Raw genomic sequence first — 72,089 nt, 5'->3', positions numbered from 1 at the left:
ATATTTTTGAAATGATGAGTGAAAACCAAATGAAAGATTAATCTTCATCTTTGCATAATCATCCATTAGGGGAGTATAGAACATTAAAATTGTTAACGTTCTGCATGCTACTTATACTTCCTTGATGCATATTCTGTTTGGGTTAATTGATTGAAATATGTTATATACTATTCACTATAACTCCAAACAGGTAACTTAGGTACAAAGTTATGATTGGGAATAGTCTACTTTCAAATGGCATGCTGCCAAATTTTTTTTAATCTTTCCAATATACTTCTTGTATCTAATTAATGTCTTTTGCCTTCGCGCTTTAGTGCTTACCCATTTTTGTTGTTACGAAAAGGGGGAGAAGAGGCACAAGTGGGTATTACGGTGCTTCATTTTATTTCCATCTCTTATTACTCATTACTTTAATCACCTTTTATGCATAAAGTCAGGGAGAGCCTTTCTTGGCGGAACCCACTTTTGCATAAGATATTTTTCATCATCAAAAAGGGGGAGATTTTTGACCTCATTGGCCACACCCAAATTTGATTATGACAAATACTCTTGGTACTGATGATTGTACTGAGAATTGCATGCAGGTTCACCTTGTGTGCGCTTTAGGACTGAAAGACGTATCATGATGGCGTGCGGTGTTCGTGCCAAAGAATGAAGATTTATGTGTTATATTTTGTATTCATTTGATTATTTCTTCATTTTGGGATGTAATTTATTATGAAATGTGCGTGTGTATGGCTTGTAATAGTTTGCATCATGCATGATAGGTAGGTATGCTCAAAACAACCATAGTTGGACTTTAGGTACCTACATAGACCTTAGGGATCACCCTTCGGTCTATTGGCACCGGATCTTTTCCGGTAGGATAGAAAGTCCTTAGGTCTCAAAAAAAATGCACCAAAAGTCCCCATTATCATCTTCATATAAGGGGAATTATAAATTGGCTAAAATTGGCCTAAAAATTGAAAAAGTTTAGAGGGTTCGGGCGACTGAACCCATGTCGTGTAAAGCGGCTCGGGCGACCAAACAAGTCAATATGTTGACTTAGCTTCAGGCAATCGAACCTCTTTTGAACGTATCTTCCTCGGGCACCCGAATGCTTGTCAGAGCACTTTTCAACTACTAGGGCGACCGAATGTTTACGTTCAAATAGAGGCTCGGGCGACCAAACTGTCTGGTTCAGTTAACCGAACTCAGCTTCAGGCATCCAAACCTCGGACATTTGGCTACTGGCTTTGGTTCAACCAGCCGATCCTCAACTCGGGCACTCGAACCTCTTAAAGTTCAATTTTTGACTGTTGTTGTGGCACCTGAACCTTAGGGCGGGCACCTGAACCTTGTAGGTTAAAATAATTTTTACTGATTTTTTAAATGGGGTAAACTGGGTTAATTTTCTTAATGGTCTTTTAGACAATTCTAGTTATATCCATTGTGTCCCCAACGGTCAAAAAATACTCCTTGCCTATATATACTGGTTCATTTGTCTTAATTAATAAGGATTAGCAAACTTGATTATGGAAAAAATTCTCTCAACTTTCAAAACCCTAAAAATCCTATATTAGCCAAATATTTCTTGCAAACACTCACATACTCCTCATTCTCTTTCTTTAAGCATTATGAGTATCTCTATAAGGCTATTGTGCTTAAATCTCTCTAGCTAATACTCTCTCTTGATATATTAATTAATTGATTTTACTTGATAGTATAGCCTAAAAGTTCTTCCACCGATTTCATTTGATAAATCTAATGTGGAAAGACTTTGAGAGCTTTTGGTTCTTGCATTATTGTTGCAAGTTACCTAAACCTAGATTTTGTGCACAAAAATCTTTTCTCAAAAAGCTAGTCTTTCAAACAACTCCATTGTGCTTTATACATTGAAATATCCTATTGAGTTTGTTTGATTTATCTTGCTTAGCATATTTGAAACTCTGATATGATTTTGTGATATTCAAATAGTATGTTTCAAATCTTGCTTAGATATACACTCTAGATTTGAACTGAAAATATATACGTGATTAGGTGTTTAGCACACATTAGAGCACGAAGCATATTTACATATCGTTCGTGCTTACATTATTGACTGACCTATATTGGTGCACACATCTGCTTGTGTTGAAGCGCATTTCCGTGTATAAACATTTTTATACACATTGGTTGTATTCCAGGCTCAGGCTTGAAGAGGGAGACTAGCCCTGTGGAATAGTCTCGAATTGGCTTAGACCCGGTTAGGAAAGCTAGGTGCGTTATCCCGTTAAGGCGTGTCGGTTGAGGTTAGCCCCTTGAATTGACCCGGTTTTATAGGTGCCGCTTCACCCGTTTAAGAGAGCATTATAGTGGTAATCCTTGTGCTGGTGTGGCCAAGGCGGGGATGTAGGCACAGTTGGCCGAACCCCGATAACATATCATGCGTGTTCTTTACATTTCCGCAATTTACATTTACTGCACGTGTATGTGTGTTTGATGATTGTATAGACCAACCCTAGGCTAAATTACATTGTTGTTAAAATCAATAGACCTAGGCAACAAATTTTTAAATACCCAATTCACCCCCCTCTTGGGGTTGCACCATAACTATCTCCTTGCCTAAGGTAGATCGTCGGAGAACCCCGCACATATACAGACCTATCCACCGGGGTTGGGACAGAAGTCACATCCTTCTCCACATTTTAAGCTGTTTGTTGTACATATATTTGGCAAATGCTTTGTGTTATGTTGTATGTTCAGCATCCACTTAGGCATCCATATCACTTGGCCAATGTTTCGAAAAAGCCCAATTTATTTGTGAAAAAGTCAAATTTTATCTTTCAAAGTACACTACCAAGGGGAAAACATATCATTCCCAAGACCATTAACGGATAAGGTTTTTCTCGAAACTCTGGCCAAATGATTATTTAGATTGTATTACATGCATCCATGCGTAAATTCACACATAATCCATGCATGAGATTTCATCTTCAATGGGCCAAGTAATCATATTCCAACTTCCTGTGAAGTTAGGCACAATCAAAACTCGGAATTTCAACATTGAACCCACCTCTACCCACCCTTACAACACCAGAAGAAAAGCAAGGATCATGTGGAATCATTTAGAAATCCGCATAAGAGCTCTCGAGCAAAGTCAAAAGAACATTCATCGATATGTTCGGGAGATTAAGGATCAGATGGGTAGGCTGCTAGAGATAGTCACCTTTGTGAGCAAAACTACTCAATTGCCAAAATATGCAGTTGAAAGCAAGCCATTGTTTCCACCGTGATCTACACCTGTTAGTGAGCATCTTTCATCACCTTCGGTGGAGTTGTTGGCTGGCTTGGGCCCAAGCTTGCACACATTTGTCCTGACCACTCAAGTTCCAAGTTTCCAATCGAAGAGGATTATCCAGGCACTATCAGAAGGAAAAGTGGTTGAAGAAGCAAGTAAAAAACAAACCCCCATTTTGGAAATGAATCATGAAAATAAAATGAAGAAAGAGCAGTGGCAAACTTTGGGGGATGCTTTTAATCCCGATTTAGTGCCGAATTTGATTTTACCTTCGAAGTTCTAAATCCTAAATTTTGAGAAGTTTAGTGGGTTCAGGTGTCTGCTTGCTCATTAGGAATGTATCTCCAAAAGATGGCTACACATTCCGACAATGATGATCTGCTCATTCATTGTTTCTAAAATAATTTGACAAGGGAAGCCCTAGGATGGTGTAGCCGAGCAAAAATTCACACTTGGAAGGATTTAGCTCGCACTTTATTACTCAATACAGCCACGACGCAGCTTTAACTTCAAAGAGAATAGAGAAGAAGACGAGCGAGTACTCTCATCAAGGGAAAAACATAACAGCACAGGGTCACCCATCGGTTAAAAACAGGAAAGCAGTTTATCCATGTGACAACCCTCTCAAAAATCCATATGTTGATTATCTTCTTAGAAGCACCTCCCAGAATGGTCCCGATGGGGTAATCACTGAAAAGAGAATTGAAGGGAAAATCAATATTGGAAAAGCGAAGAAAGACGGAGAAGCCCAGATGATCAATGCGCATTTCAATTAGAAGAACTAGTATCCAAGAGGCTAGAACCAGTGGCCTAAAAGAAATTTTGTAGTTGAACCCACAGTGAACCAGGCGATGCAAGCGGGTGCAAGGCCCTAGTTTAGGGCTCCTAGGCCCATGCCAGCTCAAGAAATGCCAACCCATCCAAATTCATAAGTGCATGTGGGGAACGTCCTCCCCATAAACTTTCGAAGGGTGGATCCTCTCCCCGTGACCTATGTCGAGTTGTTTCCTTGGTTGTTGGAAAGATGAATGATATGCTCTATGCCCAAGATTCCTATCACTAACCCTCCCCCGTAGTGGTACGACCCAAATACCCGGTACACGTATTATGCCAATTCCTTAGGACATACCGTCGAGCGCTGCTGGGCGTTCAAACATAAAGTACAAACACTGAGGGATGCCGGTTGGTTGGCTTTCGATGACTAGAAGCCAAGGATCCAGAGTGATCCTCTATCCAATCATGGGGAAGGAAGTGGTTAGTATGTTGTAAGAAGATCTAGGAGCCGAGGTTGGGCAAGGGAATGTATTATATATGGATAATGGAAATCCCACAAATGGCCTATATGAATTGGTTTACTTTTTGCTGCAAAAGCACAATAGGCAGATTTTGGACTATCCAATCCACTTCATGAAGATGCTTTTGTTTTCTTTATTTCTTTTGTTTTCCCTTTGTAATCCTTTGTCATGTTTGTCTCAAAAATTTCCATCAATGAAATGAAGTTATGCATTTTTGTATACCACTTGCATCATGAGTTTAGTTGCCAAAATTTGTTTGCTTATGTTTCATGTGGGAATAGAGAAAACAACAATACCAGTATTCATAAGACAGAAAGAGATGTTAATTTTGAAAACTTAACCCAAAAGGCGGAAGAAGAGGAGGATGGAATAATTGTCTTCACCCCATTGAATTCGAATGTTATGAAAGAATATTTTACTCTCGAAGGAACTCAACAAAATGACTGTGCTATTTCAACACTTTCATGTTAATTCATTACTCTTGTTTTGATCAAATGATAGATGGTCATCTTTGACCGACCAGTTTTCCCAAAAAAGAACCAAATACTGAATTACCATTTATTAAGCCCTTTGAGCCCACAACTTAAGCTAGTTTCTTCAAAAGTTATTTTCCAAAGATTTAACTAGGTTCGAGATTTCAAAAAACTCACAAAAAAATTTTAAAAATATTTTTGGGACTTGATTTTCATTATTGCTTTAATTGTTTTTTTTATTTCAAAATTTGAGAAAATGTGAAAAAAAAATTCAAAAAAAATAGAGAAAAATCAAGAAAAATATTTTGACTTGGAAATCATTTTTGGCACTCTATTTTGTCCCAAATAAATCCCAAAACCTCCCAAAATATCATTTTTCATACTTAGAAAACCCTTACAAAATTTTTAAATTTCGGGAGTTTATTTTGTACTGTATTTTCTCAATTTTTCATCCCTATGATTTTAAGGGGGGACATGAACTCTTCGGAGTACGGTATGCCCTGGTTCTGAGGGAATATTAGTACTTATCTTTTGTATTCCTTTATAATTTTTGAAAAGGAGTAAATTTCAAAGGTTTACTAAATTAGTTTTGGAATAATTTTTTATTAATTAGGTATCGTTCGTAGAACGAGCGTGTAGGGGGTGCTAATACTTTCCCCTCGCGTAATCGAACTCTTGAACCCGACTTTAGTAACGCAGACCGATTCTACCCTTAATTGGGCAGTAATCAAGTTTTCTTACCACACTAAAAGGTCAGTGGCAACTCCATTACCCCATGTTTTCCACGAAAATATTTTTAAAACCACTCTCGTCCAGTCCGCATCCAGGAACATCGCAACAGACGTCATGTTGATGTCACCCTGTCACATTAGAAAAAAAAAAAAAGGAGAATCACCGAGTGCTGACATGTGGTAGGTGACTTTATCCTGCTATAGTAAACTTTTTTTTTTTTTTTTTTTTAAGAAAAATAAAAATGTCATGTGTCCCCATTGTGGGTGGACACTTGGCCCACCCAAATTAAACTAAACCAAACCCAGCCCAAATCGAGTGAACTGGCTTGGTTTTTTCAAATTTTTTTATTTTTATTTCATTTTATTTATTTTTTATTTTTTATTTTTTTTATATAAAATTTAATTTTAATTGGATTTTTAATTAAAAAAATGTGGAAAATTAGAGAAAAATTAGGAAACTTTTTTGAAAGTAAAAAACTAGAAAAAAAAAATTTTTGAGCTTTTTTGAGTCAAAATAAATGAGAGAAAACCTTCAAAAATCTAGAAAAGTTCTACAAAAATTTTGAAAAATCTCAACAAAAAAAAAAATTATAATTTTTGAAAAATTCAAAAATCAGGGATGTTTCTAAAGACTTTTTTATTCCCAATTTTCCTAATTTTTTTTATTTTAATTTTTACCTGAATATGTCCCTATGATTTTGAGAAGGGCAATGAGATATTTCAAACCTCACTTGTATTAGTTCTGAGAGGGGTTTATGTAACAAGATCCTCTCGTTTGAAGGTCTTATTAGAAATTTCTAAATCACACCTTAATTTCCACTCTCGTTATAAACTTTTATTTATTCATTTGTTTCATTTTTAAAGGAGTTAATTAAGGACCATCAAATTATATTTAGGGATAATTTAAAGTTAATTAGGTACCATTCATTGAATGGGTGTGTAGGGAGTGCTGATACCTTCCCCTCACATAACTGAATTCCCGATTCCAACTCTAGTAAAACAGATTGAGACTACTGGTTCTTTGGCCTAGGATTAGTCTAGCGAGCAATCAAATGAGTAATAATTAGGTATTTTAACTGCACCTATGTAAATAATAGGTTAGTAGTGACTCCATTTCAATGTTCAACATTTATAACCCCTCGCCTATCCTGAGGCACACTCCACCCACCGGGTGCACGTCACGACACAACATATCATCCTTTATGTCCTTCCTACTAGATGCTTTGAGAAATTCTAATTATAGAGAGAGCATGGAATATTGAACTCAAAAATTAGCTATTCTTGAGGCCTAAACAGCAATTTGATTTTGTATCAACTCATTGTAATTCTGGGAAAATGTCTCAAACAAGAATTAGCAATAATGATGTTGACATTGTGATACGTGCACTTCATTCTGATCTCACATCTTTCATGAATGAATGGAGACCAATTTTCTCTCAATTCCACCTTATAATTGTAAAAGACCCTAATGTCAAAGAGGAACTCCAAATACTAGAAAGCTTTACTCTTGATGTGTCTACCAAGTATGACATTGACAAAATTGTGGGCTCTTCTACTATTATTCTCTTCTCTAGATACTCCTACAAAAAATATCACGAGGAAAAATAGTGAGGCAGGTGGCTTCTTCATAGATTCTGCCAACATTAGTTCCAATTAAGCAAAAGATTTTGTTTGGTATGGATAATAATATATGGGATGCTTTCAACAGGAATGCCAATAATATGTTGAATGGAACAGATCTTTTTAATACTTTTACTACTGTCCAAAGTGGGAGTTGGAGTGCTCTGATGCAGTCTGAAGTGATAAAATCTACCAGTAGTGACTTGGGTTTACAAGAAGAGTGGAGTGGTCCTAATTTACAAAATGTTAAACCTTCCATAAACAATCATCAACCTTTGGCATTCAATGATAAAGGGAAACAAAAAATAGTTTGGGCTGGGAAAAAAAAAAAAAAAACTTGCAGACTACCTCTTCAATGGGGTCTAGACCTCTGTTTGATGATGCCAATAAAAGTATTAATCTGGCTAGTGTGCAAAAAATCATCAATTAAGGCCCAAATTTTCATATGAGCACAAGAAGAGATTGTAGGCTAGTATTTCTCATGGATCCTTTCATCAATCTTCAGAAGTAGGTGGCAAGTGGTTAGATCACAGCCCTTTACAAAAGTGGCTTTCTGAAACAATCAAACATTTGGAAATGCTATTCAATCATCAGATGCAGACTTAAATGCAAAGTGCATATCAAGTCCTCGGACCCATCGACAAGGCATATCCCCATATAAATCCAGTAGCCAATTTTGCAAAAAATCTAATGGGTGGAATTTTATTGAGTATGTATTACCGAATCGGATGTTGCATTGAAAAGTCGGGAGAATGTTAACTTGTTGCAACATCAGCGTAATAATTGGAAGAGATTTGTGCATAAGAAGATGGTTTGTAATAGTCGAATATGGAGAGTTGATTCTATTTCTAATTCAAATGTTGAATTGGAGCATGTAAGTTCTTCCATGGAGAATCCACAAGTCAACATAGAAGATTCTAGCTTGAATAATGTTGCTACAAGTTAACTAGGAAACCAGCCAACATCGTCCAAATAGTCATCACCTTGATTGTTGGGGGAATGTTGATTCTTCAATGAAATTCAAAGGCAATGAGGATTTAGGGAAATACCAACATCATCTGAATAAAAGCCTACAAGTTTTGGGTTCATCATCAGATAAAGGATCTGTTGAAATGCATGAAGTGGATGAAAACTATGATAAAAAAGAGAACTCTAGCAACAACTATCGCTCTAACTTATCCCACCACACCACCACTAGTGGTATGAGGGAAACTGTTTGGTTAGATGTTAATGATTCACATTCTTTGCCTCAAAGGCAAACAAAAGTCATCTGGTCATGCTTGGAAAAATTTCGGCTCTCAATATTTTCATTACCACCCTATGGGGAACTTGGATATGGATGTCGAACTTTATTACGGAGCAAAAAATATATCCCATTCACAAGCCTTTCCCCAACAAGCAGAATTTCTCACTTAAGTCGAAATATGCTCGATCTTCTGGTAGGTCAGCATCATTGCCTACTTTAGTTAGTAGTTATATTGCTCAACCTAGTAAGACAAGTAGTACCAATCAAGCCCATGTTGAAATTCAGGCCAACAGAACCCTGTGATAGAATCTAGTCTAGTATCTCAGCCTTCTTTTACATCTAGGGTTTCTCAACGAGGGGCTGGTTCAGCAATGCTACCCAATGCATGGAACAATGTTTCATCCCAGCAACAAATATTGGGCATCCAATCTCTTAAGGATCTATCCAATATGTTTCCATCCCATATTCAGTTAGACCATAACTAAGAAATTTTTTTAAAGAAAGAAGCTTGATGATGAAGAAATTGTAAAGGACGGAATGCTACTTCTGAGCCTAGTTAGTTTTCCATGAACTCATAAGGGATTGTTCACAGGGAATAAAAACCATCAGAAGAAAGCACTTGGATGCAAGTGTCATTTGAAACATTGACTTAGCTCATAGGGCAATGAGTGCATCACAAGTGAAGGAATATGTTAAGCATCTCCCTTCTGCTTTTCATACAAACCCTGCTACTACTACCCAAAAAGATATTGAAGCCTTCAAATGTTATTTGAAACCAAATAACATTCTGCATCAAAATTTCTTTTTACTGCATCGAGTGCGGGCCATGAAGGGTATAGAGGTTGATCTAAGTAATAAGTGTTTCAAGAGATTTAAGGGATAAGAGGTTGGTCTTGAAACTCCATAAGTTGCTCCTAAGGTAGCAAAGCAGTTGTCATATGATGTTGGAATTGGAGATGCATCAGGTAGTCGTTCTCGAGTTATATCTGGAAACTCTAAAATGTTAAGCTATTCATTAGAGCCAGGGGATAATCAGGATAAAAATGCATCTTCTCAAATATATACTTGGAACCATTCATACTCGAGATGTGCTAGCATTTGCTAGGAATTATTCTTATCAAATAACATTGGATTCCCTAAAAAAACCACTCACCATAGGTTGCCAACAAAACTAAAATTAGAAATGGTCCCACTCAAAATTTGGTTCAAGATTTCATAATGGCAGCGCAACCCTCTGATATTGGATTGCACTCCTTGATGATTGCCAAGTTTGAAATGGAGAATGATGCTCAGTGTCATGTTCTTGCTTTAATTCTTCATGAAGATAAAATGACAAGAGAAGTTGTCTTTGAGAATGGACTAGTAAAACTAACATCGGAACTACTTTTGCAATAGGATCCTAGTTGTGCAATACAGGGAAGCCTACAAAATAGCATGCATGGTTTTCATTGGAAGCTGATTTTTCATGTAACCATGAGCAATCTCAATAAGTCTCTTTTGCTTCTGTATATCTATATGCCTTCTTCCACAGCAGTTGTATATCTATATGCCTTCTTCCACGGTAGTTTGAGTTAGAGTATAAACTAAAATTTCTAGTCATAGGAAGGCATCTGGAGCTCAAACTAATTGTTGTGGTGCAATCAACTCAAGAAGAACAATAGCAAGAACAGATTTGCAGTAAGCTGGTTGCACTCGAGTGCCTCTTAGAACCAGTGAATCTCTCTTTTGGTTCACCTGCCGATTCACAACGACTTAAATAGAGACAACAACTAGAACTTATGATTCCAGAATATATTATAAAGCTTGAATTGGAAGTTACAGAGCAACTGTTACAACTATAGGAGCATATTTGTGAACATCAGCAACAAAGGTAGGAAAGATGTTAGGGCTACAGTTCATCTAAACTTGAGTTAGTTAAGGAATCATTTTTTTTACACCGCCACAATGAAAGGGAAGCAGACGCAGCAAAAGGCTCCCAGACCTTCTGGACCTAAATACTTACACATACAAAGATTGTCAAATTGTTGCCGTTGGAGTAGGAGCAGAAGTAGCCACAATCACTATATGAAGACTGGGGGTGAAAGGATTCTTTTTGGAGTAGAAATCTTTAAAAGAGTTTAACCATCCTATACACCCAATCTGCACCTAGTTGTCTCCCAGTCCAATGAGGCTAACTCTAAGTCATGTTTTGTTTTGAAGGAAGATACCAAGAAATTTATGCTTAAAAGCATTCTTGTTCTAATACTTCTACCCTATGAAATAAAAGTTCTAAAGCATAGACTTTAAATGTCACACTCCGAACCGATAATGGGACCCAGGGATGAATAAGTAATCTAACCTGTCTCTGTATCATACAAATAGCCAAGGATACAGTACCAAATGAATGAGGGTCCAACCCCGTGGGGTTCCCAAGCACCCTATACACATTCATATACATACAGATACATAGCGAAAAAAGGTCTTTATATACATACAGGTACCATACTAAAGTCTATACAACAAGAGTTCAAGCTCCATATCATAAAACATGAACCTAGGTGCCAACCATACCCTAAAATAACAACCCGAAAACAAAAGTCCTAGCACTTACACAAGTTTTATCCGCAGTATACCGACCATTACATTTCCACACAAGGACGTTAGCTCCGGTTACTCGAAGGACCTGAAAAATATGTACATATAGCAAGGGTGAGACACATCTCAGTAAGGCAGATACATATTATATCGGTGTGTGGCATATGAGTGTTATCATAACACAAAACATATACAGTTAAATGCAATTCCAATATTTTCACAATACAGTTCCAATACAGTGCATTCCCGCAAGCATACATAATCAAGTAACCCGGTGTCGTCACACCCTTCGACCCGAAGCCGACACGTATTACACGGCGTCACTGGCACATGGCGTAGCCCCAGGCTCCCATGACATCGTACCAACACAACTGGTGGATCCACACCCTTTGGTGATCAGTTGGAAAGGCTCACGCTCTTGGATATAGAGTCGGACACTCTTTCCAAACATGGCCAGCGACTTCATACGCTCTAGGATATAGAGCCAGACACTCTTCAGTACCTAGAACAATTCAAAACCCAGTTCCTATTGCATTTCAGCAAAACACAACCATGCATGCTCATATAACCAAACAAACCACACCTATTTGGTAATCTAAAATCATGATTTTCCAAACATATACAGTTTAAGCAAGTCAAGGCACGACCATCCCTATAACACAATATATATCACAATATATTTACGATTTTTCAACAAAAGTAGGGATGCAACCCAATACCCCCTTTTCCTAAAAACTGTAACATGAAAAACTCATAGTTTTGCCCATTTGATCTCCCCAAATGAGTAACCAAAATGCACACAGGACCGTGAACCACAGTTCTACCGAATCTGATTTCAAAAATAACCGACATAAACTGAATCTCCTTACCTTTCCTCAAATAACAAATCCCAAAGTCCAAGGCCCCTAGACAGCGAACCGAATTCGAATACCTACATACCATAGTACAAAACACACTCACAATCTCGTTGCCTACAAGACTACCGAATCAGAACTGAAAACTAAGTCTTACCTCGATTTTTGGGCCAAACCCCGAGAATGTCCGAAATAAAGATCCAATCCGTAGAACTTGTAGAGAATCCCTGATCCTCCTGGTAAAGTTGGATCGACGATTCCAACAACATATGGCGAAGAAATTTGGAGAGAGAGAGAGAGAGAGTATTTCGAGTTTCTAGAGAGATAGAGAGAGAATTTGAGTTTTGTTAGGTGTGAAGTAATGAAAACATCTATTTATAGCCCCTTGACTCTGCCGCTCTCGTTGATGAGATGGCAACTTCATCGACGACGCACTATATACAACTCGTTGATGAGACGATGATCTCATCGACGAGCCTGAGATTTCTAGATTCCTGAAACCCCTCGGCTTCTCCTCGTTGACGAGCTCCTACATTTCATCGCCGAGCAACCTGAGGTCTTTGTCGACGGACTCTGGCTTCATCGACGAAGCTTGCATATTTACTATTTTACCCCTCTCTTTATTAATTTAATCCATATATCATGGTTCGGGTTCTTACAACCTCCCCTCACAAAAATTTCGTCCTCAAAATTTGTAATCTCTTATTCACAACTCATTCATACACTCGACTCTAGAAAGAACTGACGGCTATTACAATTCAGCCCCGTAACAGTACATATATACATATCCTCACTTATGGCAGAGGAATACCATGGTTACATACATAAACTGTCTCAGGAGTTTACAATAACACACACTCCCCAAGACTAACTACCTATTCTATACAAAGTAGGGTAATACACATACATACTCAAAACAACTGTTAATACTTCCGGCATATTTCTGCTTCTAGTTCCCAAGAAGCTTCCTCAACCTTGTGATTCTGCCATAAAACCTTTACCAGCAGTATGTCCTTAGTACGTAACTTCTGAACTTTACGGTCCAGAATTCGAACAGGTACCTCTTCGTATGCTAAAGTATCCCCAATTTCCAAATCCTTGTAACTGATGACATGTGATGGATCCAACACGTACCTCTTCAACATGGATACGTGAAACTCATCGTGGATCCTCGAGAGTGCTGGGGGCAATGCAATCCTATAAGCTACCGAACCCACTTGCTCAAGAATCTCGAATGGTTCGATATACCTCGGGCTCAGCTTGCCATTCTTCCCATATCTCATCACCCTTTTCATCGGAGCGATTTTCAAAAATACCTTACCCCCCACCTTGAACTCCAACTTATAGCGGCAAACATCTATATAACTCTTAGCCGATTTAATCCTATCCCGGATCAAACCCACCTTCTCAGACACCTTTTGCACGATTTCAGGTCCTAACACCTGACGTACACCAACCTCATCCCAATACAGAGGAGATCGACACCTCCGACCATACAGAGCCTCGAACAGTGTCATCCCAATACTAGTCTAGAAGTTATTGTTATAGGCAAACTCCACCAGTGGTATAAACTGTATCCAGCTACCACTGGAGTCTAACACACAAGCCCGCAACCTATCTTCCAAGATCTATATTGTTCTCAACGACTGTCCATCAGTTTGGGGGTGAAACGCTGTACTGAAAGTAAGTTTCGTCCCTAGTGCTTCCTGCAAGCTTGTCCAAAATCGAGAGGTTAACCTCAAGTCTCGATCTGACACAATGGACACTGGTACCCCGTGCATCCTAACTATTTCATGCACATACATATCTTCTAGTCTACTCAAAGGGTAGTGAACCTTCATCGGTATGAAATGAGCAGATTTCGTCAATCAATCCTCGATCACCCAAATGGCATTCTGCCCATGAAGCGCTGGCGGTAATCCGGTCACAAAATCCATGGAAATATGCTCCCATTTCCATTCCGAAATAGCTAAGGGCTACAACGGTCTTGCCGGCCCTTGATGTTCAGCTTTCACCTGCTGACACGTCAAACACTGCTCCACGAACTGAATAATCTGCATTTTCATACCCGTCCACCAAAAGGTCTCGTGCAAGTCATGATACATCTTCATGCTACCAGGATGTACCATATATATAAAGAACGATGTGCTTCCTCCAGAATCGCCCTTCTGATCTCATCATCATTTGGAACACACAGTCTAGTTCCAAATCTCAACACACCTCCCTTGGAGATGTTAAATTCCGCAGCCAACACCTACTGCACTTTCTCCACAGTCTTAACTAACTCCACATCACTAGCTTGCGCGGCTTTAATACGCTCAAACAAAGTCGGCTGGACCACCAAACTAGTAATGAAAGTCTGATGATCACCAGCCACCAAATCAATACCAAGGCTTTCCAGATCCCGTCAGATGTGATGCTGAGTTACAAGCGTAAATACTGCTGCATGCTCTAACTTCCGACTCAATGCATTAGCCACCACATTGGCTTTCCCTGGGTGATAATTGATGGTGCAATCATAGTCCTTGATTAGCTCAAGTCGCCGTCTTTGCCTCATATTCAACTCCTTCTTCGTGAAAAAGTACCTAAGGCTTTTGTGATCAGTAAAAATCTCGCATTACACACCATACAAGTAGTGTCTCCAAATCTTCAGTGCATAAACAACAACTGCTAATTCTGAATAATGCATAGGGTAATTCTTCTCATAATCCTTAAGTTGCCGAGAAGCATACACTATTACCTTACCCTGGTGCATAAGTACACAACCCAAACCCTTCAAAGACGCATCACTATAAATCACAAAACCACCATCCCCTGAAGGAATGGTCAGCACTGGAGCAATAACCAGCCGATATTTCAACTCTTGAAAACCCTACTCGCAATCATTAGTCCACTCAAACTTCACTCCCTTCCTGGTCAAATGTGTTAGAGGCCCAGACAACTTAGAAAAACCCTCCACAAACCGATAATAGTAACCCTCCAGTCCCAGAAAACTCCTAACCTCCTACACACTCTTCAGTCTCACCCAGTGGACCACAACTTCAATCTTGCTAGGATCAACTGAGATACCGCCCTTAGACACCACATGGCCTAAGAACACAACCTAATTTAACCAGAACTCACACTTCTTCAGTTTAGCATGTAGCTTCTTCTCTCGTAAAATCTATAATACCAACTTCAGATGGTTCTCGTGCTCTTTCGAACTCTTCGAGTATACCAAAATATCATCAATGAATACACCACAAACCGGTTTAGGTACTTATAGAAAACCCTGTTCATAAGATCTATAAACACAGTCGGCACATTCGTCAACCCAAAAGGCATGACTAAAAACTTATAGTGGCCATACCTGGTTCGGAAAGCAATTTTCGCCACATCCTCAAATCTAACCCTCATTTGTTAATACCCTGACTGTAGGTCGATCTTTGAAAAGACCTGAGTCCCTTGTAGCTAGTCAAAGAGATCATCAATACGAGGCAACGAGTAGCGATTCTTCATAGTCACCTTGTTGATCTCACGGTAATCAATGCACATACGCATCGACTCATCCTTCTTCTTTACAAACAGAACTGGAGCTCCCCAAGGAAAAACACTCGATCGAATAAAGCCCCTGTCCATTAATTCCTACAACTTCTCCTTCAACTTCTGAAGTTCTACTGGAGCCATCTAGTATGGAGCCTTAGAGATCAGTGCCTTGCCAGGTAACAACTCTGTCGCAAACTCCACCTCACGATTTGGAGGTATACCGGGTAAATCTTCTAGAAACACATCTGGAAACTCGCTGACCACCCAAATATCCTTAAGCCTCAACTCATTCCACGGTGGTTCCCTCACACAAGCCAAGTACCCCTAACATCCATCCAAGAGTAGCTTCCTCGCCTGTAATGCCAATAGAATCTGTGGCGTCGAATGCACACACGATCCCACAAACTCGTACTCCTACCCCCTAGGAGGTCTGAACACTACCACCTTCTATGACAGTCAATCACAGCATAACTGGAGAATAATCAATCCATTTTCAATATGATATCAAACCTCAACACGTTGTATACCACAAGATTCGCCAGTAACAACTTTCCCAGAATTACCACTGGGTAGTCTTCTGACATCCTCCTATAGAATGATTACTCCCAAATGGTGTAACTACAGACAACTCTTCTTCCATAACTCGGGTCGCAACCCCACACAGTTTCACAAAATTAGAAAATATAAAGGAGTGAGTTGCACCCAAATCAAATAAAACCACAACTCTATTTAAAAGCAACATCAAAGTACCTGTCACCACATTCCTCGAATGCTCAACATCTGTTGGAGTAAGTGAGTATACCCTGGTTGGAGCTGTGTTTGCCTTGTAAGTTCCCCAGGATACCTAATTACTCCCCCGATTTTGACTTGAAGTGGGTGTATCCCTCTTTGGTACATGACAATCCCGAGCCATGCGACCTGATTGGCCACAGTTGTAGTAGTTAACCCCAAACGACTGGCACTCATCGCTATGCCATTTGTGGCACCTAGTATAACAATCACCAGACTAGCTCGCCTGAGAACCCTAATGCTCGGTATTCTGACGGTAACCTGAGCTCTTACTCCTCTTCTTCCATGATCCCTGACGAGATTCTGACTAAGACCCATAAGGTACTGACCTCTTCTTTGATTCCTAATCCACCTCATCCTTTTGGATGCCGGTCTCGATCACTGTAGCCTTATCCACCAACACTGAGAATTCACGGATCTGAAGCATACCCATTAGTCTACGGATATCCTTCCTCACAGCCTTCTTGAACCTCCGAATCTTCTCATACTCATTCAAGATCAAATACGACGCAAAACAGGATAGCTCTATATACCGAACAACGTACTTTTGCATCGTCATACTTTCCTGGGTCAGAGCAGAAAACTCATCCACCTTAACGTCGCGTACGGAAGCTGGGAAGTATCTTTCAAAGAATACCTCCTTGAAATGGCTTCATGTCATCTCCACAGGACCAGTCCTCTATCTCTCCATTAGATTCACTACAGTCCACCAACGCCCTACCTCCCCAGACAACTGGAAGGTAGCGTAGAGAACTCTCTGTCTATCTGTGCAGTGTAGGACCTCCAAGATCCTCTCAGTCTTCTCAACCCAATCCTCTGCTATAGTTAGATCATGTCCTCCTGAGAATGTCGGAGGATGCACGCATATAAACCTCTCAATGGTGCACCCCGAAGATGTAGGAGAGTGTTCACGTCACCTAACACTCTGCCCAATCTCCTGTAAGACCTGCCTCATCAGCCCTTGAGGCATGGAAGGAGACTCATCACACGTCGTCTCCTCGGAGCCACTCTCCAAATTATAATCCTTGGGATCCATTCTGAAAAATGATAGGAATCTATTAGTACTCCTACAACACGTATAACTAACACAATTATCTACAACTAATCATGTTAACTACCACCTCATGGGTCCAGGTCTGTCCTATCACACCGACACGAATATCATCAATGGTTTGCCATGATTTTACTGAAATCGTCATTCTAAGAAAAACATAGAACACCGCCAATGTGTCCTTGTCTAGCAACAACACAACCCTCACCATACTCTACCCATTTCCAACATCCTATACTCTGGTATGTACATACAGCTATAACTAACCAAGTCTATAAGACCTAACAACCTAGTCTACTCTGATACCAAATTGTCACGCCCCGAATCGATAATGAGACCCAGGAGTGAATAAGTAATCTAACATGTCCCTGTATCATACAAATAGCCAAGGATACGGTGCCAAATGAATGAGGGTCCGACCCCGTGGGGTTCCCAAGCACCCTATACACATTCATATACATACAGATACACAGCGAAAAAAGGCCTTTCTATAGGTACAGAGTACCATACCAGAGTCTATACAACAGAAGTCCAAGCTCCATAACATAAAACATTAACCCGGGTGCCAACCATACCCCAAAATGACAACCCAAAAACAAAAGTCCTAACACTTACACAAGCACTATCTGCAGTACACCGACCACTACGTTCCCACACAAGGACGCTAGATCCAGTTACTCGAAGGACCTGAAAAATATGTACGTATAGCAAGGGTGAGACACATTTTAGTAAGGCAGATACAGGTTATATCGGTATGTGGCATATGAGTGTTATCATAACACAAAACATACACAATTAAATGCAATTCTAGTATTTTCACAATATAGTTCCAGTACAGTGCATTCACGTACACACATATGATCAAGTAACCCGGTGTCATCACACCCTTCGGCCCGAAGCTGGCCTGAATTACACGGCATCACTGGCACATGGCATAGCCCCACGCTCCCATGGTATCGTACCGACACAATTGGTGGATCCACACCCTTTGGTAATCAGTCGGAAAGGCTCACACTCTTGGATATAGAGTCAGACACTCTTTCCAAACAAGGCCAACGATTTCATACGCCCTCGGATATAGATCCGGACACTCTTTTAGTACCTAGAACAATTCGGAACCTAGTTCCTATTGCATTTCAACAAAACACAACCATGCATGCTCATATAACCAAACAAATCACACCTATTTGGTAATCCAAAATCATGATTTTCCAAACATACACAGTTTAAACAAGGCAAGGCACGACCATCCCTATAACACAATATATATCACAATATATTTACGATTTTCCAACAAAACCAGGGATGCAACCCAATATCCCCTTTTCCCCTGTAACTTGAAAAACCCATAGTTTTGCCCATTAGATCCCCCCAAATGAGTAACCAAAATGCACACATGACCGTGAACCACAGTTCTATCGAGTCCAATTTCAAAAATAAGCGGCATAAACTGAATCCCCTTACCTTTCCCCAAATAACAAATCCCGAACTCCAAGGCTCCTAGACAGCGAACTAAGTTCCAAAACCTACATACCACAGTACAAAACACGCTCACAATCCCGTTACCTACAAGACTATCAAATTAGAACTAAAAACCGAGCCTTACCTCGATTTTCAGGCCAAAACCTGAGAATGTCTGAAACGAAGATCTGATCCGTATAACTTATAGAGAATCCTTCCCTAATCCTCGTGATAACGTCAGATCAACAATTCCAGCAACATACGACGAAGAATCTAGAGAGAGAGAGTATTTCGAGTGTCTAGAGAGATAGAGAGAGAATTTGAGTTTTCTTAACTAAAAAGTAATGAAAATATCTATTTATAGCCCCTTGACTCGGCCGCTCTCGTCGACGAGATGGCGACTTCGTCAACGAGGCACTGTAGACAACTCATTGATGAGACGGTGATCTCGTCAACGAGCCTGAGATTTCTGGATTCTTGAAACCCCTCAGCTTCTCCTCATCAACGAGTCCCTGCATTTCGTCACCGGGTAACATGAGGCCTTCGTCGACAAACTCTAGCTTCGTCGACGAAGCCTACACAATTTACCATTTTACCCCTCTTTTTATTAATTTAATCCATATATCACGGTTCGGGTTCTTACATTAAACCTCAAGGTTATTGGTTATATGTTTCATGTCAATGGCATCTTGAGAATAATACCAACTTTCTTAGATGAAGTATCAAATGAAAACAGTCTTTGTAGATGACAATAATTATCCAAGGAAATGCATGGTTCAAGAAACATGGATGTCAAGCCTTCCGTGGATGTAGAACTTGGCAACAAATATAAAGTGGTTTCACCAAAAGATTCTATGTTTACAAATCAACAACGTAAGCAAAAAAACCTAAGTGTGAAATTGCATCGGCTAGGAAGAGTGAGAATTTAACAAAACCTGTTGACTGTAATGAAACCGGAAGAGCAGATAATGATGGTGACATATCCCAGCCCATGGAAATATCTTAACCAAATCATGATTCAATGGAAACTCACCATGTTGATTCTTTCAACAACACACAAACCAATGGCAACTCTGAGGTTGTCAGAGATGATATAGAACATGACCAGAATTTTGGAACTTTTGCTCCTACTACCAAAGACATGCCCACTTGATGAGCATAGATCATGAGGCAACCCAGTGGTGAGCACCGCACACCAGCAACAGCCTCATCTGATGAGCATCATTTATGAGAGTTGAAGACATACTTACTTAATGAGCACAACTCATGAGGCAACCCAGTAGTGAGCACCGCTCACTAGTAACGACCCATCTGAGGAGCACTGTTCATGAAGCCGGAAGATATGCCCACTTGATGAGCACAACTCAAGGGGTAACCCAAGAATGAGCACAACTCACCAATAATAGCCCATCTGATGAGCACCTCTCTTGAAGCTTGAAGAGAGACCTATTTGATGTCGGAGGAGGCTTGAAATGCTCTCAAATAAAAGAAATTTAGTTCTAAAATTTCGAGAGTAAAGGGAGGGGGGCAATTGATAACCCAAATTCAATAGATACATTCATCAATTATAAAACCACCATTAACACCCCTCGCATAAATACCCTAAAATTATCCATAACCTTTCATTAACATAATAATGCACCCATCACTTTGAAACTAAAAGAGGGCATGCCTCCATCACTACAAAAGGATACTCTAAGAGGAGGCAAGGATCTATGGATCAGGAAGAATCTTGTTCCGAAATTGAAGCATCTTTGGGAAGGACGAGTTGTCCATTTCAACTGTGAAGTGCTTTGATCTGATGTAGAAGTCAAACTTCTAAATTCCATTTTTTATTGCAATAATTTCTTTGAACACAGTGTGATAGTGTTTTTGAGAATTTTTGAATTCTCCACTTGCGTGTACATAGTAGGCTCTTTTGTCATCCTTATCTTCAAGTAATAATGCACCCCAATAATGGTCACTGGCGTCTGACTGGAGGATAAGATTTATTGTAGATGGAATAGTCAGAGGCGGTGGATCCTTTGCAGCTTTCTTGAGGTGTTTGACAGCCTTTGTATGATCAGGGCCCCATGGGGGTGGCTTCTTTTTCAACAGCTATGACAAGGTACTGGTGAACTGACTTGCATGCGGGATAAAGTCTCTGATGTAATTAATGATGCCAAGAAATTGCTGTATTTCTTTGACGGAGAGATGATCATCAGGAAATTGTAATAATTGTTCAACAAGATGAGGACCTGAGTAGATGGTTCCATGGGATATTTTCATCCCCAAAAAATTAATTTCATGCTGTTCAATCATGCTTTTCTTTTCTGACAGCATTATCCCATGCTAAGATGCCAGTTGGTGGAAATGTTCAAGAAGGTGATGATTATCTGCAAGACTCTTTGAGAATAATAAAATATCATCAATATAGATCAGGGTACTGTACAGGATAGGATTGAAAATCCTGGTCATTGCCTTTTGAAACAATGATGGCGCAATCTTTAAGCCGAAGGGTAAAACAGTCCATTGGAACTGTTCATTTAGGATACAGAAAGCTGTTTTGAATCTATCATCTGGATGAATACCGAGTTGTCAAAAAGCACCTTTCAGATCAAATTTGGAAAATATTTCTGCCTCAACAAGATGGATGAATTGTTTCCTGGCATTTGGAATAGGGAACTTATCATCCCTAATGAACACATTCAATGGCTTGTAATCAATAACCAATCTCTTTTTTCCTCTAATTTTCTCTGATCTTTTTTCAACATAAAATGCTTGAATGCCCAAGAGGAATTGGTTGGTTCAATTAGACCTTGCTTTAATAAGGAATAACATTCTTCTCTGGCAAGCTTAAGGTCTGATGGATACATTGCAGGATGTGTGGCCTTGGTTGGGCTAACATCTTCATTTAGCTTGAAGGGAATGTGGATGAAAAAATCTGGGTTTTTCCAGAGTGGATGATCATGGATGAATTGGTCATGACTTTCTGCACACAGCTTGAGGAGTTTATTTTGAATGGGCTAGAAATCTGGAGGAGAATAGGAAAGAGAATAAATTTTGTTTGTCTGGGTAAAAGGCTTGAATTCTCTTTTGTACTTAATTCTAGTGGGAAGAATCCTTAAGAATTTTGAAAGACAATAAACATCCCATCCTAATAAAACATCTTTTTGAGGAAGTGGACTACCAATGACATGAGTCCAAATGATGCAATTAGGAAGGAGTTTAATCCTAATTTTCCTTTTGGAAATCAAAGTGATAGTAAAAATCTGATCGTTTGCAACTCTAAAGAATTGAGTATGGGAAGACCAACAATCTGATGGTAGAACTTTTAGATTAACCATGGTCTTATGGGATCCCGTATCAATGTATGCAATAGCAGGTATGAGTTTACCATATTTTCCAGTGAGGAGCTGAATTTGAACATGATGACTTATCTGAGAATTTTCAGAAGAGAGAATATGTTGGACCTGGAATGTTTCATCTGAATGATAGTCATCTTCTGAATCAGAATTTTCTGAATCAGTGAGGCGAGAATAGTCTCTTCAGTCATCTCTTCTTGTTCTGAAAGAACAGATTCAGCATTTGCATCGAGTTCTTCATTTTGTAACTGCTGGACAAGCTTTGCAGATTTTATCCTGTTCATTGGGCATTGTTTTGCATAGTGGCCTTTCTTCTTGCAAATGAAACAGCGAGAAGATTTGTCATGTCCTCATCGAAACTTCTTTTTGAAGTATCTGAACTTCTTTCTTTTCTTGGGATCTTTTCTAAAGCACTTGTCAGAACCATAGTCTTTGAAGTGTTTCTTCATTTTAGGACTGCAGATGCAATCCTTATCTTTGCACTTGATCTGCAAATAAGGCTTCTTGCATAGTTTTGTAAACTTATGATTCTGTTTCAACATTTTTTAGAACAACTAGTGGGTATCACATAATTTTTCAAAAGCAGAGAGTACCAGTTGATGAATTTCTCCTATTGAGATATCTCTAAGTGGTCGTGAGAGAGATGCAATCTTTCTCTATAGATCTGGCTGGATGTCTTCTGGTAAAAAATTAATGTAAACTTGTCTGAGATTATCATCATTAAATCCACCAAGAAGATAATATCGCCTGGACATTCTTTGATAGTGAAAATCAAGATCTTTTCTTTTCAAGGAGCAGCATCTCATTTCAAAATATTCTTGTCGAACTTCATTAGCATGAGTATCTGGATCGCTAATAAATTCTCAATAAAGCGTACCCAAAGCAAAAGAGTTAATCTGGGGTTTAATGAATGTCACTTGTCTATATTCACTAAGACTTTGAAATCAGTCTCTTAAAGTTCTAGTAAATCTGGATGTAAATTCAATGAGAACTGTTTCTAAAGTATTCCCAGGCTTGGAAAGCTGAAACTCAATCCATGCACCAAATTCACCAATTCGATCTCTCCACTTAAGTGGAGGTAATCCATCAAAAGAGAACCAAGAACCATTAGTTGAATGATGAGGAACCGAATGAGGAGTAGTTGAAGTTGCCTCAGAGGGTTCTTCCACAATTGGAACTGTGGTGTCAATCTCTTCATGAAATTTTTTTGTTCTGGATGATCCTAGATCAATGGGAGATGCCATCAACATATTGGTGAGATCCTTAATCTCTTGATCTAAGGAAGAGGATAATGTTTCAGTGGAAACATCACTGTTATCATCAGTGGGTGATTCAAGGACAAAGTCAGCGAGTAAAGATGGAGGTTGATCGGGTGGTAGAAATGGGCTTTTGAGTTTGTGATCAACAAGTTCATAGGGTAAAGATTTTGCCAGGATTGGAGATCTTGGAGAAATGGGTGTTGATGGAATAAGAGAATGTCTCTTAAAGATTTCAGAAGTGGATTTGAAATGTTTGGAATAATCTGGCTGTTGGTAGGATGGAGTTGGTGGTGACTGAGGGATCAAAGAGTAAGGTGGAGTATATGGGAAAGCTTTAGGAATATAGGTAGTTGGAGAAATTGGATGATGATCTCATTCTATCTGAGATAATTGATCTTTAAGCCTTCTGATTTCTACTTCTTTATCATTAAACATGGATCCACAATATCCTACAGAAATAAATTGTCTAAGCTCAGCATCAAGATTATCAATTCTTCTCTTGAGATCAACATACAAAGCCTCGATTCTAGAATCAAGGTGGCCAAATCGTTGGTTCATCTGAGTGCTATGATGTATGAGTTTATCGACCTTGTGATCAATGGAAGTCAAAGTTGTATTTTGGGATCTGGCATTCTGAGTTTGCCAATTCAGAACTTGTTCAACCTGTGAGGGAAGTTTTTTGGAACCATCTGGTTGGATTTCATAGGGTTGAATGAAGGGTCTGGTATGAAGGTTGGATTCTGTATATGACCTAGGTTCTAAAGGAGGAAACTGTTTGTCGTATGGAGAGGCCATGAAACAGGGAATTGGTTGTGAATGGGGCAGTTTAGATACTCGAGTTTGGTAAGGTTTTGGATTAGGTTTTTTTGGAGGAAGAAGTCCTTCATGAAGAATCTCAAGGGCTCTGTCATAGATCCATAAGGGCTTAGGTTTTGGATCTGGACGCCGAATTCCTATCCATGAGCTGCTTGGGTCATCAGGATTTCTCTAAGGAGAAAAAAGTTTACAGGATGGTTTGGTTTCCCTCTGTTGTGATCTGTGACAGTCACAATCTAGATCGCACATCGAAGGATCAACATCCCAAATGAAATGTCCTTCAATTTTATCAGTGTAGAATGTCATCTTCAAAAGTTACAGGTTTTATCATCAAGGATTGGAACACCAGAGGAGTGCTGGATGAAGCTGTATCTTTTGGGTTGAACACCGTCTTTACCGTTCCATCCGAAAGTCTTTGAAACTTGGGATCTGAGAGATGGATGGGTGACGATTGTTGATGAAGTTGCGCATAACTGGAAATCCACTCCAGAGGAATGAGTTGCTTTAGTTCTTCTCTGGGAATCTGCCGTGGAATTTGGAGAATAGTGAGAACATCATCTTCTTTTTCAACAATGATTAGGATTGTATCTTTGGACTGTCCCGGAAAGGGAAGATCAACAACATGATCTTGAAGTCTGTAGATGAGTTGATGGTGAAGAGTAGTCATGTAGGCTGAAGAAACTTGCGGAGCACTAGTGATCTGAAGTTGAACCTTTATACAGTTCCTCAAATTTTAATCTCTTAGAGGAATATTGAAGTTGGGGAAGAATGTGAGATAGACGCTACCAGATTGAAGTGTGGTAAGCGAAGTACCAATTGCTGCATATTCATACTGAGTGTAGGTATCTCTAATTCATTGATTGATCAGATCTTGATCGATCTCAAGATCAACATATTGCTCTTTGGAGGAGGCTGGGATAAGGCATTTATCAAGGGTTGTAGTCTGGACGAACTCTTTGACTTGAGGTCTATTATGAGATATGAGAAGAGTACGAACTTGATTGGCTAGAGATCTTTTTCTTCTGAAAATATTATAGAGATTTACAAATGGAAGGGAGGTTTCCTGGATCTGAGTAGAGTCAAGAATGTAGGAGTATTCTACTAGGTTGGTAATCTTGGAAGAAGTGGTTCTTTTTATGGAATGAGGGAGAGAAATGGAAGAAGAAAGTCGAGCAGGAGTGGTTTCTGTACTTTGTGAGTGAGAATCCATGGGTTATGTTTCCTCTTAAACTATTTGTACCTCGTTCTTCTAAAAATCACTTCTATGATCTTAACTCTCCTGGACTCCAGGAAAAGGGCATGGCTCTGATACCACACGAGAGTCGGGAGCCCCAAGACTTGACAAAGGAAATCTACCAATCTAGGACCACATCTCCAACACGGGCCTTCCCATGGCTACTCAAACGGAGAACTTGGGTCCTTCAACCAAATGTTTTTACCAGAGGAAGTCTTTGGGGACCGTACAACCTTTCTGATGTGCAGGATCCTCCTAAGAGGCAAGCACAGAGCAAACTCGGTGCTATGTTATGATCATCAAAGGAACCCATTAGAGTTTCGTTAAACTAGAGATTTGCCTTGTGCCAGCACCGTGACTCAGCAGGTTACGGGTATCCACTGTAAAGATATCCCTTAATATCATAAAGATATTACAAGCTCATAGAAGTGGAAGATAGAAGCCCTTTGGACAAATAGTCTTTAGGGGAAGAGAAAACTTAGAAGGCCATGGATGGGATAAGAACACAAAAAGGAAATTTTTATTTCGTTCCAAATTGCTCTAGCTCTGCCTTACAAAAGGGGAGGCAATCCCTTATATAGAGGTCTGAGATTCCAAAGCTTACACGATAAGCCAACTTTGAGAGAGACATAAAACAAACATGATAAAGACATAAAGTAGACGACGACATAAAGTTAAAGTGGTTAAGGACTTTAGCGACTACTGACAACTGACATAATCAAAAGGTGACTGCACATGGGTAGCTGCATTTGTGCGGGAGTGACCCACCACCTCTAATTATGCAACTACTTTTGACTCTTAGTCAACAATTTTTGACTTATATACAAACTAATTATATAAGCAGACATAAGACGGCCCACCATTGTGGACTTTGGTGACATAAAATATACCTAAAGTGGCCTGCCATCATGGACTTCGGTGAGATGGCGATAAGTTGAGGTTGATGTAATCCTCATCCGTAATCTCTTCATAGATCGGATGGTGGTAAGTTGGCTTCTTTCAGAGACAATCTTCATCAGTATCCATAGGATCTTGACTAGGGAGGTCCTTGTCAGGTAGTTTAGGAGCTGGAATCTCATCTAGAATGACTTTGACAAGTTCAGAGCAGAACTTCAGATCGTTCATTTCACAGAGATGATTCAACAGTGAAGGCTTGTAGCTTGGTCATGTATTGGGGAAGTTGTACAACGTATCCCATTCATAGACTTAATTCTGGGATAGAAATACAGTCTTTGTAGGATGAAAATACTGTGTACTGCGACTGCTTCAGTTGGGTCCATCTTCCAGAGGTTGTGATTACTCATGAGGGTAGTCAATTTCTTTCTCCATGTGAACAGAGGATCAAACAGTTGGAGGAAAGTCTAGAACATGGATTTCTGGTTGACTGGGTCATCAAAATGGGCGTACGTCTCCTGGAGAGAGAGGAATATAGCATGTACCTGCAAAACAGATATATACCATAGATACCATAACACATGAGTATTAAAGGATGATGGTTTAATGACGTAAGGATTGAGAAAAGGGTATGATAGGAAGGTCAGGTGATGGTCTATCAGATTAGCATAGTAGTCATAGAAGGTCTTTACATAGGATTTGATTTTGGATGGATCATTGGTCTCAGGATACATTTCTGGAGGAAAATGTATCTGGGTAGAGACACCAAGATAGAGGATGTCTGGAGGTGAAGAGGAGGATGAGGTCATGGGGATAAGTAGAATGACTCGGTGTTTGGATATGAGGAAGGAAGCTTTTCGAGGGCGAGATAACATATCAGTGAGGACATTGTGATCGCCTTTTATATGCTTCACGGAGAAATCATATCTAGAAAATTAGTCTTTCACCATCCCTAATTTATGCATCGGAGATATACTATGGATCCTCGGAAGTTATTTTTATTTGAATTCGTACGGGTCGAACATCAATCCATGTACACCCTTTCCTCAATTAGGCCATGCTAAAGCAGGACTCATTAATAATGGCAGTTGAAACATTAGGCCCTCCCATACGAGCTTCCATTAATGCCAACAGCTACCCCCCACCGACGGATGGATAGAGACTGCAGACGCCATGAATAACCGATTACGCAAACGACATTGTGAGTACAGATAGCTGGAAGACCTGCAGCGGGCGTGAGGGCGAGTAAAGATCGAAGAAATCAAGAAATCATAATCTATTTTCATGGCAGCAGTTGAGGGACTAGAGCAGAGCCTGGGGGAGCTGAGACAGACCTTCAGAAGTGGTAGAACGCGAAGCGCCGCCTGGAGGAAATCGCAGCTGCAGGCGATTCTCGACCTCCTCCACCACCACGAAGACCAGATCTTTGACGCGCTCCGTCAAGATCTCGGAAAGCCCTCTACCGAAGCCTACCGCGACGAAGTTAGTCCTCCTCATCACCGATTTGTCTAAATCCAAATTCCAATCTGTACCTGATTCGAACAATTCCTCCTCTTCATTTTCTTTCAAGTCTCCTATGCGAAATTGTGATTTTGGGAAAACGGTAATGATTCTGTGTTGTGATTCATCAGGTCGGAGTAGTGGAAAAAACTGCGAAATATTGTTTGAGCAGGGTAGACAAATGGATGTCTCCCAAAAGGGTTTGTCAATCTTATCCTTTTTCTGTTGTTTCTATTTTCAGCCATCTTGTTTGAATGCCGTCCATTACTTAATCAATTTTAAATTTTAAATTTAAGAAAAAATACGTTTACACCCCCTAATCCATTAATCCACACCATTCATTTTAAATGTCCCTTTAAATTTTTAGTAATTATAGATATTATTATTATTACTATTATATATGTTAATAATAATTATAACCCGACCCAAAATCAGTGTAAATGGGTGGGCGCAAAACCCACCCCAGTTTTTGCTCAAGCCGGGTCGAATTTGTACCGGGTTTGCACTTTGCACTTGCTCACCTTGTGACAAGGGTGAGAGCGACCATGCTCATGAAGTCGTCCTCACCTTCAATTTAATGTAAAACGTCAACATATTAGTCATTTGCTGCTTAGATAGGAGGGGCTTGGCATTTATCCAAATCCAACCCTAAGTAAGTTTGATTCAATGTCTAAGAGTGTGTTTGGTATCGTTATTATTTTTTATTTTTTCTTTGCAATTGTTTCCGTTGTCAATTCTCTGTTTCAGTTCTTTTAGCAACCCGTTGACAAAAAATTTAATATTCATAAATAATTTTTATGAATTAAATTATTCATTTTATACACTTTCAAATTAAAATCAAAATTAAATTATCATATAAATTTAGGTATAATTAAAATAAAAATAGATAAATTTTAAAAAATAATAATACAGCCAATTACAAAATATTTTTACTATTTTTCAATTATCATGTCTAATAAAATTTTTATTATAAGTAAACTTTGAAAGTAGAACAATTAAGTAAAATAATTATAATAATTTTTTTACCACAGTAATTTTTTTAATATGCATTCTTTTAATTTTATTATTTTAATCATATTTTTATAACATTTTGGTTTAAAAATGAAAATGAGCATTTTTTAATTAAGTTTTTGTATTTACATTTGTTTTATAAATGTTAACCAAACATGTTGATGGTTTCTAGTTCTAGTTTTGGGTTTTCATTTCTCTAATTTTTTAAAGTGATACCAAATGGCTCCTGAATAGCATAAGCTTGATTTTCATTTTTAATTTTTAATTATAGAAATTCCAACCTTTTTTTTTTAGTTTTCAAGATTCTTATTGCAAAAATGGAAAATAAAAAGTTTGTTTAGGGCCTTTTCATATCGTTGTTGTTTATAAAATATTTTTACTATTTTTCAATTCTCGTGTACAATAAGATTGTTATTATAAAGTAAAATTTAAAAACATAACAATTAGTTAAAATAATTATAATAATGTTTATTTTTATTATAGTATTTTTAATTTGTTTTATTTTGTAATTTTATTATTTTTAATTATATTGTATAATGTTATTTGATTTAAAGACAAAAATGAGTACTAATTAAAATTTTAATTTGTTTTAACTTTACAAATATTAACCAAACAAATTGTTGGTTTATAGTTTTTAAACTGGGTGGGCCAAAGGCAAGGTTCAAAGAGTTTGCTTAATTGTACAAGATAATTTTCATTTTGGGCTTGGATTTTGATTTATCTTGATTTTAAAACTCAATATAATTTTATACTATATTGATCTAAACTTCTACAAACCCAAATCTCAAATCCGAATTCTTTGCTCCCAAGCACAGGGCAAGAAATCAGAAAGTTAGAAAATAAAAAAAAAAAAAAATTATTTTTTAATTTTCTTGTATAAATTTAGAAAATTGGAAAATAATATGGCATTTTTTTATTATTTGAAAAATTAGAAATGCAAACTAAAACTACATCCTCCGGTGAATATTGTCAAATTTTTTTATTATTTTGCATTGTTTTTATACAAATGTTATAAAACTCAAAAAATAGTTAATTTTTTGTAATTTTTTGAAAAACTGAAATGGAAAAGGAAAATTAATTTTCAAAAGTAAACATGCCCTTAATCTTCTTCACCCAGTATAATATTGTGTTTGAGAGCATGAATTTCAAACATCAATTTTAGATTAATGTGGTTTGGAATTTACAAAATTTATATTATGTTTTGTCCTAATCCACCCAAATTTGAATGTAAAATTAGAATTCAAAGCTTCCACATAAAAGATAAGTCCATCTATGAAGATCAGTGCCATAAGGTGGAATGTCAATGCCATAAGATGGAAATGCTGTTTGATATTTTTGTTTATGCGTTTCTGAACTAATGGGAATTTTGGGCAGGCTTCCATACCATTGATTTTTGCCCCAGCAAGAGGAGAAGTGGTGGCTGAGCCACTTGGCTTGGTTCTCATATTTGTATCATGGAACTTCCCAATCTGTGAGTCCAATAAACTTTTGACCAGCCTCATTTTGAAGATAACTTCAATTGATTCTGAGCTGGATGAGTTTTATTTAATGAATTTGATTTCCACTGTGTTTCTATTTATAGAAGTAGAATTTAACGTCCTTCCCTTCCCATATGAGTAATTGTAAAAGAATTTGTGATGCGTAAGAGCCTTAGCCCCACTGGCCGCAGGTCCTACATCAGCACTGGCTTTCTTTATTTAAAGGAGAGAAAAAAAAAATACTCGCGAAAAACTCATAAATAATTGAACTAACTAATAAAGAAAACCAACCTTTGCATCTTAACAATAGAATGAAACATGAGTACCACCTTAGCCTACAACTATTCTGCCCCTTCTTCACAATGGCACAACACAATACTCCTCCAAAAGTTGGGTGGTTTGGTGAAGGCAAGATAAGACCTATAGTTCTGTTTTCTCCACTTTTTCGGCATAGGACTGGCGTAGTGAAGGAATAGAAGGCAATTGTCTGAAAAAAAACAACAGAAAAGAAAAGAAATAAAGGAAAAAAATAAAGGACAGATGGTTCTTGGGGTTTTAAACTAGTCAGGTTTGACTGGATTGATAGGTTTAGAATTATGTGAATTGGTGAATTCAAATCAATTCATTAGATTCAGGGGATGAATTGATAGACTCCACAACAATTTGAATTCACCCACCTACTAGCTACTGCATGATAGAGTGGGAGTAGCTAGTTGTATTGCTGATATATGCTTTTGCTTCTAGGGTGTTAGAATTTGGTTTGGTTTAGGTGTTATTTTTTTTCTCTTTTCTTTTCTGTGTTGGACTGCAATTTCTTTTGGTTAATAAATTTATTATTTAACCAAAAAAAGAGCATTGCATAAATTTGGGGGCTGGTATTGCATTTTAAACCAGCTTTCTGCATGTGTCGGTCCAGCGCTGGCATTGGACCCATTGATTGGCGCAGTATCTGCAGGAAACACAGTGGTTCTAAAGCCTTCCGAGCTAGCACCAGCATGTTCTTCTTTTCTTGCGAAGACTATCCCTTTTTACTTGGACAAAACAGCTATTAAAGTAATTGAAGGTGGAGCAGACGTTGGCAATCAACTACTGCAGCAGAAATGGGACAAAATATTCTTTACTGGTATCACTTTCCATATCATCCACAACATATCTATGATGTACATAAACTAGGATGAAGCCAGCAAAATCATTAAATCCTGAATGTTTGATTGCTGGACTAGAATTCTTAATGGGTTCCCAAAACCAAATTTGAAGTGTATTTATCATTATGAGCAACCATTAACCAAATTAAAATCTGTCTTTGTTGATTTATCTTCAGGGAGTCCACAAGTGGGTCGCATTGTCATGTCTGCAGCTGCAAAGAATTTAACACCTGTTACTGTAGAGCTCGGTGGAAAATGTCCTGTTATTATGGATTCCCTTTCTAATCCCTCTGAATTAAAGGTTGTTTTTATTGCACTTTAGTTTTATGTATATTTTTAAGGTAACTGTGTTCAGAGAAGAGAAGGGCTGGAAATTAAAACCGTAAACCAATTGGGTTTTGCTTCTGTGCATATGCTGATCTTAAGGTGGCTTCCAAAAGAATAGCTGGGGGAAAGTGGGGCGGATGCAGTGGACAAGCATGCATTGGAATAGACTACGTGCTTGTAGAAGAAAAGTGGGCATCTGTTTTGGTATAGATGATGATCTTAATAAATTTAAAAATCATATTGTGCTTCTAGTATTGTAACGAGTCAAATTTATATCCATAATGTCATTATCTATGCAGATTGAACTGTTGAAGAAGGCAATTAAGAAATGTTTTGGCGAAAACCTGAAAGACATAAAGGATATCTCCAGAATTATCAATAAGCAGCACTTTGACAGATTGTGCGGTCTCCTTCAAGACCCTGATGTTGCAGCATCCATTGTTTATGGGGGTTCAACAGATGAAGAGAGATTGTAGGTTCTCTTTTCCCTTTCTCATGGACCAATATCATGTTCAGCTATCTCCTTGATTTGTTTTGTTTCTCTGCTATATTTGTTTGCACTTCCTATTTGAGATAGCTCTAATGTGCTTCATAGTCATTCAAAGGGGTGCAAATCAGACTGGGCTTGCTTGGTTCAGCCCTAAACCTCAGACTGATTAATTCATATTGTTACCCTCATTTTGGAGAAATTTAGTAAGAATATGAGCCGTTCTAAACCTTGCAAATCAAAGCCTGGTTCAGTTACCAAATTAGAGCAAGCCTTTCTTGTACCCCATATTTTGATCTGTAAGATGCTTCCTTCAGAATTTCTGTCCATTGAAAGATGGTGTTTTTTGCAACTAGGAGTAGAAGGGGAACCAGGCTTATCACAAGTGTGACTGTACCAATTCTCATCGTCAACTCCTGTTGAAAATTGCTCAGATGACTTGTGATAGTGGACTTGAAAACTCCTGTTAGTGTTGCCCCGTAAGAGAGGATTTCAAGGTTATTTAGTTGAAAACAGTCTTCATTTTTCATTTCCAGTTTTCTGAAGAATTACAGAAATGTCACATTATTTTTCAGCTTTCCAACATTTATATGAAAATTTTGGAAAACAGTAAATAGCACGGTTTTCAAATTTCCCAAGAAAATGTTGGAAAATTAAAAAGCATAGTGGCATATTTTTATTTTAGAAAATTGAAATGAGAAAGGAAAACTGTATTTCACAACTAAACTGGCTCAGTTTTTGTTCTCGTGCTGTTAGGTTGCTGCATTTTCTTTTTTTTCGTCCCTTTGTCCTTGCAGTTCATGGAGTTCAAATTAATCGTAACAGTTAAGACTCCACACTTAGAGTGTATGCTTGGGTGTGTCAAATCTTTGCATAATGACCTGCCGTAACAATCCAAGGTGCTTAGCTCCATATCATGTTCTTTTATTATAACAGCCCTGCAGTTTTAGCATAGCTTCCACTTGTTGGGAAAATAATCTGTGGTACTGTTTTTCTTCCCGTCTTTTTTCCTGGGATATATTCAAATGCTAAACTTGCACTTGCACCAGCCCCTCCCACTCTCTCACTGCTAGAGCAACAGCTTAAGGATTCTATCCCACGAAGGGGGTTCACATAGGCCCTGTTGAATTTGCAGGTGTGGAGCCGCCGACAGCCGCACCAACCTAGCCACCACCTTTGATAGTGAAGACCGGTGGCCACCTACGCTGCAGATTTTGTTGAAATCTGCAGCCACCCTCTTTGAACTCTCCGCTCCCTCTTGTATATATATACGTGTGTGTGTGGAGTGGTTATATTGCTATGTGTTGTAGTGAGTTGTGAGAGGTGTGTGTGGTTTGCAAAAGAGTGTATGCGTAGTGTGCTGAGAGTGCAGAGAGAAGTGCAGAGAGCAGAGAGTTGTGGTGAGAGAAAGAGTTGAGCAGTGGCTCCTCCTTATATTGTTTCTCCCAGTTTATAGTGCAGTGGTGTGTGCTCCCGTGGACGTAGGTCAGTTTAGACCGAACCACGTAAATCCGGTGTTCCATTGTGGATGTGCTTGTATTTTTCTTGGTGTGTGATTGTTGCTCTAGGTTTAATCTCCCAACAATTCGTATCAGAGCTTTGGTCGGAGTAAAATCGCCAGATTGAAAAAAATTCCGGATTTTGAGCCTCTGTCCAATAGCTCAAATTTTGATTTTGAAGCTACCATCGAACTCCTCTGGCCTAGACGAAGCCAACGGCACTAACCGGAGCTCAAAAGGAGCTCGGAATCCGTTGCACGCGCCAGCACGTGCCACCCACGTAAAGGACGCGTTGCCACGCGCCCTCACGCACCGGAGAGGGAACGGCAGGTTCCTGCACGCGCGCCCACGCGTCTCCCTTGCCCAGACAGACTCAGCCCGACCCGTTTGGAACCCGACCCAATCCGGACACACAGTCATATCGGGTTGACCGGCAACCCAGTCCGCGAGAACCGGATCCAACCCGCAGCAGAGACCCGCCCCGTCAACGGGCTGTGTCAGCGCCACGTGGCCCCAAGTAAGCGGGCGAGTCAGCGCCACGTCAGCAAGGGATCGGTGACACGTCATTGCGCACTTCAGCGGCCGAGTCAGCCGCCACATCAGCCCCGGACCCATGCCACGTCAGTGCCACGTCATCAAGGGGGCTCCCATGTGCCACGTCAGCAGGGGCCCCACGTGCCACGTCATACTGCCACGTCAACAGGGTTGACCAAGTTGACCAGAGTTGACCGAAACTTTGACTGGGTTTTTCAAAGCCATTTCGGGTCCATTTTTTGAGCGACTTAAGCCATTTCTAGGGTTTTCGACCGTTCCGGATCCAACCGTGCTGTCCAATTGAGCTAATTCCATCTCTAAATCAGCGAATCAAGATGTCGAACGAAAAGAGCTCTCACATCGAGATGTTTGATGGCACGAACTTCGGTTTCTGGAAAATGCAGATCGAGGACTTCTTATTTGGTAAGGAGTTGCACTTACCACTGATGGTGAAGCCAGAATCCATGAAGGAGAGTGAGTGGGAGTTGCTTGACCGAAAAGCCCTCGGAGCCGTGAGGATGACGTTGGCAAAGTCTATTGCCTTCAACATCAAGCACTTGACAACCACCAAGTCCCTTATGGATGCGCTATCTAACATGTACGAGCAGCCATCAGCCGCAAACAAGGTACATCTTATGAAAAGACTGTTTACCATGAGCATGTCTGCAGGCGAAAGCTTCAGCAGACACTTAAATAATTTCAACGAGTTATCGAATCAACTCGCCTCGGTCGGGATAACCTTTGACAGTGAGATCTGTGCCCTATTAATTCTTAGTCAGCTGCCTGAGAGTTGGAAAGGTATTGTCACTGCGATCAGTAGCTTTGCAGGAAAATCGAAGCTGAAATACGACGAGGTTACCAGCATGATTTTGACAGAGGAGATCAGAATGCAGTCGAACAATGACTCCACTTCAAGTTCAGATTTGAATGTGAAAAGCCAGGGAAAGGGAAGCAGGCATGGACGATCTAACAATCGTGGTAGATCCAGGACCAGGCGGTCCAAATCCAAAGATTCCAAAGGTACTCAAGGCACAGGTTCTTATAGTAGAAAAGTTATTGAGTGCTAGAACTGTGGAAAGACTGGTCATTACAAGAACCAGTGTAGAAGTCAAAAGAAAGAGATGAGGTCAAAGACAGAAGCAAATATTGCTTCCAAAATTGATGATTTGTTGATCTGCTCTTTGGAGAGCAAAACGGAGTCTTGGGTGTTAGACTCTGGAGCTTCATTCCATGCCACTTGCAGCAGAGATTGCCTGGAAGAGTATACATCAGGTAATTTTGGTAAAGTATATTTGGGCAATGATCAACCTTGCGACATTGCCGGTAAGGGGACAGTGAAGATCAAAATGAGCGGGTCAGTATAGAAGCTGAAGAATGTCAGACATATTCCAGACCTGAGGAAGAATTTGATCTCAGTCGGTCAATTGGCAGATGAAGGTTATAACACATCTTTCATTGGTGATGAATGGAAGATTTCGAAGGGTGCATTGACAATTGCTCGAGTTAAGAAAAGTAGTACTCTTTATGTAACTCCTGATACATGTATGTCTATTACAGTTGCTACAGGAAATGATGATAGCAACCTATGGCATCAACGACTTGGACACCTGAGTGAGAAGGGACTCAAGGTGATGCACTCAAAGGGTAAGTTGAGTGATTTACAGTCAGTGAAGATCGACACATGTGAGGATTGCATATTTGGGAAACAAAAGAGAGTTAGTTTCCAGGCAAATATCAGTACCCCGAAGAAAGAGAGACTTGAGCTAGTCCATTCAGATGTATGGGGACCAACAACCATTTTGTCTACAAGAGGAAAGCATTACTTCGTCACGTTTATCGATGATCATTCACGGAAGGTATGGGTTTACTTCCTGAAGTATAAATCTGATGTTTTTGATGCTTTTAAAAATTGGAAAGCGACAATAGAAAATGAAACTGGTTTGAAAATCAAAAGGCTGAGAACTAATAACGGTGGAGAGTATGTTGACACCGAGTTCAAGAAATTCTACTATGAGCATGGTATTAGAATGGAAAGGACTGTGCCAGGTACGCCTCAACACAACGGCGTAGCCGAGCGGATGAACAGAATGTTGACAGAAAAGGCCAGAAGCATGCGTATGCAGTCAGGCTTGCCAAAGATGTTTTGGGCACATGCAGTCAACACAACAACTTATTTGATTAATAGAAGTCCTTCAGTACCATTGGACTATTGCCTACCAGAAGAAGTTTGGAGTAACAAAGAGGTAAGACTTTCACATTTGAAAGTTTTTTGTTGTGTTGCATATGTACATATCAATGATCATGTCAGGGATAAGCTGGATCCGAAATCCTGAAAATGCACTTTCATCGGTTATAGTGGAGATCAATTTGGATACTGCATTTGGGATGATGAAAACAAAAAGGTGATCAGAAGCAGAGATGTGATTTTTGATGAAAAGGTGATGTACAAAGATAGGCACACTGCTGAATCCACCAAACTAGTTCAGAGAGAATCAACCTGTGTAGATATGGATGATGTCCCAAAGTGTGTCGGGACACAACAACAAAATGCTGAGAATCCTCAGGTGGAGGAACCAGTGGAGCAGATCGTCGCATCACCGTCTCCTACTCCAGCTCCGAAGCTTAGGAGATCTACTCGGCCCCATGTACCAAACAGAAGGTATATAGATTATTTACTTCTTACAGATGGAGTTGAGCTCGAATGCTATGATGAAGCATGTCAGGCAGGATATGCAAGCAAGTGGGAGCTTGCAATGAAGGACGAGATGAAGTCCCTCACCTCCAACAGAACGTGGGAACTAGCTGAGTTGCCCAAAGGTAAGAAGGCCCTTCACAACAAGTGGGTGTACTGGATCAAAGAGAAACATGACGGCTCCAGGAGATACAAGGCTCGATTGGTAGTTAAAGGCTTCGAGCAGAAGGAAGGAATTGACTACACCGACATTTTTGCACCAGTTATGAAGTTGACAACCATCAGATCTGTTCTGAGTATTGTTGCCTCAGAGGGTTTACATCTTGAGCAGTTAGATGTGAAGACGGTATTTCTTCATGGTGATCTTGATGAGGAAATCTACATGCATCAACCAGAAGGATTCTCAGAGAAAGGTAGAGAGAATTTGGTGTGCAGGTTAAAGAAGATCTTGTACGGTCTCAAACAAGCTCCCAGACAATGGTACCAGAAATTTGATGGCTTTATGCACAGGAATGATTTTCTAAAGTGCAATGCCGACCACTATTGCTACTTCAAGAGGTATCGATATAGCTATATCATTCTGTTGTTATATGTGGATGACATGTTGATCGCAGGACCAGATATAGAAGAGATCAGGAAATTGATGCAGCAATTGTCAATGGAATTTGACATGAAAGACTTAGGCTCAGCGAAGCAGATACTTGGGATGCGAATCTCCAGAGATAAGCGACAAGGAACATTGCAGCTATCTCAGTCAGAGTACATTGGCTGTGTTCTACAGAGGTTTAACATGAGCAACGCCAAAGCAGTAAATACACCTTTGGCAAGACACTTTCGCTTCTCCAAGGATCAGGTTCCCCAGACTGATGAAGAGAAGGACTTCATGGCTAAGGTACCTTACGCCTCAGCCATTGGAAGTCTCATGTACGCTATGGTTTGTACCAGACCGGATATTGGCCAAGCAGTGGGAGCAGTCAGTAGATTCATGTCTAATCCAGGAAAGACTCACTGGGAAGCAGTGAAGTGGATCTTCAGGTACCTCAGAGGCACTACTGATAAGTGCTTATGTTTTGGCAAAGGAGAATTGAAAGTCAAAGGGTATGTAGATGCCGATTTTGCTAGTGAAATTGATCACCGCAGGAGCACCACCGGATACGTTTTCATTGTTGCCACAACAGCTGTTAGTTGGATGTGGCAGATACAAAAGATTGTAGCCCTATCCACTACAGAAGCTGAGTACGTAGCAGTGACAGAAGCCAGCAAAGAGATGATTTGGCTTCAAGATTTGTTGACAAAGCTTGGGTTAAAGTAGCAGAGGAATGTTTTGTACAGCGACAGTCAGAGTGCGATACATCTTTTGCATTTCTTTCCAGAACCAAACATATCGGATTGCGTTATCACTTCATTAGATCTCTATTAGAGGATGGAGTACTAACACTTAAAAGATTCAAGGCAGCAGAAATCCAGCTGACATGTTGACAAAGGTGGTAACTACAGAGAAACTGAAGTTATGCTCAACTTCAGTTGGTCTTCATGATTGAAGACAGACATGAGCACAACATTTGCATATACACTAGTTGAGATGCTGTCTCCACCTCCAAGTGGGAGATTGTTGAATTTGTAGGTGTGGAACCTCTGACAGCCGCACCAACCCAGTCACCACCTTTGACAGTGAAGACCGGCGGCCACCTACACTGCAGATTTTGTTGAAATCTGCAGCCACCCTCTTTGAACTCTCCGCTCCCTCTTGTATATATATACGTGTGTGTGTGGAGTGGTTCTATTGCTATATGTTGTAGTGAGTTGTGAGAGGTGTGTGTGGGTTGCAAAAAAGTGTATGCGTAGTGTGCTGAGAGTGCAGAGAGAAGTGCAGAGAGCAGAGAGTTGTGGTGAGAGAAAGAGTTGAGCAGTGGCTCTTCCTTGTATTGTTTCTCCCAGTTTATAGTGCAGTGGTGTGTGCTCCCGTGGATGTAGGTCAGTTTGGACCGAACCACGTAAATCCGGTGTTCCATTGTGGATGTGCTTGTATTTTTCTTGGTGTGTGATTGTTGCTCTAGGTTTAATCTCCCAACAGGCCCATAGTGCAAAATGGCATCATGAGCTTTATAGCTGATGTGGTGGGGTAAATTTCTCCAAAAAAAAAAAATCTTGGCTTTGCTTACATGGAGATCTCCCACTGGATACTAAGATCATTACAGAAGGAAACTTTTCCTTTGTCCTTTCCTCCGAAAGGAGGGGAAAAAAAAAATCTTGGCTTTGCATTCAATTTTATGAACTTCATTGTTGCAACTTTTTCCATAGATAATTGACAAGTTATTGCATGGTTACCATTGTTCAACTCATAATTTCAAGCCCAAACTAACAAATCTTATGATCAGTAAGCACTATCTCATAGGCTAGAAGTGGTTCATTTTTCATTTTAATTTTTCACAGTATCTTTGAACCAAAAATCCTATTTGACCCTCCACAAGATGCTGAAAAATCCTATTTGACCCACCACTAGATGCTGTGATCATGAAATTGTTAAAAAGAAGGAAGAGATGTGTGTATTCACTTGATCCCAAACTTTGAGTACAAAGGGGGTATTTATAGGTACAAAATATGACGCATGAACATTTAGTTATGAACTCAATTAATTGAGGTTCATGTAATTAATTCAAAGACACATGAACCTCAATTAATTGTTTAATAAATGAACCACAATTAAGATGCTATCATTGAACTTGCACATACATGAACCAAGACACATGAATGCATTAATTCAAATTAATCTCAACACTCCCCCTTAATTTGAAATTTTCTTCCTCACTCCAAGACTTGCTCGCAACCTTTGAAAATCTTCAAATTTGAGAGTTTTCGTAAAAATATCCGTAACTTGATCTTGAGTTTTCACACACTTGAGTTCCACTTCCTTTTTAGTAATGCACTCTTTAATGAAATGATACCTTGTATCTATAAGTTTGTTTCGATCATGAAAAATTAGATTCTTAGCTAATTCTTGTGCGAACTTGTTGTCAAGGAAAATTTCAATAGCTTCTTCTTGTGGTAAGTGAACTTCCTTTAATAAACTCCTAAGCCAAATAGCATGACAAGTGCAAGAAGTTGCAGCCATATATTTGGATTCACACGTAGAAAGTGTGACAATGGATTGCTTCAAAGAATTTTATGTAATAGCACAAGTACCCATGAAAAATATGAAACCCATAGTACCCTTTCTATCATCAATATCTCTCGCAAAGTCACTATCACAAAATCCAACAAGTTTGAAATTGTTGGAGGGAGAATAAAATAGCTCAAAATTAATTGTACCTTTTAGATACTAAAAAATTCTTTTAGCAACTTTTATGTGAGTAGAAGGAGCTTCCATAAAACGACTCAATACCCCAACTAAAAAAAGGATATCAAGCCTCGTGCATGTCAAATATCTCAAACTTCCTGCAAGACTTTCGTACATGGCCGGATCTTCCTTCTCCCCATCATCAAATTTTGACAACTTCATTCCACACTCCATGCGTGTACTCAGAGGATTGCAATCAAGCATCTTGAACCTTTTCAACTTTTGTGATATGTGGCTCACATAGTGAGTGGAAAGCATGCACAAAGGGAAAACAAGAAGGAAATCACGTAGTAGCAGGGGAAATTGTCGACGGTAAGACTCTAACCGTCGACGATTTGGTGCAATGTTTGAGAGATTTTACTTTCTACTTGAAATTGAAGGTTTAGCTCGAGATACCCAGCGCAAATTTCAATTTTTGAATAAAAGGACGTTAAGTTGGTTGGGGTTTGGAGGAAAAACCTCTAGGAACTTTATATATACATTATGTCTAATGTATATGTGTGTGGTTGATGTATTGTTCATGTCTTTTGGATAAGAAGATAGTGAATTGTTGTCGTTTGCTCCCGTGGATGTAGGCATTGCCAAACCATGTAATTCCTTGCGTGTTGTGTTGTTATTGCTTTCATATATTTGTTGTGGATTGTTTCTGTATTTTCATCATTAAGTGTTGCGTGTGTTTGATCTTATATATTCCGCTGTGCAATTCATTTTTCACAACAAATTGGTATCATAGCATTGTTGTAATGACCTCTGGAACTTCATCTACGAAATTTGACGTTGTCAAGTTTGATGCAGTCGGAAATTTCGGTTTGTGGCAAAGAAGGGTGAAGGATCTGTTAGTGCAGCAAGGTATGGTGAAGACTTTATACGGAATTCAACTGGAAAGCATGGATGATGCAAGTTGGAATTAATTGGAGACATGGTGCAGCGTACTCATGTAAAGGAAAAGAAACAAATGTCAGAAATGTTAGAATTGGTGATATCCCAAAAGGGGGCTGAATTGGATATTTAAAAAATTAGGTCAAATATTTAACCTATTTATCAATCTAGATCAACTTAAGTTTGAGTTTATAGAACAATATTAAATACTACAAGTATATAAACATACAAGTGCTGAAATTAAAGGAGTGTAGGGTTAGAGAAAACAACACCGCGATTTTACAAAGTTCGGCTATACCCGTCTACGTCCTTGCCTCAAGACAACCACCTAAGGATTTCCACTATCGGCTCCTTCAACAAGGCGGAGCTACCTCTTACAACCCTCCTTGTAGGTGGAGATACCTCTCCAAGCAAAAACTCTTGCTTGGCACGATTCCAACCCGAACTGTGAACGTTGAAAGGAAAAAATAAATGATTTTGTACAAGAGTGCTCCTTCAAGATTTGATGAGTACAATGGAAATACAAATACTAAAACACTCTCAATGAATAAGATTTGAAGCTCAATAGAGTTAGGATGGTGTTCTCCAAATGATTTTTGGAAATCATAAGATTAGGAGAACTTGAAGTGAGTGAAGTGTGTAAAAGTGTTGCTCAAAGATTCAAGAGTATTCCAAGATTGATCAAAGTCTTAATATTTATAGGCAAACTTGAAATATGACCATTACATGGTCGTTGGGGGTCTTAATATATATTTTATTCCAAGAAAAGTGACCGTTTGAGAGCCAATTTTGGCCTTAACCAAGAGTTCTAGTCGATATTGGTTGAGGTTCGGTGACTGACTCAAAGGCTATTTCCAATTTAGTGATGTTTCGTCGACGTGCGCTATGATCCGGTTAACCAGATCATATTCTGATGAACTTTGATCGATCGGGCTTTACATCCAGTCGGTTGAACCCCTTATAAAATTGAGTTTTTTCGGCCGTTTTCAAGTTCAAACATATTTTAAACCTTTTGAAATAGTTTATCATTTTAAATAAAAAGGTTTTCCATGAAAACTTAAGTTCCTAAGGTCCATCTAAGGTCTACTATGAGCTTCACTTCAAATTCATTAAGACATGCAATTACGTTTAAACCTAAATGCAATACAACTGAAAAATCTCTTAGTCTTTAAGCTTTGCTCTCCAATTACTCCATGGTATGTGCCAAAGTGATATGCAAACTTGAATGCTTCATGGCTTTCATTGTGCATCAATCATTGTGCTTTTTCATGGTCATTCATGTTCATACACTTAAATGCCAAATGAGATGCTATCGTTTGTCATTATCAAAATGAGATAGGACTCAAAAAGTCAACAAGAAAATTGCAACAGCAATGAACATGTGATGTAGGTGGAATTAGAGACTTAAGGTAGAGATGACATGGTTCATATTATGGGGAGCTTTAACTCGGGAGATCAGCCAGAAAACAACGGGTCCGGATGCACTATCAGGCCACCACTCAAGTATAAATTTGATGTTCCGGTGTATTATGCATTCATTACTACCAGCAACAAGGTTCCTACTATTTTTCAAGTTGCAGTGCACGACAACGTAAAAAATAGATGGATGAGTGTTATGGTGGAGAAGATGGAGTTATTAAATAAGAACTATATGTGGGATTTGGTGGAGCTTCTAGTGGGGAAGAGGGTGATACAATGCAAAGGGGTGAAATTTCCATTGTTTGTGGATGACATGTTATTTGTTATGAAGGCTTTGACTGAGGCTTATCTATAGCACCCCGATCCACCATGTAGGCCCAAAGTGCTAGAAAAATAAATAAACATATAGAAATACTCTCTTTGAGACCACATATACATATATATAGGAATACAACCCGCCCCAACTAGGGAATCCCGGGAGCACTTGCCAATACTGAATTTTAAGCATATAGCGGAAGATTACTAAAACATCAACATTCTTTACCAAAGTTCTAATTGTTCCCCAAATCCATATCCATGCAACTATCTATCTATATAATACAACATAGCCAAAGGACAAAATAAAACCGCCGATGACTCACCAACTCTGTCTAGCACCCCTGAAATGCCTAATCCCCTCCAAAGCAAGCTATCTTTGTTCCCTAAAGGACCTGAAAATTTTTTTGTATAATGAGGTGAGACACTTCTCAGTAAGATGGATTATATTAATATCAGTGTGTGACTAGCATGGGTTCTCATATGAAATAAAATTTCATCATTTAACTGTACATAAACATAGCATTTAAAGAGAACTGTACTATATCGTATATCAAAAGATACATAATTTCCAAGTAATAACTGTCAGCTCAATATAGCTCATTTATAGTAAATTTGCCTATATGTGCATAAAAGACGCAACCTAGACTTACAAAGTAGCGTCGTCCCGCTCTCACATACTCATACAACATGCTTCCTCCCATGACGGGTTGTGCGGCCCGAAAGCTGGACTCAACTCGCAGTCGGCGGTTCCGCAACTGAGTCAAAAACTTTAAGGTAGTAAGTACGATTGTCCCTACCTATGATCGTCTGAAATTCCTCGGATGCCCCCCCCCGGCAAAAACCTCGGAGTAGTACTGCAGCTCGGGTCTCCAATCAACTATCCCAACATCACACTTCCATGCCCATGTGATTGCACTAACTGCCCACATATAGCTACGGTACCTTGTTCACAATATCACATTATCACATATCACAGATCCACAGGGTTCTAGAATCATATATAGCAATTTACATAATAAAAATTGTATTATAACTCATTTCATATAAAACTGTCATTCAATAAAAAACCAGCCCACCGGCCATCATATCAAACTCGACCCTCGACCGTTATATCAAAACTCGCCCCTGGCCGTCATATCAAACTCGGCTCCCGGCTGTTATATCAAAACTCAACCCCCAGTCATCATATCAAACTTGGCCCCCGGTTATTATATCAAAACTTGGCCCCTGGCCGTTATATCAACACTCGGCCCCCGACAATTATATCATATATAGTATAAAAACCTATTAAAACCTTCAAATCACATATGCCATTTAAAACTGTTCCCATGCCAAACAATTTTCATTTGTTAACCATAAATAAAATAACTTGACTGGAAAAAACATAAGTTGCTAGAAATAGGGTATGAGCATCCCCACTCTGTGCTATCTTTATTCTTTCCCTGATAAACTGGACCTTTTCAAAGGCTTGATGAACAAGCTCCAGCCCTAAAATATGTCGCTCACCGACCTCGTCCCAATACAATGGAGATTGGAACCTGTGACCATACAGTGCCTCATACGATGCTATCTTGATACTAGTCTGATAACTGTTATTAAATGCAAACTAAACTAACGACAAATATTTAATCCAACTACTCCTGAACTCCAGTACACATGCTTGCAGCATATCCTCTAAGTTCTGAATAGTCCTCTCTGACTGACCATTGGTCTGCAAGTGAAAAGAAGTACCGGAAGTAAGTTGAATCCCTAAAGCTTCTTGTAGACTCTTCCAAAATTGAGAAGTAAACTGCGTGTCCCTATCTGAAAAAATAGACACAAGCACCCTGTACAGTATGACTATCTCCTGCATATAAAGCTTTGCCATCTTATTCATAGAATAACTGACTTTAACCTGAATAAAATGAGCATTCTTCATCAGTATGTCAACAACTACCCAAATAGCATTCTGTCCTTGATGCACCAATGGCAATCCCGTGACAAAATCCATGGAAATGTGCTCCCACTTCCACTTAGGAATGAGAAGTGGTTGCAACGGTCCTACCGGCTTTTGGTGATCTCTCTTTTCATGTTAGACCATCAGAAAGATTCCCGCAAATCCTTGTACATCTTTGTGCTTCCTGGGTGCACTATATATAGATAGTGATGTGCCTTTTCCAAGATGGTTCATTTAATCTCAGTGTCATTCGGCACGCATATCCTAGTGTGAAATCTTAACACCTTGTCGTCTAAGACATTGAAATCTGCATTCAACCCATCTTGTACTCCACTCACAATCTCTTCCAGCTTTGCATCTTTTGTCTGAATGGTTCTGATCTTTTCTCGTAGGGTCGGTTACACTACTAGGCTAGCAATGAATGTCTGGTGATTTCCTTCAACTAATCCCATGCCCATCCTTTCCAACTCCATTATAATCTGATGTTGAACCCCAACTGTTGAAATTGACACAAGCACTGACTTCCAAATCAAAGCATTAGCTACCACATTAGCTTTTCCTGGGTGGTAACTAATGGTACAGTTGTAGTCCTTTATTAATTCCAGCCATCTCCGTTGCCTCATGTTCAACTCTTTCTGAGTGAAAAAGTACTTAGGACTCTTGTGGTCGGTAAAGATCTCACACCTTTCACCATACATGTAGTGCCTCTAGATCTTTAATGCAGGGACTACTGCTGCCAATTCCATGCCATGCATCAGATAATTCTTATCGTACTCCTTGAGTTGGCGAGAAACATACACAATAACTTTTCCCTTTTGCATTAAGACACACTCGAGTCCCTTCTAAGATGCATTACTATAGATCACAAATCCACCTTCTCTTAATGAAATAGTCAACACCAGGGTAGTAACTAGACATTGCTTCAGTTCCTGAAAACTTCGCTTCACTCATCAGACCATTCAAACTTCATATTCTTCATTGTGAGTTGTGTTAGCAGACCTGATAGTTTAGAAGAACCTGCTACAAACCGGTGGTAATATCCTACCAGACCTAAGAAACTTCTAATCTCATGCACGTTCTTCAGTCTCACCCAACCAACTACCGCTTCAATCTTACTCGGGTCCACTGAAATGCCTTCCTTAGACACTACATGTCTTAGAAAATGCCACTTGCTCTAACCAGAATTCGCATTTCTTGAACTTTGCAAACAATTTCTTTTCTTTGAGTACCTAGAGTACTAACCCCAAGTGAGTTGCATGCTCTGCAGGACTTCTCGAATAAACTAGGATGTCCATGATGAATACTATCACGAACCGATCTAGGTACTCGTGAAATACCCTGTTCATTAGGCTCATAAATGCCACAGGAGCATTGGTCAACCTGAATGGCATAACCAGAAAATCATAGTGGTCATACCTTGTACGAAAAGTTGTCTTTGGTACATCCTCTGATTTAACTCTCACCTAATGATACCCAGATCGCAGATCAATCTTAGAAAAGACTTGTGTGCCCTGTAACTAGTCAAACGGATCATCAATTCAGGGTAACGGGTATTTATTCTTTTTTTTCACTTTATTAATCTCTCTATAGTCGATGTATATCCTCATCAACTTATCCTTCTTCTTTACAAATAGCTCCAATGCTCCCCAGGGTGAAACACTTGATCTAATAAACCCCTTATCAAGAAGTTCCTACAGCTGCTCCTTTAACTCTTTTAATTCCGCTGCAGCCATTCTATATGAAGTCCTAGAAATAGATGTTGTCCTTGGAAGAAACTCAATGACAAATTTCACCTCGCGATCAAGAGGTAATCCCGATAAGTCCTCTGGAAAAATATCTGAAAACTCCCTTACCACGGAAATATCATCCAGTTTACGTTCCTTCCTCGGTGCCTCTTTTATGAATGTTAAATACCTTGGCATCCCTCTAAGAGTAACCTCCTCGTTTGCATAGCTGAAAAGATATATAATGTAGAGTGCACACACGACCTGACAAACATAAACTCCAGCTTTTCAAGAGGTCGGAACACCACCTCCTTCTAGTGGCAGTCAATACTCGCATAACTGGATGCTAACCAATCCATTCCCAAAATAAGATCAAAGTCATGCATATCAAATATAATCAAATTAGCAGGTATCATTCTCCCTTAAATTTCCACTGGATATTCTCAGATCACTATACTACACACTACCACTGACCCTGTCGGTATGACCACTTCTAACTCAGAATCTAACGGTTGCGTTTCTACCATACACAATTTAATGAAACTCTGAGAAATAAAAGAATGCATCGCCCCTGAGTCAAACAATACAATGGCACTATTTGACAAAATGGAAATTGTACCTGTCACCACGTCACAAGCGTTCTAAGCATCGCTAGGAGTTAAGGAATACACCCACTCCTGGGTCGTACCCCTCAAATAGTTTCCACGTGGTGCCTGATTACCTCCCCGATACTGCTGCTGTGGAGGTGGGAAATTCAGCGTCTCGCGACATTCTTGCACCATATGTCCGAGCTTACCACACGGGTAACAGTCACTCAGTCCGCCCCTGCACTCTCCAGAATGCCACCTGCCACACTTAGGGCAAACAGGGTGTGATGAGGTACCCTAAAATGCCCTAGCACCCATATCCTGTCGCTAGCCTCTGCCATGACCATACCTTCTCCAAGGACCCTGCCTTGCACCTGAATGTGAACTAGAAGGCATCGGCCTTTTCTTCGAGTTCTTTACCTCCACATCCTCCTATAAACTCACCTCTGCCACAGTGGCCTTATCCACTAGTGTAGCAAACTCCTGTACCTACAACATGGCTACCTGTTTTATAATCTTTTTCCTCATACCCCTCTCGAACTTCCAAGCCTTCGCAAACTCATCAGGTACCATGTACGGAGCAAATCAGGACAGCTCCACGAATCGGGCGGCGTATTGTTGAATTGTTAGTTGTCTTTGAGTCAAGTTTAGGAACTCCTCTGCCTTTGCTTTCCTAACAGAGGCTCGAAAATACTGATAAAAGAATACTTCTTTAAAACGGCTCCACATCATCGCCACCTGTACCATTCTCTGCTCCTCAAGTAGCTTTACTGCTTCCCACCATCTCTTGGCCTCTTCGGTCAACTTAAATGTAGCATATAGCACCTACTGCTTATCGGTGCATCACAGTACAGTCAAGATCTTTCCGATCTCCCGAATCCAATTTTCTGCAAGGATCGGGTTGGTGCTTCCCACAAAGGTAGGATGTTTTAGGCAAGTGAACTTCTCAATAGAATCTCCCAGCTCAGCAGTGGGACGATCATGCCCCCAAAAATTCCACATAACCTCGGCAATAAACTGCTGGGCAAAATCCCGAAACGCCACTATAGAATCATTGCCACCCTCATGGGCAGCTCCCTCACTGCTACTTCCTCCTGCAATAACATTACTGTCCCTGGGATCCATCCTGAAGATAGAACCAAAACGAATTTAGAATTCTCGTATCCCAACATATATGGTGCAATTATAACACTAAAATATTTACTTTCAATAAATTTCAAATACCGGCCTATCTATTTTTCCCCTAATTCATGACATAATCTGCCAATTTCATATTCCCATCCTAGTTTTCAAGTTTCTACCCTTCCGTTCAGAAACAAAACCATCAATGGATTGTCGTGGTTTTCTGAACCTGTCGACTGATCCAGAAAAACAACATAGAAGCCCGTCAAGGGATCTTTGCCTCTAGGCTTACAAAGAAAAACTCAAAATTCTTATTCTAACCATTCTTATCCTCATCCTACTTAAGCCTATACTCTGGTAAAATCATCCAGCCTAGTCTGCAAAACCTAACAACCCACGTTCTGATACCACCTGTAGCGTCCTGACTCGCCACGTGGACCCAAAGTGCAAGTAAAATAAATAAACATATAGAAATACTCTCTTTGAGATCACATATACATGTATACATGAATGCAACCCGCCCTAACTAGGAAATCCCAGGAGCACCTGCCAATATTGAATTTAAACCATACAATGGAAGATTACTAAAGCATTGACATTCTTTACCGAAGTTCTAATTGTTCCCCAAATACATATCCATGCAACTATTTGTCTATATAATACAACACAACCAAAGGAGAAAATAAATCTCCGGTGACTCACCAGCTCCGTCTAGCACCCCCAAAATGTCTAATCCCCGCCCTGAAGCAACCTAGATACGGTTCCCCGAAGGACCTGAAAAATCATTTGTATAATGGGGTGAGACATTTCTCAGTAAGATCGATTATATTAATATCAGTGTGTGACCAGCATGGGTTCTCGTGTGAAATAAAATTTCATCATTTAAGTGTACATAAACATAGCATTTAAAGAGAACTATACTATACCGTATATCAGAAGATACATAATTTCCAAGTAATAACTGTCCGCTCAATATAGCCCATTTATAGTAAATTTGCCCATATATGCATAAAAGACGCAACATGGATTGTCAAAGTAGCGTCATCACACTATCACATACTCATATGACATGCTTCCCCCATGATGGGTTGTGCGGCCCAAAGGCTGGACTGAACTCGCAGCTGGCGGTTCCCCAGATGAGTTAAAAACTTTAAGGTAGTAAGTAAAGTTATGCTTACCTATGGTCATTTGAAATTCCTCAAATTGGGCCCCCTGGCAAAAACCTTGGAGTAGTACTGTGGCCCAGGTCTCCAATCGACTATCCCAACATCACACTTCCATGCCCGTGTGATTGCACTAATTGCCCACATATAGTTACAGTACCGTGCTCACAATATCACATTATCACATCACAGATCCACAGGGTTCTAGAATCATCTATGGCAATTTACATAATAAAAACTGTATAATAACTCATTTCATATAAAACTATCATTCAATAAAAACCCAGCCCCCCGGTCGTCATATCAAACTCGGCCCCCAGCCATTATATCAAAACTCAGCCCTCGACCGTCATATCAAACTCGACCTGCGGCCGTTATATCAAAACTCGGCCCTCGGCAGTTATATCAACACTTAGCCCCCAGCTGTTATATCGTATACAGTATAAAAACTAGTTAAAACCTTTTGTTCACATATGCCATTTAAAACCGTTCCCATGCCACACAATTTCCATTTGTTAATTGTAAATAAAATAACCTAACTTGGAAAAACATAAGTTGCTGAAAATAGGGTATGAGCATTTCTAGGGTTTTATTTAACTCATACTACATATTTAATAGAAAATAAGAGATGATCAAACCAACCACTATAATTCTCTCAAAAACATATACTGCATTTTAATTAGTCCATTTTTCACAAAAAGCTGACATAATATAATCCCCTTGCCTGACTTACAAGAAAACCCACTGAAAACCCAATAATGCATGCCCTACGGTGTTACGAAGCCCAAAATCCTGAAATCACATTTCCCCTAGATAAATCAACACAAACCCTAGAATATTCCACATTTAGCATTTCCTATGCCCTCTATACTCCAAAACAACTATATAGCCTTAAAATACCCTACTTACCCTGATTTTGGAGCAATGTCTGAAAAGTTCAGATCAAAAATCTGCTCCACTAGACTTGTAGAGAAACTCCCCTAGATCCTCGAAGTAACTTTCGATCGTCGAATTTGGCAATGAATGGCGAGAAATTATAGAGAGAGAGAGAGAGAGAGAGAGAGAGAGAGAGAGAGAGAAATTTGGTTTCTTAATGATTAAGCAACCAAAAAATCAAATTATAGGCTGTTGATTCGGTCACCTTCATCAACGACTGATGCCTTCGTCGACAAACTGTAGAAGAGCGTTCGTCGATGAAAGAAGGGCTTTGTTAACGAACCCTAAGCCTGAAATTTCAATCATTTGGGATTTCTTCATTGACGAAGCCTACTGAAATTTCCTTTTTAAATTCCCTTTTCTTATATTCTTCTTTATTTATTTATTTTTCGGGTTCGAGTTTCTACAATATAATGTGATACCCCGTGGAAGAAAGACTTGAAAAGGATTTGATGTTACTAACCATATCATTAAAGTGCACCTTTCTTTTTGGAAGCCTTCCCATAAGAATTCCACTGTTAAGCGTGCTTGGCTTAGAGTAATCTTGGGATGAGTTACCTTTTGGGAAGTTTTCTCAAGAAGTGTGTAAGTAAGGACAAAACACATTGAAAAGGACACGTGTTGGTCTGTGTGGCCAGTCATTAGTCAAATAAGAGGCCCGGCCCCCCTGTTGTCTTGTCTAGGTGGAGGAGGAGAGACGCAATGCTCCCTAGCAGACCCAAATTGGGGTGTTACAAAATCGTATCAGAGAAATTACCCAGCCAGAAGTGTGATGAGATTCACATCGCATGGGTTTGGAAATGTGGGTTCGCAATGAGAACGTTGCGTTCTGTAAGTGGGGGAGAATGTGATACCCCGTGGAAGAAAGGCTTGAAAAGGATTTGATGTTACTATCTATATCAACAAGGTGCACCTTTCTTTTCGGGAGCTTTCCCATAAGAACTCTATGGTTAAGCGTGTTTGGCTTGGAGTAATCTTGAGATAGGTGACCTTCTGGGAAGTTTTCTTAGAAAGTGTGTGAGTGAGGACAAAACACACTGAAAATGACACATGTTGGTTTATGAGTTCAGTCATTAGAGTGATAAGGTCCGCCCCCTGTTGTCTGGTCCAAGTGGAGGAGGAGAGACGCAGTGCTCCCTATCAGACCCAGGTTGGGGCATTACATTATCAATTGGGAACTTTGTTGAAAGGTTTTGACACGAAGTTTTTGGGTACGGCCAAGAAGAGCCTTGGTTTGAAGATTCGCATGGACAGAACTGCAAGGAGATTGGTATTATCTCAAGGTGGCTTTGTGGACAAAATTGCACGGAGACTTTGTTTGTTGTCTCAGGGTGATTTTGTGGAGAATCAATGTAAAATGTCTACCACTTGGTACCCAAAGGCGTACGATGATGTCCGGGATATGTCAAAGGTCTCCTATGCTAGTGCAATGGGGTGTTTCGACAAGAAATAGAGTCGTCCGTTTGTGAAGTATGTTGATGCAAACTATGCAAAGGGTTTTAATGATATAAGGTTTACAACAAGTTTTATGTTTACTATTGAGGGAAGGCCAACTTGTTAGAAGCTTAGGGTGCAATCTTGAGTTGTTACATCTACAATTGAATCAGGATTCATGGTAGAAGCCGAAGCTGTCATAGGCAAGTTCAAGCCTTGTTTGGACTTGGTTTTTGTCTCCAATTTCTAAAAGGGAGATAGTCCCAACCTAATGTCCCAAGATCAAGGTGGAGCAATGAGTTCATGTTTTCAGTTTCTCCTAAGGGGCGTATATTCGCCAAGATGGAGATAATTGTGATATGTGGCTCATATACTAAGTGGAAAGCATGCACAAAGGGAAAACACGAAAGAAATAAAGTAGCAATAGGGGAAACCGTCAACGGTAAAGCTTTAACTATCGATGGTTTGGAGCAGTGTCTAAGAGACTTTACTCTCTGCCTAAAACAATCAACGGTTTGGCCCAAACCATTGACGATTTGGCTCAAGATACCCAACGCAAATTTTAAATTTTGGATAAAGGAACGTTAAGTTGGTTGGAGTTTAGAGGGAAAAACCTCCAAGAACTTTATATATACATTGTTTATGATGTGTATGTGTGTGGTTGATGTATTGTTCATGTATTTTGGACAAGAAGATAGTGAATTGTTGTTGTTTGATCCCATGGATGTAGACATTTTCAAACCACATAATTCCTTGCATATTGTGTTATTATTGCTTTCATATATTTGTTGCGAATTGTTTCTGTATTTTCATCATTAAGTGCTACATGTGTTTGATCCTATATATTCCACTATGCAATTCTTTTTTCACAATATTAACACTTTTCTTGCATAGCCTTCTTGTGAAATAAAAAATCTATCCTCCATTTGCTTCACTTATAGGCCCAAATAGTATGACATAAGCCCTATGTCAATAATCTCAAACTCAAGTGACATAGCTTTCATGAAATCTTTAAACAAGCTTAGATTATTACCAATGAAAACAAGATCATCCACGTAAAGGCAAACAAGCAAAATATCAACATTGTCAAAATTTTTAACGTAGAGAGCATACTCATAAAGGCAACGAACAAACTCATTCTTTTGGAAATACATACCAATCTAACTATTCCATGCTCTTGGTGCTTGTTTTAATCCATAAAATGCTTTCTTACACCTCAAGACTTTATCGTCGTGTCCTTCCACCATAAAGCTAATTGGTTGTTCAACATAGACTTCCTCTTCAAGATAGCCATTTAGAAAGGCAAACTTTACATCAAGTTGATAGATCTTCCATTTCATTCATGTTGCCAGAGAAACAAACAAACGAATTGTCTCCATGTGAGCAAGAAGTGCAAAAACTTCTTCATAGTCTACTCCATGTTTTTGCTTGTAGCCTTTAGCAATGAGCCTTGCTTTATACCTCTCCACTTCTCCTTTTGAGTATTTTTTTGTTTTGTAGACCCATTTGACTCCAATAGCTTCGTAATCCTTGGGAAGAGTTGATAACTCCCAAGTATCATTCTTCTCAATTGCTTTGATCTCTTCTTCCCTGGCTTGCCTCCACCCTCTGTCTTCCATAGCATCTTCAAAGGTTAATTGCTCATTGTCTACTAAGAGACAAAACAAATTACTCATTTCATAATTAGTGACTTCTTCAGTTTCATCATAAATATTAAGAATACTCCTCATTTTTCATCCACTATAACTTGAACTTTCTTGATGAATAAAGGAATTCGGAGCAGGAGGTGGAGTTGAATCTTGAGTAGGTATTATGCTATCTTCCTCTTCATCTTCAAAGTACGGAAAGAAATCATAAGCTTGTTCTTCTATTGCTTCCCAATTCCACCTTACTTCTTCATCAAATTCAACACCTCGACTTACAACAATCTTGCCATTGCTTGGATTGTACAACTTGTACCCTTTGGAATTTAAATCATAGCCAATGAAGACATGCTTAACAGTATGTTAATTAAGCTTGGATCTTTCTTGTTGTGGCACATGAACATATGCACTGCTTCCAAGGATCCGAAAAAAGAGCAATACTAGGCTTTCTTCCACTCGATGCTTCTTGCAAAGTTTGATCCTTCACGTGTTAGACAAGTAACCTGCAAAAGAAACAGCTTCTGCCCAAAATTCCTTGGGCATATTTTTTGCTTTCAACATGCACTCGGACTATATTAAGAATGGTTATGTTTTTCCTCTCTGCAACATCATTTTGCTGAGGTGATCTTGGAACTGTTAAAGGACGACGAATTCCATGTAATTCATAAAATTCATTAAATTTTTTGGAAATGAATTCGCCTCCTCTATCGGACCTCAAAGATTTAATTTTGTAGCCACTTGCATTTTCCACAAAACCCTTGAAATTTTTAAATGCTTCAATTGCTTCTGATTTTTGCTTGAGGAAATAAACCCAATTTATTCTACTATATTAATTATCAATGAAAAGTAAGAAATATTTATTCTTGCCAAATGACGGTGGATTGATTGGTCCACACATGTTTGTATGAACAAGTTGAAGTGGTTCCGTTGCTCTTGACATAGCCTTTTTTTGGAAAACTTCTTCTTGAATGCTTTCTATGGAGACATGATTCACATAAATGATGTTGATGGTTGATGGAGGGCATCCCATTCACCATGTGTTTGTCTCCCACAACTTTTAAGTGCTCCAAAATTCAAGTGCCCAAGTCTCATGTGCCAACACCATGCTTCATTCTTCACGCTCACTTTCAAGCATTTTGCTTCAATTTTCTTGAGATTTAGCATAAATGTCCTACTCTTCGACATGATCACTTTAGCAGACAAATTAGCATTTTTATCTCTAAACCAAAGATATCGATCTTTCATGTGAATTTCATAACCCTTTTCGAGGAGTTGTCCCAAACTCAAGATGTTACTTTTCAATTTAGGCACATAATGGACATCATTAATAAGAATATGGCTCCCATATTTTGAAAGAATCAAAATTGTACATTTCCCACATATTTGAATATTTGAAGAGTCTCCAAATGAAACATTCTCATTCACCTTCTCCTCAAGCGTGACAATTTTTCCTTTGAATATTTGAAGAGTCTCCAAATGAAACATTCTCATTCACCTTCTCCTCAAGCATGACAATTTTTTCTTTATCTCCACACATGTGATTGCTTGCTCCATTATCTAAGAACCACAAACTTTTTTCATCATTCTCCTCATTTTTGAATGCTAGTAATAGAGTGTGCTCTAAGGTTTCTTGCTTTTCATCTACTAGATTGGAATTTTCCTCCACATCATTAGGCGCACTATAACATTCCCAAGAATAATGCCCAAATTTGTAACAATTGTAACATTCAATATGAGACTTGTTATACCTCCTCTCATTCGTTCTAGGATTGTTGCCTCTTCCTCTTGCACGTCCATGACTTTTATGTGATTGATAGCTCCTTTCATCATTTTTGAAATCATTTGATCATTTCTACCTCTTCCTCCTCTACCACAACCATTACCACGGCCACGTCCTCGTCCATGCCCTTGTCCTCTTTGGCTCTTATCGCCTTGATCATCTTTAAGAGAAACCGTAGGTTTGAGAACTTGTTCTAATGGTTCATCTTGCCTCCTCTTGATCTTGTCTTCATGGGCTTGTGAAGAGCCTTCTAATTGTTCAAGCGTCATGGAATCTAGATCTTTGGACTCCTCGATGACACACCATATAATCAAATTTTGGAGTTAAGAAATGAAGAATCTTCTCTATTACTTGAACATCTTCAACTTTATCTCCATCCTCTTTATTTGATTCACAACAGCCCTCACCCTTAAACAATAATCCGAAATTGATTTAGATTCCTTCATACGCAAAGCTTCAAAATCACCTCATAACGTTTGGAGTCGCACCTTCTTCACTTCGTCATCTCCTTGGAGGGAGCTTTGCAAAATTTCCCAAGTTTCCTTTGGGGGGATGCATTGGCCACCTTATCAAACATCAAATCATCTAAACATTGATGGATGAGGGAGAGGTCTTGCTAATCCTTCTACCTTGTCTTAGCCAAAACATCCTTCTCATTTTTTAGGCAAAGAAACTTCATTTTGAGGTGGGATATAATCTTTTTCTACAACCTCCCACACATCTTGCGAGCCAAACACCGCTTTTGTACGAATACATCAAGTTTCATAATTTTCTTTTGTAAAACGAGGAAATTGAAATGAATACATTCCACTATTGTTAGGCATCTCTCAAAGGAAATCGCTCTGATACTACTTTGTTAAAAAGAAGGAAGAGATGTGTGTATTCACTTGGTCTCAAACTTGAGTACAAAGGGGGTATTTATAAGTACAAAACATGACTTTTGAACATCTAGTTTCATGAACCCAACTAATTATATAAACCTCAATTAATTGTTTAATAAATGAACCACAATTAAAATGCTAACATTGAATTTGCACATACAAGAACTAAGACGCATGAATGCATTAATTCAAAATAAGCTCAACAGAAATCATATTCCTTCTCTTTGAAAAAAAAAACAAAAAACAAAAAACGAAAAAAACAAATCTTGGTTTTGCATCCAGTGTTCCAAGTTACATGGGTGCCTACTTAACTGCCTTTTTCTTGGATCCTTTCATAGAAATAGTTGACGAGCGATTGCATAATTACCATAGTTCAACTCGTTTTTCAAGCCCAAAGTATCAAATCAAATGATCAGGAACCACTATCTCATAGGTTAGAAGTTATTCATTATTCACAGGATAATCGAACCAACAATCTTGTTAGATCCTCCGCTGGATGCTGAGATCATGACAGAAGAAATCTTTGGCCCATTGCTCCCAATCATTACGGTGAGGACAAGTCTTAACATTTATTCTTTGCTGCACAGTTTTTAAACTTCTCTTCTGAAAGCTTTTATTCATTTCGCAGTTGAACAATATTCAAGAAAGTATCGAGTTCATAAACTCAAGGTCAAAGCCTCTTGCCATTTATGCCTTCACTAAAGATGAAGCATTCAAGAGGCAAATTTTGTCAGAAACATCCTCAGGCTCTGTGACTTTCAATGATGTCATCATTCAGGTATCGCTGATTTCTTTTCACATTCCCGCATTGGCTAGCAAGGAGCAAGGAAATTTAAAATTAGGCCAAATTTTTTTTTTTCCGGTATTTGCAGTACCTATGTGACAGCCTGCCGTTTGGAGGTGTTGGTCAGAGTGGTTTTGGGAGATACCATGGGAAGTACTCATTCGATAATTTCAGCCACGAAAAAGCGGTTCTGAGAGGGTCTTTCTTACTAGAAATCGAACCCAGGTATCCGCCTTGGAACAATTTCAAGAATCAATTTATAAGATTGGCTTATAGATATGACTACTTTGGTCTACTGCTGCTTATGTTGGGATTGAAGAGATGGTGGTGAAATCAAGCTATGTGTTGAAACTGAACTGATGAACGTAATAAGAGCACAAGGAAGGGAATTGTCGTCTGTAGGAATTATGTATCGATGTACTTTTTTTTTCAGCGTTGAGAGTGGAACAACAATAGCTATAATGGTTAACCTGTCATCTGTAAGTCTCTCTATTGTTTTTTGTGACTTTTGAAGGGCAATTTCAGCAAGCCGATGCTCTCCCTGTCTTCCCTGCTTGATGAATGTAGGCTAATAGATATATGTTGTTGTGTCCCCTAATGCAGAGTTCTGGTTGATTTAGTTCATGTCAATTGCTCATTGAGCCCCTTCTTATAAGTCTTGTTTTACTAGTTAGATTTGCTGCAACTCATTGGTTGAGATGGCCAATCATTTTATGATAAATTTGGCATAATATTCATAGTGAATTGCCCATCAGCAAGTATTTGGGCGTAGTGTTCAGAGTGAATTCCCCGGTGATTGTCCAAGAGCTTCTAGAACTGAAGGATTAAAGCAGCGTGAATGATTTCAAAGTCATTTTGGCATGCTTTGTCCCAAGTGAGTGAGTCACCTTTGTTCATCAATTTATTATGACTTGTTTCGAACTTGGAAAATATGAGAAAAAAAAATAGAAATAAATTTACTTTTTCATGTTTAGTTTATCAAGGAAAGGAAGAGAATAAAATATACAGTAAATCATTGAATAAAATTTTGATTTTACGCATGATTAATGTTTGATTTTTGTTATTTTTTAGTCACATTTGATCAAATCTTCATTTTAAGTACTATGATGTAGAGAGAAATTTTGATAGAAAGTGCATTTCCTTTCTATTTCCTTTTCTTTCTTTTTTTAAATAAAATTTTTAACCCATATATGATTTCCAAGAACCAGCCAATATGGATATAATCATGGTATGTACTCTTGTTCACCACATCAACAATCACTCACGTTTGATATCAATTGTTGTTATGAACAATCAGCCCTTAGAAACCAATTGTCGGCACCAAATGTGCGCAGCGGAAGACCTCAAACAAACTCTCATAACAATGAATGGAACAAACAAGTAAGCACTCGATGATGAACTACTAAACAAGCAACCACACAACAATGAGAATCAATGAAAGCAATAATTAAAAAAAAAAACACAAGAATTTTCTTGGTTCGGCAATTTTACTACGACCATGGAAGCAACAATTATTTCCACTACCAACAAAGAAGCTTACAAGTGCAATCCCATCTAGGGTTACGTAAAGATGATTGTATATCAATCTAATGCCTACAGAAGACCTATAGTTGATCTAAAACAATTATGTGGCAATCCCTCAGAGGAAATCCCTCCGATTAGCCTAATATCCTGATCTCGAATTCTAAAATCCATAACGTCCACGAGTGAAACCGTTGACGATTTACCCTCATGGTTGCACCCTACATCTCTCTCTTGATCCCTTGCCTCGCGGTGCTTTCCCCGATTCATGCATTCCACTCAGATTATGAGTCACATCGCCAAACAATCTCCACTTGGGTGAATATTCACCACCTAGGAGAAACCTGAAAGCATAATCCTCACTGCTCCTCCCAAGCCAATAGCACTACAAAAAAACTAGTTTTTAGTGACGAAACTATTAGTAGCGAATTCAATTTTGTCACTAATAGTGTCGTATTAGTGACGGATTTGAATCCATCACTAATAGTTTTGTCATTAAAACCCAGAAAAATCCCAGGAAAAGATCTTTCACGCAAAAATTATATCGGGAAAATATTAGCGACAATTTGTGCGGTATTAATGATGAAACAATCTATCACTAAAAAAATCTTCGTAGTGACGAATAATTAACCGTCACTACTATTATTTTTTAAAATAATAAAATAAATTTATTTCAAAATATTAGTGACGAATTTAAAAATTTGTTACTATTAGTCCCTTATTAGTGACGGAGTTGGGAACCGTCACTAATACCTCTTTAATTTATACAAAATTAAAAAAAAAATTATTTTAGAGTATTAGTGACGAATTTAAGGATTTGTCACTATTAGTCCCTTATTAGTGACGGATTTGCGAACCGTCACTAATACCTCTTTAATTTGTAAAAAATTAAAAAAAAATTATTTCAGAATATTAGTAACAATCTTCAAGATTCGTCACTATTAGTCTCTTATTAATGACAGATTTGGGAACCGTCACTAATACCTCTTTAATTTATAAAAAGTTAAAAAAATTTATTTCAGAGTATTAGTGACGAATTTAAGGATTCGTCATTATTAGTCCTTTATTAGTGACAGATTCGGGAACCATCACTAATACCTCTTTAATTTGTAAAAAAATTTAAAAATTTTATTTCAGAGTACTAGTGACGATCTTCAAGATTCGTCACTATTAGTCCCTTATTAGTGATGGATTTGGGAACCATCACTAATACCTCTTTAATTTATAAAAAATTTAAAAAATTTATTTCATAATATCAATGACGAATTTAAGGATTCGTTACTATTGGTGCCTTATTAGTGATGGATTTGGGAACTGTCACTAATACATCTTTACTTTGTAAAAAATTAAAAATATTTATTTTAGAGTATTAGTGACGATCTTCAAGATCCGTCACTATTAGTCCCTTACTAGTGACGAATTTGGGAACCATCACTAATACCTCTTTAATTTATAAAAAAATTAAAAAATTTATTTCAGAGTATTAGTGAAGAATTTAAGGATTCGTTACTATTAGTCCCTTATTAGTGACGAATTTGGGAACCGTCACTAATACCTCTTTAATTTGTAAAAAATTTAAAAAAATTATTTCAGAGTATTAGTGACGATCTTCAAGATTTGTCACTATTAGTTTCTAATTAGTGACGGATTTAGGAATCATCACTAATATCTTTTGTCGCAACGTCCAAGGGCGCGGGTGCCCCGGGGTGGCGAAATTAAAATATGTTTTAAATTTTTAAGAAAAATAAGAAATATCGAAGTCACCACTAACCTTTTAGTGTGGTTAGAACACATGATTACTACCCCGTTAGGGGTAGCATGGGTTTACGTTACCAGAGTTGGGGTCGGGAGTTAGGTTACGCGAGAGGAAGGTACAAGCACCCCCTACGCACCCGTTCTTACGAACGGTACCTAATTAATTCGGAATTATCCATAAGTTAATCTAATTAGTCTTTCAAATTACCCCTCTATTAGTAAATTTAAAAATATACATGTAGTATAAATAAATAAATAAATAATACAAAAATATATGTACTATATATATATATATATATATATATTTACATATTCCCTCAGAACTAAGGGTACGTGAAGCCCGAAGGCTCACACGCCCGCATTAAAATCATAGGGATACTCACACGAAAATAAATAATGAAAATAAATACCGCAATACATAATACAAAATATAAATGCACCAAATAAGCAAAAATACTAAGAATATGTAATAATAGTAATAAAAAAGTAATAATAATAGTAGTTGTTGACCTTATAGGTCACACCCTGGTTTTGATAATGACAAACTCAATTGTATTTAATAAATATCCAGTTCATGTGCAGGTTTATACTAACATACATTCAAGGGCACGTGAAAGCTTGAAGACAATTTCATATTCCCAATTGTAATATCTCTAAGTGAATTTTGTCTGTAATAGTAATTAGGCTGTCTGTAATAGTAATTAGGGTACTGGTTTGTAATAAGCTCACACACATCACATGAATGATTTACTTTGTAAGCTCAAACCGAACCATAGAAAGACCTTAGAGTGTACCTTCGGGCGACCGAAGGTCGACCGACACCGGACTTTTTCGGTGTCTTCAAAATTGGACCCCAAGTGGCCTTAGGACACACACATATGCACATATGTTTATTAGGCACTTAAAATTGATTGAGTTGGGTCAATTCGGGACCGAAATGCACACTTGGTGCACTTTCGGTCGACCGAGCCAAACAGTTCAAATTGGCCCGGTCGACCGAAACCGGTCCGGGTCAACTATTTGACCCGGTCCCGGTCGACCGACCCCTTACAGGTCATTTGACCTCGGTCGACCGAACCACCTGGGAGTCAACTATTTGACCCCCCGGTCGACCGACCACTTTTGTACTCCAACAACTCGGTCGACCGAAGCGCCTCGGGAGAATTCCCAACAACTCGATCGACCGAGCCGTGCAGTTCAAAAAGGCCTCGGTCGATCGAAACTCGGAGATTTCAAAAATCGCCCTTACCCGGTCGACCGACCCCTTAGTTCAAAATGCCCTCGGTCGACCGAGCTACTTGAGTCCCGGTCGACCGAGCTACTTTTGGTCGACCGGACCTCTCGGGTTGCCCTGATTTTTTTACCGCGATTAAATTTTTTAAACAGGGTTAAATTTTCTTAAGTGTCATTAATCTTTTCTGAAAATTCCTAATAAGTCCCCAACGGTCAAAATTCTTGGTATGTCTATATATACTCCTTCATTTGGTGGATTAAGCACGGATTAGCAAATAAATTAAGAAAAATTTTCTCTCAAGCCAAATACTCATATTTGCCTCCTACTACTTACATTACTTTGAAAACCTACTCAAGCTTACACTCTTCATCTATCCAAATCATTTGTAAGTGTATTGAGTCTTTTATTTTTGGTTAGCTCTTCATATTGCTGTGTATTTGAATCGATTTTTGAGAGCATAACCTAAGTTTTCTTAGGAGGCTTTGCCAATAAGCCTGCCCTAAGAAAGACTCTTTGTGACATCCCAAGTATTGCACTCTAGTTGCAATATCTTAGGAAGTTCATTTTTGTTTGGAGATTGCAAAAATACTTTCAAACATATTTGAATATCTTGTGGTGTTCATATTGATATATTTGGGAAAGGATATTCGTGTGTGTGTGATATATAAATCTTTGTGGTATTGTTTGTACAAGTTTTATAAATATATATCATTTACCGAAAACAAAGATTATCTACTTTGCAATACAAGCACATACGCATTCTATTGATTGATAATATTGAGGCTTGCTTGGTATTCTGTGTGAACACTCTTGACTGAATATTTTGAAGTGCACAGATTATTATTGACACTCTCACGTACGTGTTACACTGATAGAAAACATAGTTGAGAGATTGACATTTTAGACCACACAGAGCTTACATTTTAAATCACTTGTGGTGTTTGTGTTTGTGCGCATTTGTGGTACATATCTGCTTTACTTGAAAGCACAATTGTATTGTACCTTTGATTGTATATCTGAGAGATTCCAGGCGTGGCCTGAGGGGGCGGTAATCCAGCCCGGTAAGGATTGGTGTAAAGGTTGAGGTCAGCCCCGCTAATTGACCTGGTTAAGGTTGAGGTCAGCCCTGTGGTAATTTGACCTGGTTTGTATAGGTGACGCTCCACCCGTTTAAGTGAGCAAGGTATTGTGATAATCCTTGTGCTGGTTAGCCAAGGCGGGGACGTAGGCGGTTGGCCGAACCTCGATAACATATCCGCGTGTCATCTTCTCTTTACTGCTTTCTGATACTTGTGTGATTGTTTAAACTGCTTCATCTGATCTCTGGCACATTTACATCATTTGCACTAGATTGACCCTAGGCTTGTGAACATACTGCTGCTAGGAGGAATACTTAGAAGGTAAAATTTAAAAATACCAATTCACCCCCCCTCTTGGGATCACGGTAAAGCTAACAGTAGTAACAATAATATATCACATTAATGACAACACATATATAAAACATATTACTATAATAATAACCCTATAATAATAATGTCATATTAATAATATAATGCAATATTATAATAGTAACACATAGTAACAATATCCTAATAACACTACACAAATAATAATGTCATAGTAATTGTATAACAGATACTAATAATAATAACACACCACAATAATATCGTAACAATAATACCAATAAAACCAACCCTAAATATATAACATGGAAACACATGAAGCCCTAAAATATATATGTAAACATACAATAATATATATGGAAACAAATCAACCCTAAAATTAATGTACAAAATATAATAATAAATATGGAAGCAACTAATGTAATTATGGAGACAAATCAACCCTAAAACTAATATGCAAAATAAATATGGAAATAATTGAAATTATGGAGATAAATCGGACTGAAAATTAACATGTAAATAAATAATAATAAATATTGAAAACAATTAAAGAAATTATGGCAACAAATCAACCCTAAATAATATATATAACAATAATCGAAAACCCTATAACAATATAACTGCCCTAATATATAATATACCACAAATATGTAACGATGGCAAAACTATATATCATGAATACATAATAACAATAACAAAGTAAGATGATAAACTATATACATGATATGATAAAAATAAAAAAACACAAATATACATGCCTGATAATCATATATATACATGTATACAATAACATAAAACAAGATATATATGCTGGGTGTTGTCTGTCTGTACACAGTGTGCGTGTGTACAGGGTCGGGGCATAGTGTGTGCGCGTGTGTGCTTCTATGTTCCTCTGCGTGTGTTTGTGTGTGTAAAAGTGTGTGTGTGGTGAGAGGGGCTCACGGCTGGTTATGGGAGAGACAGAGGAAGGCTGCTGTGCTGCGCCCGGGTGCCGTGAGAAGCAGGGTTCGCCGGAGTTGCTGGGGATGATGACGGAATTTTCTGTGACGCCGCGGTGGTTGCGGCTGCGATTTCGTACAGCTGCTGCCCTGCGTGCAAAGAAAAGAGTAAGATAATGAAGTGATGGGGGAAGAAGAGAGTGTGTATGGCAATAAAAGCTTCCCTGCAACTGGATCTAGTCGTGGCTGGACTGTGTAGCTGGCTCTGACAGCAGGCAGCCGCAGGTGGTGCGCGGTGGTTGCTGGTAGATGAGAAGGCTTCGGGTAGTTGGTCGCTGCTTGGGCTGCGGTTGTGTTGCAGAGGGAGGTCTGCTGGTTCGTGGTGCTGTTGGTGGTTCGCCGGAGTTGCAGCGGCAAAGAGCCGAGGATGGTCTCAGCAGGGGTTGTTGGCTAGGAGGTCGGTTGAGTGCTAGCTGGAGTTTGGGTGTGCTGTGAGGCGAGAGGAGCAGCAGGGTTGTGGCTGCTGTTGGTGCTCGCGGTGGCTAGAGGCGGAGCAGAGCTTGGGTGCTCTGGTGGTTCTCGGCCCTAGGTGGAGTGGTGGTTCCCTGCGGCAGCAGCAGAGGTGGAGGGGCACATCAGGTGTTGCCGGAGGCTTCGACTGGAAGATGGGGAAACAGAGAGGAAGAGAAAGGGGGCTGGGACACAGAAAGCGAGAGTAGAGAGCAGGGAGGCAAAGGGAGGCAGAGAGGATGGATTCAGGGTGTGCAAGTTCTAAAAAAAAAAAATGGGAGCTTGTTTTTCTTTGTGTTTTCTTCCGCCCTTGCGTGTTGGTTGTGCTGCGCCCCACTTTGTGCTGTGCGTGAATAAGCCTAAAAATCCTAAAAAACCTTTCCTTTTTTGTTTTTTTCTTTTTTGTCTTTTTATAATAATAATAATAATAATAATAATAAAAGTAACATAAAAAATAATAATAGTAAAGTAATAGTAATAATACTACTAGCAACAAATAATGAATAATAATAAAATTAATTATAGTAAAGTAGTAATAAAATAAAGATAATAAAAATACTAATAATAATAATAAAAATAAAATAAAATAATAACAATAATAATGGTAATACTAAAAATAATAATGATTATAAAATAATAATAATAATAATAATAATAATAAAATACTAATAATGAAAATAATAAAAGGGGACCCATTGTTCTACTTGGTTAGGGCAAAAATAGGATGTCTACACCTTTTAATTTATAAAAAATTTAAAAAATTTATTTCAGAGTATTAGTGACGAATTTAAGGATTTGTCAGTATTAGTCCCTTATTAGTGACGGATTTGGCAATCGTCACTAATACCTCTTTAATTTGTAAAAAATTTATAAAAAAAAAATTATTTTAGAGTATTAGTGACGAATTTAAGGATTCGTCACTATTAGTCCCTTATTAGTGATGGATTTGGCAACCGTCACTAATACCTCTTTAATTTGTAAAAAATTAAAAAAAAAAAATTATTTCAGAGTATTAGTGACGAATTTAAGGATTCGTCACTATTAGTACCTTATTAGTGACAGATTTGGGAACCGTCACTGATACCTCTTTAATTTAAAAAAAATAAAATAAATTTATTTTAGAGTATTAGTGACGAATTTAAGGATTCATCACTATAAGGTCGTTATTAGTGACGGATTTTTGATCCGTCACTAATACTTTTGTTTATTTCAGAGTTTACTCCCATTTCTTGATGGGTGGAGAGGAACACTCAGTCACTGGTTGTGACTGAAACTCAGTGAAGATAAATTGCACACAAATATATTTCAATCTAAAACAATAATACAGAGGAAACAACTCTCTCAACACTCGCTGGTTTTTCTCTCTCAACACATCACACTTTCACAACACATACACACACCTATTTATAGTAAATCATACAACAATATAATCAACAATGGTGGGAGTTAAACTTCCTCAAAGCTAACCGAGTCGCTGTTTAACAATAGACAGTAAAGAGTAACATACTCTTCAATTGGTTCTGTAGTTTCATACAGGTCGACTAGATTTCGAGCTCCTCTAGGTCTCATATTTGAGATTTCACGCTCTATTGGTGATGGAGCTTCATTATTCTGTGGTGAACCATGTGGAGGTGTCTGCAACTCAGGAATTTGTGGCTCGATAGCCACTTCTCTTGTCTGTGTAGGTTCTTCTCCTTCAAGTGTCAATTCTGCATCTTTGAAACATTCAGCCTGGTCCCATTTCCAGGATTCATTTTCTTCAAAGATGACATCCCGGCTGTGAAAGACTTTCTTGTTGATGGGATTGTAGAGTCGGTCGATATCCCATGGTGCTGTCACCGTATCCAACAAGGATACACTTCTCTCCTTTATCTTCCAGCTTTGTCCTTCTTGTTTCTAGGATCTTGGCGTAGGCTATGGAGCCAAACACCCTAAGATGACTCACACTGGGCTTATGAGTACTCCAGGCTTCATATGGTGTCTTTGTATTGAGACTCTTTGTAGGACACCTATTGAGCAGATAGACTGCACATAACACTGCTTCTGCCCAAAAACTCTTGGGCACATTTTTATCTTTTAACATGCTTCTGGCCATGTAAAGGATTGTGTGGTTCTTCCTTTCGGCTACACCATTCAACTGGGGAGTGTATGATGGTGTGAACTGTTTCTGAATCCCTTCTTGTCTAAGGAATTCCAGGAAAGCTTCGTCTTTGTACTCTCCTTCTTGATCTGATCGGAGTAACTTGATGCGGAAGCCACTCTGTTTCTCCACAAGAGCTTTGAACTCTTTGAACTTGTCGAACACCTCTGACTTCCTTTTCAGGAAGTAGACCCAGGTCTTTCTGCTGTAGTCGTCAATAAAGGTGAGGAAGTATCGATTCTGTCCATTCGAAAAATGGTCTTAGTGGACCACACACATCTATGTGTATTAGCTGGAGCGGCATGGTTGATCTCCAGTCGGCTTGCTTTCCAAAGCTGTTTCTGTGTTGCTTGCTCAAAATACAGCTTTCACATATCACATTTGGATGATGGATATTGGGTAAGCCCTTCACCATCTTCTTGCTTCCTAATTGTTTCAAACTTCCACTGAAACTGAACATGCAGAGGGAGAGTCATTGATGCTGATGGCACACAATTCAACTCCCCAGAACCAAAGTGTTTAGTACCTTGTTTCTGGAGCCAGCAACCATATGACTGGCAGAAAGAACTTATTTTTTGAACTTGATGAGAAAGTTTAGGGGGAGATCTCTTTCGGTGATAATTCTAAAATCCCAGTCCGAGGAAGAGGAGATGTTTTGATCAAACACATAAATTGCACACAAATATATTTCAATCTGAAACAATAATATAGAGGAAACAACTCTCTCAACACTCGCTGGTTTTTCTCTCTCAACACACCACACTTTCACAACACATACACACACCTATTTATAGTAAATCATACAACAATATAATCAACAATGGTGGGAGTTAAACTTCAATGGAGGTGGGTTGGTAGCTGGAGTAGGTTGCCTGCCAATCTCCAATGTCAACAGTGATGGGCTTCCGGCCATCTCCAGATTCAGTCAAGGTTACTATTTTCAACATTTCTCCCCATTTCCCCCTACTTCTCCATCACGTCCCACCTCCCCTTCCGATTTGCTGAAACTTTCCTACCTGATTTATCTCTTCGTCGCAGCCCGATGGACATCTGATGGTGTAGATCTGAAACGCAGCTCCCCCCAAACCCCTCGTTCCTTCCACAAAGCCAAAGAAAACCCTAACCTCCGCCAATCATCCTAGCAGTCACGACGAACGCAAAATGCCACTGACCATCGACTGTCATCGTTGGCTATTGCCCATCCCTTCCAGGACTAGCTGTTGCTCACTGCTCGCCCATCATCCGCCGACGTCGCTTGCAAATTCAATGAGTTCACAGCCTACAGATCCCTCTCTATACAGTCCCCTTCCCTTCCCTCCCGTTCTATAGAGGTCCAAACATATTTATCTATTCCCATCCAATCATCCACAAAGTTCAACTGTTCATTACTTCGTTTGTTCTCTCTTGGTTTTCTTCCCATTCTATGCTCATAAAGTTGCAGTACAAGGTTTTAATCAACGACAAACTGCCTGGTTCTGTTGTTCATTAGTACCTGTAAAAGGTAAGCAAATCATCTCATTTTTTTTTTCTTTCTATTTCTTTTTTCTTTCTTTTGGTCTACATTCTTGGCTGGGTTTACAAAGGTAGGGATTGAATAATACATTTTCAATTGGGAAAGAAGAGTATCAGACTTGGGACAAAGGGACTTCTTGTTATAATGATCCTAATTTTGATTCTAATTTTAGGTTTTAGATTTTAGATTTCTTACTCTGTTATTCATTGCTCTTAAACTTTCACATTAGCAAGTTTACACTACTAGTGATGATCAGTGCCAAAAATTTGATTGTTGTGCTATTAGATGCAGAGGGGAATGCAGCATCACACACACTTCCTCTGTGCTAAGACCACGACTGCTTGTTCTTGAGTGATTTTTTGTTAAGAATGGCCTCCCAAGAAGGCTCTAAGCACCGAGGAAAAAAAAATCCTTCCCACTTTTGTCTAATCTACTGCTAGTCAAGTTAAAACAATTCCTGACCAAACCTAAGAGTTTTAATTTTTGGACTCTTTATTAATTGATGTAAAATTCTTTTGGTAATTTCGTTGTTAGTTCACTAATTTTGGACATATTATCGTTTATTTTAAATATAAAGTTCACTCAAAAACTTGATAATATTACAGCATGATCCGTAAGATTTTTATTATTTTTTTTGTAATAATACTTAGTTTGTCATGAAAGATCGGATACTTCATATTAGTCGTCTACACATCTCAAGAAATAAGAATAAATTCAACACACATGAGAACTATATGATGCGTGTTGAGCGAAGAGTGTGGGTGTCCTGGGGGCCAACACTTCCCCCTTGTTAAATTTTCAATGCTAAGTCTGCAAAGGAACAACTTTGAAATTGAGACATCACTTTGTTATCTATGGATTTCTCCTTGTTAAAAGCAGGATTTCTCCTTGTAAAACTGTAAACATTATGTTATCTACCCTATCATGGCATACGTGAGCATAAAGCAAAAGTTTAAAAAGAGGGATAAGTAGCAAAAACCCAATTGATAGATTTCAACCATTGTTGTAATCTTCAAATTAAGGTAACCTACCCGAACAAATGCACATGCAAGGGAGACTCATTTTTAATATTTTCTTTCAAACATTTTTTGAACACAAATACGTATTTTTTGACCTTTTCTAAGTTAATATTTATAAAGATAGCTAACAAAATAGTACAACAATTTCATGTTTAATGCAAAGAACCATAAACACACCTACTTTTTATTTTATTTTATTTCCCAAAATTCAGCCGCCTCTTTCTAAATTCATTTCCTCACCCACTCTTAAATCAAATTTCATTCCCCCTTTTCCTGTTTAAAATTTAATTTCGAAATTCCATTTTCATTTTCAAAAATCCCAATTTCTAGAATTTTTAAATTCATTTTTATTTTCCTTTTTTTATTTTGAAATAAATTTCATATTTAGTCTCGGACAAAATGTGTGTCAACAACAGATAATCTAGATGATTAAATTTAATGATCTCTAAGAAATGAATAATAATTCTTCATGGACACAAATTTGATAAATAAAAAAATTTGTTTGATTAATGAGTAAATTGTGAAAAAACGATTAAATTTGTTGATTTCATTCACACTTGATATGCATGGAGAGTGAATAGCTTTGATTTTGAGAGAGTTTCCTAGAGTTTGTATGTAATTCTAACAATTGATGCGGATCCCTAGGTTAGAGCTTTTCTCTGAGAAGCTAAAAAGAGTATTTATAAACCATTATTGCGGTCATATGATATTGCCTTTTAGTTAACAATTCAAATACTCTAAAGTTACTTCAGTTATGTTCCCACTAATATTAGTGAGTAAAGTTCCCAAAAAAAAACCATAGTCAACCACATCACTCATGCAAGGGAGAACCCACAAGTCCCCAGAATTTACTTTCTTAAGACTGCCCCTACAAAATGGGTGGTATTATGTTATATGAATTGTAAATTGAACTACTGAAATACATGCTTGTGTTGAACGCCAACTGCATGGCTGATGTAGTACATTGTGAATTGCATGCTGGTAGTGGATTTAGGTTCTCGCATGCTCAAACCGACTGGTATCTGCATGATGCGTATTATTTTGATTTTTTTGCTTAAATCTATCAAGTTTTAGTGTAGGAATTTTTTGGGAAATGTCCAATTTATAGACGACATGCTGCCGAAATTTCGTTAAAGTTTTTCTATAATAAAACTATGTACAAAGAAATGTATGCATGATCAGTTAAAACTTAAAGTCATTCTAACTCGAGCCTCTCACGTGTTGAAATTCGTAAGAAAAGAGACGATCTTAGGCTTATCATTGAAAATCTAAAACACTTGGCTAAGAAAAACAATCTTAAGTGTACAGTGAAAGGTCAAGAACTAAATGTCATATGAAGTAAAATTCCAAATTAATTACTGTCATTTTATGTATTCATTGAAGCTTAGACCCATCCAAGAATGGTTACTATACATTCATAGATAATCGTACATGTGAGACAAATCAATTGTTATAATTCAATTTATTATTAGTCATACTATGTTGACTAATAATCAATTGAACATATTAATTATTTGTTACACTTGCGATTAGTAATATTTGTATTTCAACCATTCTTGGATTGTCCAATGTGGACAATTTAGGAAGTTGTATTTACATTATTGTCATCGTTCACGCTTTGTCAATTATCATTATATATTTCGAGCGCGTCTCTACTTGTGTTCCCTAGGTGCATAGTGGGGTGTCATGACAATTTGTTAGTGATGGAAAACTAGTAACATGTTTACTTCCCCCATCTCATGTACCTGGAGAGCCATAGGGAGATGCTGCCGAAATTTATAATGACTATGATAAAGGAATTTGAGCGATTGATCACAATGTAAACGCAACATTCTTGAATGGGATAATATCCGTACCCTTTAGAGTATGATGGTTGATTATAGGATTCACGATGCATGCGTTATAAACATTATGAGAATGTAATGAACACCATTTACTTGAACATGTTATAGGGTAATTAATGAACATGGATAAGAGTTGGATGAACGCTCGGGGTAGGTTTTTTCCAGAATACGTGAAAGGGGTACATAATTTCATAGAGTTCGTGCGCCCTCGTACAAACAAAGCCAGTATAATAAGGTGTCCTTGCAAAAAATGCTAGAACATATCATTCAAACACATTGATTTGGTCCATTCACATTCATTAGACTTTGGAATGGAGAAAAGGTGCACAACATAGGTGTTTCACGGTGAATATTACGCAGCTCAGAGCGATGATGATAACGATGAAGATGAGGAGGCAAATATAATAGGTGGTGATACATGTTTAGAAGGGGTGATTGAAATGTTAGGTGTCTTGCAAATGGGGATTGCAATGGACACAGGTGATGTTGGTGTGTCGCGTACTGGTGATGAATCTACTTCAGCAGGTACCGTACCTTGTGATCCTAGTACGTTGAATCGACTCGGTAAACCATTTGCTAATCTCATGAGGGATGCATGGGTGCCCCTATATCCAAACTATAAAAAGTTCTTAAAATTAGAGTTTCTGATAAAGTTGCTTCATGCAAGGATAATGCATGGGTTATCTCAGAGCGCATTCAACATGCATTTAAGCCTCATTAAGGCGGCACTGCCTGATGGTGAAACACTTCCCAAGTTTTTTTATAATGCGTAGACATACATGCGTGAATTGGGTCTCGGTTACACTCTAATACATGCATGTAGGTGTGATTGTGCACTCTTTTATAGTGAACATGAAAATGCAAACGAGTGCCCAGAATGTGGTGAATCAAGGTATACAACTAATCAGAAGAAGGGTAAAAGGATCCCCAAAAACTTTTTGCAATATTTTCCATTAATCCCATGACTGCAATGATTTTATATGTGCAAAAAGACTGGTACAGATATGAGATGGTATCAAGAGAAATGTCTTCAAGATGGAAACACCCTTAGCTATCCAACAGACTCCGAAGCTTGGGCTAATTTTGATAAAATGCATCCGTGATTTGCTAGTGATCCTCGCAACATCAGACTTGGCCTTACTTCAGATGGGTTCAATCCTTTCAGTAACAT

At 38.7% G+C, this 72,089-nt stretch overlaps 1 protein-coding gene across 1 annotated transcript; it reads left to right on the top strand.

Annotated features, from left to right (window-relative positions):
• The first annotated feature begins 27,518 nt into the window (after positions 1-27,518).
• Positions 27,519-57,636, top strand: LOC131164840 (aldehyde dehydrogenase family 3 member F1-like). The gene is made up of 10 exons (XM_058122354.1): positions 27,519-27,907; positions 28,057-28,125; positions 30,311-30,407; positions 31,331-31,537; positions 31,736-31,860; positions 31,986-32,090; positions 32,186-32,358; positions 56,716-56,806; positions 56,886-57,035; positions 57,130-57,636. Exons 1-10 carry the CDS (start codon positions 27,710-27,712, stop codon positions 57,370-57,372), a joined length of 1,458 nt encoding a protein of 485 aa, XP_057978337.1. The 5' UTR covers positions 27,519-27,709; the 3' UTR covers positions 57,373-57,636.
• Positions 57,637-72,089: the final 14,453 nt, after the last annotated feature.

The sequence above is a fragment of the Malania oleifera genome, chromosome 1 (assembly GCF_029873635.1).
Source record: "Malania oleifera isolate guangnan ecotype guangnan chromosome 1, ASM2987363v1, whole genome shotgun sequence".
NCBI classification, from domain to species: domain Eukaryota; kingdom Viridiplantae; phylum Streptophyta; class Magnoliopsida; order Santalales; family Ximeniaceae; genus Malania; species Malania oleifera.
This window is presented reverse-complemented; position numbering and strand designations above follow the sequence as displayed.

Bases quoted from the DNA above. Each gene is read 5' to 3' on its own strand.
- LOC131164840 (XM_058122354.1), top strand. From the start codon at position 27,710: ATGGCAGCAGTTGAGGGACTAGAGCAGAGCCTGGGGGAGCTGAGACAG. The intron at 28,126-30,310 runs GTTTGTCAATCT...AATTTTGGGCAG, and splicing joins AATGGATGTCTCCCAAAAGG to GCTTCCATACCATTGATTTT. The intron at 31,538-31,735 runs GTATCACTTTCC...ATTTATCTTCAG, and splicing joins GGACAAAATATTCTTTACTG to GGAGTCCACAAGTGGGTCGC.